The following is a 63110-nucleotide window of genomic DNA, read 5'->3' as shown; positions in this document are numbered from 1 at the left end:
CATGGCAACACTTGCCAGGCTGTGCGTGGCAGCGCCCGTCCACTTCTGCAGCTCCAACTTGCCCTTCTCCCTGCCATGCCTGCCACATACCTGCCCCTGCACGGCCCCTCCACTCCCCACAGCCAGGCCTCTTTCCCTGGCTTCCTCCTCCTTCAAGCCCAGCTTGAGGGTCATGCCTCCTCCTCCAGGCAGGCTTCCTTGGGCTGCCAGAGAGAGCTGACCGCTGCTCCATGGGTTAGCTCACACCTGGAGCTGACCCACAGTAGCTCGGGTCTCCGTGTGTGTGGTGACCTGGTTCTCAGCCCATGTCCCCTCCAACCACAGAGCAATGCCAGGGAGGGGTCCCTGTGCCTCTGCACTATGGCCTCAGAGCTTGAGCAGGGCCTGGAGCCTGAATTCTTCCCTGCCTGGACTGCCCAGGCCTTTGCAGAGATGTCTTGAGAGGGCCCAGACCTTGGGCTGTTCTGTCCTGGACTTCGTTGAGGCCCCAGATGGAGAGGGACATGGCAGGGTGGTCAGGGCCAGGCAGGCAGGAGGACAGAGGTACGGCCTAGAGTGGGTGGCCCAGTGACAGCTGCGTGGCAGAGCCAGACAAGACTAGGGTGATGCGGAGGGAGGGAGGGAGGGAGGGAGGGCCTGGGTCTCTTGCTGAGCACACCCCACGTGAACCTCCTCCCCCATCACTAAGTCCCTTCTCCTCTGTCTGACCCCCTCCCCCTCCCTGTCCCCCTCCCCCCGTCCCCCTCCCTCTTATTAAGTCCTATCCTAACTACACCCTCTCCCCCCCGTCCCCCTCCCTCTTATTAAGTCCTATCCTAACTGCACCCTCTCCCCCCCCCGTCCCCCTCCTTCTTATTAAGTCCTATCCTAACTGCACCCTCTCCCCCCCCGTCCCCCTCCTTCTTATTAAGTCCTATCCTAACTGCACCCTCTCCCCCCCGTCCCCCTCCCTCTTATTAAGTCCTATCCTAACTGCACCCTCTCCCCCCCCGTCCCCCTCCTTCTTATTAAGTCCTATCCTAACTGCACCCTCTCCCCCCATTTCCCCCCCTCCCCCCACGCTGGGGCTGGCTTTGCCAGGCATGTTCAGTGGAGCCCCAAGCTGCCGGGCAGCAAGCAGCCGGGCTGCTCTAGGTCCTGGTGCTGTGGCCTCTTCCCAGGATCTGGCCTGGAGCTAGGCGCTTTCTGGGGAGACCTCCGGCTGCCTCCCCCTCCATGGCATGCGGGGAATGCAGCCCCTGCCCATGCCGGCCCCCGCCGCTGCTGGAGAGGAGCTCAGTCCGGTGGACTTTTAAGGACTAAACAGGGAGCGAGCTCTGTCCCTGGCCTGGCTGAGCTGTCCTCGGATCTGATCCCATCTTGGAGGGGCTTGGCCGGGTGCCCCGGTGGGGAGAGGTCTCAGCGCTTGGATCAGGAATGGACCAGGGCTGGAATCATGCCGGCTCTAGCTGGGCCTCTGTCCCTTCTTTGTCCCCACTCGGGTGGTGCTGAGGGCTGAGGACCCCTGCTCCTGTCTAGCAGGGGCTCCGGGCCTGGAACTTATGGCCTCTGGTTTGGACCGCCCACCCTGAGCTGGGGCCTCTGGGTTCTTCTCAGAGGGGCCTGGAAATGATGAATGTTACAGTGCCGGGGACCACAGCTACCATTTCCCAGTGCCGGGTGCTTTCCTGACTCAGCGAATGGCCCTTAGTTTTATCATCACTCCCATTTTATAGATGAGAAAACTGAGGCTCAGACACATTATCTTGTCCAATGCGTTACGGCTGGTCTATGGCACAGTCAGGATTTAGACCCAGTCCTTTGTCTCCCAGTCTCGGGGGACAGAAGATGAGGCAGAGCAAGAGTAACACCTCCCTTTCTGTGTCCCCTGTGATCTTTCCTTTTTCACTGCAGTTTTGGGTAATTCCAGCCACCCTCCGATTGTCAGGTAACTCCTTGCCCATCTGTGCACACGACTCCTGAGCCCCATGCTGTGTCCCCTAGGCCCAGAGGCTCTGGCCAACATGATATGCTACTCGGGGCCTTGCACCCAAACTTTGGGTCTCCCATCCCCGACAGGCCCAGGCTCTTCCCAGAGGCTGGGAATGGCCTGCCCTGCCCTCATCCGTCCTGGGCTGGTATTGGGTCCCTCGTTCCCAGGCGTGACTTTCAGACACTCCACTGCCCAGTTCTGCCCCGCTGCACTGTGGGCTTTGACTTCTCCTTGGGTCCCAGGGCTCCAGGAGGGACGACCATGTCTGGGTCAACGCTGGCGTTGCCCTGTGTAGGGAGGCCTTGACCAGGCGTTTGGCCAGAGTCTGGGGAGAGAACGGACTCATGAGAAAGCCCCGAGGTGCCAGGGATTCCAATTCCTGCTGGAGGGGGCCCGTCCTCTCCCTCGGCCACCGAGGCCGTCCCTCCCAAGGCCAGCCAGCTCTCTCCCCGCCCCGCCACTCTGCTTTGTCTCAGCCACTTCCTGGAGAACCTGCAGCTGGACATGGGATGAGGCACAGGCCGGACTCGCATCCATCGTTTGCTGTGTCTTGGCCCCATTGTCACTTGGAGTTACCTGTGGCCAACCGAGGGAAAAACCACGGTGGATTCCGGGCCAGCTGTGTGTTTGCCAGGAGTTTCACAAATGTTGCCTGCTGACCTCAAGGACCCCCAGGGTACGGGTTACTCTCTCTGTTTTCCAGATGAGCGAAGCTGGCCTCAGAAAGGTCGAATCGTGAAAGGGTGGGTCCAGGAGTTAGATTCAGGTGGGTCTGACCCAAAGCTTGAGCCCTCTCCTCTGCCCCCAGGGCGTCTCAGAGCCCCAGGTCAGGGATGAAGACTGCTCGGGACAGCCCCGCTGAGCCCTGGAGAAGGAGGAGGAGGCGTTTTCACCCCAGCCTGCAAGGGAGGGGGCTTCCCCTCATCAGATGTAAAACAGCTGCCAGCTGCCCCCGCTCAGCCTTCCCTGCCCACAGACCCTTCTCCGGAGTCACCTCCCCAGGACGCCTCCCCTCCCTAACCGGTCCAGCCCAGGCCTCCTGCCCCAAGTCGGGAACTATTTATACCTGTCCTTGGCACAGAGATTCCTCAGGGGACCAGGTGAGCCCGAGGGTGTTCGGGGACCTAGCAACCTCCTTCACCTCTCTTCTCTGGGCAGCCCGTGGTCCCCGATCCCACCCTCTACTGTCACCACTGAGGGAGGGATGAGACTTGGGGATTCTGATCTGATGGGGGAGCTACAACCCTGGTCTGGGATGATGGTCTGATGGGGGCAAGGCCCTGTCCTAGGACACTGTCTCAACGTGTGTGTGTGTGTGTGTGTGTGTGTGTGTGTGTACATAGCCCTGACTCGGGAGGCTTACTTTTAGGGAGACATAGTCTTGTTCTGTAATGATAGTCTGAGGATGGAGGCACGGTCCTAGAAGGAGGCAGTGGGGAGGGAGACCTGAAGTTGATGCGAGGAGAGAGACGGGAGGCAGCTGAGTGTCAGCTCCTTGACCATCCAGGAGCAAGCTTCGGGTTCTTAGCCAAGCGTGGGGTCCGGGCAGCAGGGTGGGGTGGACCAGGCCGCTGCAGGGCAGGCCGTTTCTGGGGGTTGGAAGGGGCTCATGGACGGATACAGGGGCTGGGGGTGGGGGTGAGCAGCCTTGCCTGCCCCCGACTCCTGGCCCTTCTTCATTCCCTGGACACGGAGCAGGTGGCAGGCAGCCTTCCTTGAATGTCCCCACCCCAGCCCTGCCGTCTGGGTCCCAGACGTGGCCTCGGTTGACGGGGCCATGTTCCCTCCCTGGCCAGCTTGGCGGCCACTTCAGACACGCTTGTGCCTTGATGCCCCCCTACCCCGCCTCGCCGAGGACAGAGAACACAGTCTGCCTCCCCAGGCTGCGCCCGCCCTGCTAATCCCGAGCAAACAGCGGGGCCAAGAATGTCTTGCATACTCTGGCGGGCGGGCTAGCCACGAAGCCTGCTGGAGGGGCATGAATCACGGCCCCCGCCTGCCAAGTGCTCGCTTGGGACGTGTTGGAGGCTGGCCGTGCCCAGAGTTCATGGGGAAAAGGGAGGGAAGGAGAGCTGGCAGCTGGGATGGGCAGACAGAGCAATTTTGAGGGGAGAGATGTCTGCTGGACCCATCCCTGGTGGCAACACAGAAATTATGTTATAGAATTTTAGAAGCCTGGAATTATGCAGTATTGACTTCTTGGAATTCCACAGGTCTGAAATGCGAGATTCAAGGAATGTCACACTGCACTCCTCCGACAGCATGTTGATGCCAAGGCCCCATTCTGCAGGTGGGGAAGCGGAGGCTCCAAGGGGGCAGAGGGCTCTGCTCCAGGTCACGTGTGGAGTCAGAGCTGGGCTGGGCTGAACCCTGGCCCCCTGCCTTCGGTCTGAGCCCCTTCCAGTCCCACGCGGCAACGGCAGGCAGTGTCGGTTCCAGCCCCCCTCCCAACATGTCTGTGTGCTCCCGGCCAATGGAGAGCGGGGAGCGGAGCATTGGGGGCACGGGTGCTGGAGGACCTCCTTCTCCTCCTGCCCTGGCCTTACTCCAAGCACAGAAGCCACCGCATGGAGACTCCTGCTTCCCTGTCTGCAAAATCCCCCTGCCCAGCCTTCCCTTCCCTTCTGTTCCCAACACGAAGGGAGCCTGCCTGATGCCCAAGCCTGCTCCTGCCATCTGTACCTGCTCACGCACTTGTCCAAAAACTGCCCACTGAGTGCTGGGTGTCCGCTGGCCACAGAGCCCTCCTGACCTCAGAAATCTCCCTGCGCTCCCGTGTCTGCAAATGCTTCCTAGCCCTACACATCACCCCTCTCAGTTCTCCCTCATCTTCAAATGAAAAAAGTCCCTCTGGGTACCACCCTCCCTCACCTTCGCCCCCGAACTTTCTCCATCAATCCATCCACAGTCAAGTTTCTTCAAAGGGTTGTCTACACTTCCCATTCCCCACTTCCTCACTGTCCTCCCTCTCCAGAACCCTCTCCAGTCTGGTCTCTGTCCCCAGTCCTCCACGGATGGAAGGATGGATGCTGGAGCTCTTGTGGTTAAGTGCCACTGCTCCCCAACCCCGCTGCACCCCAGCCCCACCTGTCATAAACCCCTGCCAACCCTGGTCTCTTCCTGCCTCCCCAGACCCTCCCTCTGAGCTCCTCCTGTGCTGGTGGTCAGAGCAGACCCCCTTCTCGTCTCACCGTCCTCTTCCCTGGGTCCAGCAGCCTGATTATCAAAGAGTGGGGCTGATGACCGGATCGGATGGCCAGCTCAGCTCTCCCCAGGGCTCCAGGGCAGGACGTCCAGAACCAAGCTGATGCACCCACCAGGGTGACCCACAGGCCCTCGCACTCAGCTGTCTGGGCTCCCCCAGCCCTGCTGCTCCCCAAGGCTCCCCCTTTCAGTGAAGCCACCCCTACCACCACCTCCCTGATTCTCAGGCAGAGATGCGGGCATCACCCGAGACGCCTCCCTCTCCCTCACCCCCACCCGTGTTCCCATTTATCGACCAAGGCCAATCCATGCAACCCCATGACTTTGTTCTCCCCCCTCTGCCATCGCCTTCATTCTGAGCTCATCTTATCTGGCCCGGACTATTGCAACACCTGCATCACTGGTCTCTGCCCCTCCAGCTGGCCCTCCACGGGGAGACAGAGGGAGCTTCTGCACAAGCAAGCTTGACCCTGCCACTCCCCAGTGCAACGCCCTTCACTGGCTTCCCACTGCCCACAGGCCCCGTGGGACCCTCTGTGGCCAGGTCCTTGACCATCCCTCCAGCCTGACCCAACACCCCTGCTTTGTATTCCATCCACCTCCAAGCGCCCATCACCCCCAACCAGGCCCTACTGATTCTTGCTTCTAATCTTTTACCTCCCATTCCTTCCCTTTCTTGACAGACTCTCTGTCCAAGTTGAAAGTCCCCTCCTGGTGGTTTCCGTGCTCCTGCAGCACCTGCACTTACCACACTGTATGCCATCACTGCCTGCCTGTGTTCCCCGCTCAAGTGTGAACTCTGAGAGCAGGGCTCTACCCCACCCTTCTGGTCTCTCCACGGCCTGGAACCGAGGGTGTGCTCACCACGAACTTACTGAACAAATGAATGAATGAGCCCAGGAGGGCATTCTCCTTGGGGACCCTGCTGAGATGTTGCAATCTGAGGCCCCAGCAGCATTTGCGGCTCTGGGCCCTGGTAGGTCTGAGTTCTGAGCATTTTTGCCATGGGCTGATGGCTGGTGTGTGGAAACTTATTCTCCTCTGGGATTTCTAACCCCATGGGAGAGGGGCAGAGCGGGGTGAGTGCCTGGGAACCAGGAGGGCTGGCAGCGGTGGAAGGCAGGAGTAGGTGGTCAGGGGATCACGGGCTCATGCCTGGGCTGGCACTTGGCTCTGACTCTGGAGGACCAGGGTCTTTGAGGATTTGGCTGGGGAGGGGGCATGAGACCCGTCCCCCACCCTGTTCCAGGCCTGCCCTGGAAACCCAGGCTGAAGGACCAGGGGGTGGAGGAGCCGGTGGAGAAATGGAGTTTGTGCAACAGCATTCAATATGTTTGCAACAATGGGGAAATGGAAAAAAATGTTAATTTAATTTTGACAGTGCCCTGGGGACAACATTCATGGCTCAGAGCTCTCCGACTGCCACACTGTCCAGCCTTGCTCCGGAGACTCCAGGGAGGGGATGTGAGGGGTGAAGGGTGAGGTAGTCGGGACTCCCTGTCCCAGGATGTCCCCCTGCTCCCGGTCACTCCCCGCTCCATGGAGCAGCCTGCTTAGGGCTTTGAGAGCTGTGTGCCTTCAAGCCGAATGAAGGCGGCTCACCAGGGAAGGGGAGACCATCTGCTCACTGCATGTGCCTCCCAGAGGAGGGCCTGGGGCTCTGAAAGAGACCCCCAGCTGGGAAGTGCCAGCCTCTTCTGCCTTGAGCCTGCATCACCCAAACTATGATCCCCGTGTCTGCCCCAGAGCCCCGGGGGTGGCGTTGGGGTACAGTGAGGGCCAGGGTCTCAGGAGACCTGGCTTTGGGAGCCAGCTCAGCTCTTCAGCAGCTGTGTGGCCTTCTCAGAATCACCTCCCCTCTCTGAGCCTCTGGGTCCTCATTAGGAATGTGCAGGTTCCCCTCGAGGGGGATGCTCACCCCTGAGCCGCTGGGTTGCAGAGCCGGTGCCTAAGTGTCCAGCTAGAGGCAGCGCAGGGGACCTTTGGGTGGGACTCGGGTGAAGGGACTACCAGGGGCTCCGACCCCCACTGCCACCACTTAGAGCACAAGGGGCTGGGATGCTCACCCCCAGATCTCAGGGCTATTGATCTCCCTGCACGTTGGTTTCTGTGTGTCCCTCCACGTGTCACCTTCGGAGACATGGGGGTGGGGGAAGGACAGAGGTTAGGAACAGGGTCCCTCAGATCCTTCTAGGGCTCTCAGGTGGTGGCGGCTGAGTCACCCTCACTGCCCTCATACCGATGTCACAGGTGCATTGATGTAGGTTCTCCAGAAAGCGGACCTTGAGACAATGTGTTGGGTGCAGGTCTTTTATTTGGGAGAAGCTTCCAGGAAGCACAGGTAAGGTTGCAGGAGGGGAGACAGGGAAGAGAGAAAAGCCAACACGAGCAGGCAGCTGGGGCTCCATCCCCCTGCGGACCCTCTGAGACACTGTTGCCCAATAGAACGTTCCGTCATGTTGGGGATAGTCTAAGTCTACTCTGAGCAATATGATAGCCAGTGGCCGCATGCAGGCTACTGGGTACTAGAAATGTGGCTAGTGCGACTGAAGAAATGTATTTCTACTTTTATTTACTTTTAATTAACTGTAGAGCACTTCTAGGGAGGCTGGGGCACTTATCTGCTCTCTGGGGGCATCAAGCCCCCTGCATTTCTGGGTGGCACCCAGCAAGTTTTCTGGTGTCAGAGAGCCAGCAGGCAGAGAAGAAGAAAGAGGCAAGAGCTTGAAGACATCCTCAGGCCAGGAGCTCGCCAGCAGCAGACGAACTCAGGTGGGCAGAGGGGTCTAGGTAGGGCGTCCATGGACACGTCTCATTGGCTGATTGCTGACAACCCAGGTTGCGAGGGCAATCGTTGCAGCCTCTGACCTGCCCGCTTCCTCTCAGGCTGGGTAGTCTGTTGGGCAGGGGGAGCGGGTAGTTCCTTTTCCTCTGGGACCTGCTCCATCTGAGGGGCCCTCAGCAGGGCTGCCAGGGCCCAAGGCTGTGGCTGAGTCTAGTAAGGCGGCTTTTTGCTCCTGCCATGGCTGTATTCTCCCCAGGATGACCCAGGAGCCATGTGTCCTGCGAGCCAATTCCTTAAAATCGATCTCTCTCTGTTTCTGCCTCTCTCTGTCTCTCTCTGGTTTTGTTCCTCCGGAGAAATCTGACTGATACATTGCCTAAAAGTTCATTTATTTTTTTTTTAATTTTTTTATTTTTTAATAAAGCTGTTATAAAGCAGAAGCTAACACACTATTGTAAGGCAATTATACTTCAATAAAGATGTTTAAAAGTTCATTTATTAAGCAAGGCATCTTTGTATTCCTAACCATTTATCAAGCACCTGCTCTGGGCCAGAACCAGTGATGGGCCCTGCAGAACCAGCAGTGGGGAGGCCCCCTGCTGGCACTTCTCCTCTGTGGGCTTTGGTGTAAATTGTCACCTCTTCAGAGGAGCCCTTGGACCTTCTGAAAACCAATTGTCCCACCCCTTTTTTACAGTATTCTGTTTCAACACCTTCAAATCACATTTTAAAATTATTTTATGAATATCCTTTTTCAGGAAGAAGGATCTGTTTCTGTTTACTGAATAGAGAACCTAAGTGCCAGGAGGGACTTAGCACCCAGTAGACAACAAATGTGTGTTGAACGAACACATGAATGAATGTACGGGAAATGTCACTTTTTACTGCCAAGGCCCTCACACCCAGTGGGCATTTGGAGGTGGGAGATGGGGTCCAGGGTCCCAGGCATCTGTAGGAGCCTTAGAGGAGGATCTGAGGAGATGTGTGTCAGGAAAGTCTTCACATGTGGCCCAAACTCCACATGTGGATTTCACTCATGGACTTCACATGTGGCCTGGACGCCAACCTGTACTCCAGCCCGTCAGCCAACTTTCTCTCTGTCTCTCTTTTTAAACTAATTTATTAAAATTTTTTAATTTAAAAGAACCCCTCACCTTTACTCAGGTTTAATTGACACACAATAAACTGCCTCCATTTCAAGTTGCATAAGTTTCGACAAGTTGTATAGACTCACATGACCACCACTACAATCAAGATTGTAGAGCATTTCTACCACCCTAGAAAGTTCCCTCCTGCCCCTTTATGATCTGACCCCAGACAAACACTGACCTGCTTTTTGTCACTATTGGCCACTTTTGCCTTTGTAAGAGTTTTATATATAGCACGTACTCCTTTCTCTATGGCTTTCTTCACTCAGCATGCTTTGAGATTCATCCATGTTGCCGAGTATATCAGTAACTAATTCCTTTTCCTTGCCGACTAGTATTCCATTGGAGACACCATTTGTTTATCCACTCACTTGTTGATGGACATTAGGGAAAGTCCCAGTTTTTGACTGTTCTGAATAAAGCTGTCATGAACATAGGTATAAAATCCTTTGTGTGGGGCTTCCCTGGTGGCGCAGTGGTTGAGAGTCTGCCTGCCAGTGCAGGGGACACAGGTTCGAGCCCTGGTCTGGGAAGATCCCACATGCCGCAGAGCGGCTGGGCCCGTGAGCCGCAATTACTGAGCCTGCGCGTCTGGAGCATGTGCTCCGCGACAGGAGGGGCCGCAGCAGTGAGAGGCCAGCGCACCGTGATGAAGAGTGGCCCCTGCTTGCCACAACTGGAGAGAGCCCTCATGCAGAAACGAAGACCCAACACAGCCATTAAAAAAAAAAAAAAAAAAAAATCCTTTGTGTGGACATATGTTTCCATTTCTCTTGGAAATCTACTTAGAAGTGGGATCACTGGGTCATATGGTAAGGGTATGTTCAACTTTATAAGAATGTGCCAAATTGTTTTCCAAAGCAACTGCACCATTTTACATGCTCATCTGCAATGTATGAAAGCTCCAAATACTCACTGACACTTGGTATTGGCAAGTCTTTTAAAAAATTTATTTTCATTGTGGTATAATTTACCTACAGTGACATGATCCAATCCTAAGTATATCATTCTTTTTTTTTTTTGGATTATTGTAGCTTTGTAATATGTTTTGTAATTGAAATTGGGAAGTGTGTGGCCTCCAACCTTGTTTTCCTTTTTCAAGATTGTTTTGGCTATTTGTGGTCCCTTGAAATTCCATATGAGTTTTAGGATGCATTTTTCCATTTCTGCAAACCACGTAATTGGGCCTTTGATAGAGATTGCATTGATTCTGTTTTGGGTAGTATTGTCATCTTAATAATATCAAGTCTTCCAGTTCATGAACATGGAATATCTTTCCACTTATTTTGGTCTTTTAAGATTTCTTTCATCAATGTTTTGTAGTTTTTTGTGTATAGGAATTGCACTTCCTTGACTAAATTTATCCCTAAGAGGTCTTTGGGGTTTTTTTGATGTTACTGTAAATGGAATTGTTCTTTAAATGTCTTTTTGCATTGTTCATTGTTAGTGTATAGAAAGACAACTGATTTTCGTGAGTTGATTTTATATCCTGCAACTTTGCCAAATTTATTAGCTTTTATAGTTGTGTGTGTGCATGTGTGTATGAATTCTTTAGGATTTTTAACATATAAGACCATATCATCTGTGACTAGAGATAGTTTTTCCCCTTCCTTCCCAGTTTGAATGCCTGTTATTTCATTTTCCTGCCTAATTGTTCTGGCTTGAACTTCTAGTACTATGCTATGAAGTGGCAAAAGTGGGCATCCTTGTCTTGTTCCCAATCTTAGGGAAAAACTTTCAGCCTTTCAGCCTTGAGCTCTGAGTTACATACATGGCCTTTATCTTGTTAAGGAAGTTCACTTCTATTTCTGGTTTATTGAGTGTTTTTTTTTTTAATCATAAAAGGGTGTTGGATTTTGTCAAATGCTCTTTCTGCATCAGTTGAAATAATCATGTTTTAGAAATTCATTCTATTAATGTGGTATTTTACTTGGCTTGATTATCATATGTTGAACCACTCTTGCATTCTAGGGAGAAATCACATTTGGTCATGATGTATAATTTTTTAATATGCTGCTGAATTCAGTTTGCTAGTATTTTATTGAGTTTTTTTGCATCTAAATCCATAAGGGATATTAGTCTGTAGTTTTCTTCTAGTGTCTATGGCTTCTAGAACGCAGGCTCAGTAGTTGTGGTGCACGAGCTTAGTTGCTCCGTGGCATGTGGGATCTTCCTGGACCAGGGCTCGAACCCGTGTCCCCTGCATTGGCAGGTGGATTCCTAACCACTGCCACCAGAGAAGCCCCCTACTTTTTCTTAGTCAAGCTAGCTAAAGATTTGTTAATTTCATTGTTGTTTTCAAAGAACCAACTTTTGGGTTTGTTGATTCTATTATTTTTCTATATTTCATTTATCTCTAATTCCTATATTTCCTTCTTTCTGCTAGTTTTGGGTTTAGTTATCTCTTCTTTTTCTAGTTCCTTAAGGAACTAGATTATCCTTCAGATTTTTCTTCTTTTTTAATATAGGCATTTACTGCTATAAATTTCCCTCTGAGCCCTGCTTTTGCTATGTCCCATATGTTTCGGTATGCTATGTTCTCATTTTGTTTGTCTCTATTTTCCTTCTTTCTTTCTTTTTCTTTTTGTTTTTTTGTCGGGGGGTGGGTTCTGCCCACACGCTGCGGCAGTCACCATGGTGGCTACTGGGCGCTTTGCGGGGTGGTAGCACCGAGAGGTGCTCCCAGAGCCGCCGGTTCTCGCCCTGGCAAGGAGGGAGGGTCTGCGGTGTGGCAAAGCCTGTGCTGCCTTCAGGCTCTTCCCTTTGCCTCACGGGGGAGGGGTCTCATCTGAAAAGTGTGACTGCCCCCCTTCTCATCACCCAGACCACCACGATCACTCCCACGCCCACGTGCAACCTGGGCGAAGGGAGAACACAGGACCGTGTGAGGAGGCGGCACCTGGCCGCAATAAGGGAGACAGGAGTGTCTCCCTTACCGTCTCCACCCCGCAAGAGAGCTGCTCACAGGATGCACCACTGCAGTGGGGACGCCAGGGGCTCGCTGGGAAAGGGAAACGACGCCAACTCTCCGCCGCTGGCACTACGACCTGGACCGCTCCAGGGGCACCACGGAGGCCCAGGCGGGACACGCGCACGTGCTGACGGGAGCCGCAGCGCTGCGGCTGGGCGTGTCCTCAGCCTCCGCAGGGAGCGCCTCTCGCCAGACACTCGCTGAGAAAGCTAAGCGAGAGTGCCTGAGGCGTCAGAGGACTGGCCCGCCGAAGCCGTGCGGCAGGGGCTGAGCTTGGAGCGGGGTGCCGCTCCCCTGCCCTCCACACACCACCAACGGGCGGGGAGGAGAGGCGAGGGCCCGCGGGCAGAACGAGCGAGAAGAGCGGCCCCGTTCGCCAGTGGCCTAGGCCCGGCCCGGGAGAGCGGGCCATCACCACATGGATTGTAAGTATTTTCTAATTTGCCTTTTGATTTCTTCTTTGACCTAATGGTTATTTAAGATTGTGTTAATTTCCGCATATTTGAATTTTTCAGTTTTCCTTCTGTTGTTGATTTCTAGCTTCATTCTATGGTGGTGAGAGAAGATAGGATTTCAGTCTTTTAAAATTTACTGAAACTCATTTTGTGGCCCAACATATGGTCTATCTTGGAGAATGTTCCCTGTGCCCTAGAGAAGAATGTGTATTCTGCTGTTGTTTACTGGGGTGTTCTATGTAGGTCTGTTAGGCCCGATTGTGTTATAATGTTCATGTCTTCTTTTTCCTTATTGATCCTCTGTCTAGATCCATTATTGAAAGTGGCATATTGAAGTCTCCGACTTTATTGTAGAATTGTCTATTTTTCCCTTCAATTCTATCAGTATTTGATTTATATATTTTGAGACTCTTCTGTTTTGTGAATAAATGTTTATAATAGTTATATCCTCTTGATGAATTGACCCTTTCATTAATATATAATGTCCTTATTTGTCTGTTGTAACAGTTTTTGACTTAAAATTTGTTTTATTTCATATTAGTATAACCATCCCTGGTCTTTTAAAGTTTGCCTGGAAAATCTTTTTCATTTCTTTCCTTCCTTTTCCTTGTGTCCTTGAGTCTAAAAATATTGAATTATAAATGTATTGACTTTTATAATTACCCACGTAGTTACCTTTACTGGAGTTTTTTATTTCTTCATATGGCCACAAATTACTGTCTCATGTCCTTTCGTTTCAACCAGAAGGACTCCCTTTAACATTTCTCATAGAGCAGGGCTGCTAGCAATGAACTTCTTCAGGTTTTATCTGGGAATGTCTTAATTTTACCTTAATTTTTAAAAAAATAAATTTATTTATTTGTTTATTTATTTTTGGCTGTGTTGGGTCTTCATTGCTGTGCACGGGCTTTCTCTAGTTGCAGCGAGTGGTGGCTACTCTTCATTGCGGTGCGCGGGCTACTCATTGCGGTGGCTTCTCTTGTTGCAGAGCACGGGCTCTAGGCATGCAGCCTTCAGTAGTTGTGGCACGTGGGCTTCAGTAGTTGTGGCTCGTGAACTCTAGAGCACAGGCTCAGTAGTTGTGGCACACGGGCTTATTTGCTCCGCGGCATGTGGAATCTTCCTGGACCAGGGCTCGAACCCGTGCCCCCTGCATTGGCAGGTGTATTCTTAACCACTGTGCCACTGGGGAAGCCCTACCTTAATTTTTGAAGGATAGTTTTGCTGGGTATAAAATTCTTGGTTGGCAGTTTTTTTCTTTCAGCACTTCAAATATATGTATATCATACATGTCAGCTCTAGAATTCCTATTTCGTTCCTTTTTAAAAGTAATTTCTATCTCTTTGTTATGTTCTTATCTTGTTAATCTATTGTTTTCCCAATATCTTCAGTTATTTGTTTATAGTTTCCCTTAGCTCTTTTTTTTTTTTAAATTATTTATTTATTTATTTTTGGCTGCGTTGGGTCTTTGTTGCTATGCGCGGACTTTCTCTAGTTGCGGTGAGCAGGGGTTACTCTTCATTGCGGTGGCTTCTCTTGTTGCGGAGCATGGGCTCTAGGCGTGCGGGCTTCAGTAGTTGTGGCACGTGGGCTCAGTAGTTGTGGCACACGGGCTTAGTTGCTCCATGGCATGTGGGATCTTCCTGGACCAGGGCTCGAACCTGTGTCCCCTGCATTGGCAGGTGGATCCCTAACCACTGTGCCACCAGGGAAGTCCCTCCCTTAGCTCTTTGAGTATATTTAAAGTCTTTATCTAGTAGTCTAATGACTGGACTTCCTCAGGTATGGTTTCTGTTGATTAATATTTTTTCCTATGAATGAGCTATACTTTCCTGATTCTTTGTATACCTAATAATTTTTGTCGAAAATTGGGCATTTTGAATATTATAATGTAGTAACTCTGCAAATCAGATTTTCTCTCTTCCCCAGGGTTTGCTTTGGTTGGTTTTGATGCCCATTTGTTTAGTGACTTAAACTATTTTTGCAAATATTGTATTCCTTGCTGTGTGTGGTCTCTAAAATCTCTATTTTACTGTCTCAGTGGTCAGCAGGTGACCTGCCTGAGATTTCCTTAAATGCCTGGGCCAAAAAGAAAAAACAATAGTATTCTCTTGGTCTTTGTAGCTTGGCTCTGAGCTGGGGCATTCTTTCAGTACTAAGCCATGCTGCCTACAACTCTACCTTAGACTTCACCTTCTGCTGGTGCAGAGCCCACAGAGTCATCAGAAGTGGAACCTAGGACATCTCAGGTCTTTTCTGAGTATTCATTACATCCTGGGCATGCACGTTGCGCTCTGTTTTCCCAGTATGTGCAGTGGCCCTTCTGAGCTCTTATTCCCCCAATAACCATCCTTCTCTCTCTTCTCCTTCCTGGGCTTTTTGGGTTCTGTCAGCCACTTGTCCCATCTGCCATTCTTTGCCCCAGGAGGGCATGAAGTATATATGACTTTAAATCCTTCCACAGATGCTGCTGCTGCCTGGAAAGTCACTCCAGGTGTGTATGTGTGTGTGTGTTTGTGTTGAGGAGGGAGCGCATAAAAAGAGTCAGCTTCTGAGCCATTCCTCAGGGATCCACCAGTCAGGTCAAAACACACAATTACAGTTTTTAAGAACAAGGTCTGTATTAGCCCCTTTTCATCAGCAAGTTACACCAGGAATGCAGGCTGTCATCCCCATAGCTGCTACCATGCTGGAGAATGAGAAACGAGGGTCAGGTGGGTGAAAATGTCTCAGTGTTCTCTTGCTGAAATTGTTTTCCTTTCTCTTCATTAAGCATCTTCCTGGTAGCTGATTAGATTCCAGAGTCCCAAAAAAGCTGATTAAGTCAATCTTTGCCAACTTATGGTTGTTTCAGTGGAAGGACTGATTCTTTAACTGTCCCATTCCATCATTTTCTATGATTTCACATGGTCTCTGCTTTTTCTTAACTTTACATTTTTATTCGGACAAAATTTACAAACAGCTGTATACAGCTTGATGAATTTTGCATATGTATACACTCATGCAGCTGCCACTCAGATGAAGACCTAAAATATTTTCAGTTCCGTAGGGGGTCCTTTCATATTCCTTCCAGGAGAGTTACCCATTCTCTCAGTTATTATGACCTTTATCACTGTAAGTTAGTTTTGCCTGTTGTAGAACTTCTTATTAATATAAATGGAGTCAAACGGTGGGTATTCCTCTGAGTCTGGCTACTTTTGTTCAGTCTAATGTTTTTGGGACTCATCCATGTTATTGCATGTAGCTGAAGTTCATTCCTTTCTTATTACTGAAACAATTCCACTGTATGCCTATATCATGATTTGTTTATCCATTCATCAATTGAAGGGCATTTGGGTTGTTTCCAGCTTGGAGCTGTTATGAATAGAGCTGCTATGAACATTCTTGTACGCATGTTTTGGTTGATATGATGCATGGACTTTTTTCTCTTTGGCATATGCTTGGGAGAAGATTCTCTAGGTCACTTGACTCTTGGGTGGGTGCCCTGCTCTCTATACCCAGTGGCCTTTTCTCTGTGTGCATCCGGCCTGAACTCTGGTTTGGCCTTCTGCTTCTTGAACTACACAACTCCCAAGAATTCTGTGAGTTTTCTCTGCTGGCTTCTCTCCACCCCACTTAACTTTCATTTGTTTGTCCTTTAACTCTTCTTAATCACCAGCTGGAGCCCTCTCCTTCCAAGACCCTTCTGGACCCCTTCTCCACTGGATTTAGCTGTTCACCTTGGCCATCTCATTCCCTTCCAAAGCCTTGACTCACAACCCAGTGAATATGGAATCCAAGGCTTGACCTTCAGCCCTGCCTTCCCTTCTAAAAGTGGGCCAGTGGGCAACTGCTTGTTGGACATCTCTGCTTGGGTGGCCCCAGACCCCTCACAATCCACACTTTCCCAGTTGCCCTTTCCATTGTCCCTCAGCTCACTCTCTCCCCTCTGCAGTGCCCACCTCAAGAACTGCTCCACTTTTCCTCCAGCCACACAAGTCTGGGTCCCCACTTCCTTCCCTCTGTCCATTTCCTTTCCCCCAGCAACCAATCCGGAGAACCCAAGCACTGTCCACAGCACCTTTCCAATGTCTTGGGGGGTGGGGGCCTCCACTCCTCTCTAGCCCAATGGGCCTGAACCTGAGCATCTCCTTTCAGTATCATTGCTGGGCTTCCATCCCCCAGCCTTGCCTTTGCTAATCAGTCTGGCCTGCGGCTCCATCCGTAGTCCCCATAGACGGCTCTGGCTGTGTCTCCCTCAGCTCCGGGCCCTGCTTTGGGGCCTGGGCTACAGCCGAGCCAGCTTCGGGCGCCATTCCTTAGCACTGATCGTGCGTGGCGGACACGCTCCGTGGTCGGGGCTCACAGACAGGTTTTTCGAGTTAGGGATTTGGAAGGGACCCCAGCACTGGTCACAGTTCAGAGCCCGTGAGGCGCTGGGTAGACCCTGCCGTGAGCTTATCTTTCCTGGGGCGGCCGGACTCAGGGCTAAGCCGGCTGAGGCAGCGGTTTGGAAAATTTCACACTCAGACTTGCCACTTGGCCGGCCTCTGGGTGACTTGTGGTGAGGCCTCAGTCAACGCTTTCATCCAACAAGTACTGCAGGGGCTGGGTCCACCTATAGATGGGTCACAAAAGGGTGCAGGGGAGGTACCCTGAGAGGCAGATCCTACTAGGAGGGGCTTGTGCCCTTGTTGGGGAAAGGAGATTCATAAGGAAACAATGAGAGAACAAGATTGGCGGGACTTTTTTTTTGTGGGGGGGAGATGGTGTCGATCATTTAAGATTGGAAAGCTAATTTATTTGTGCTGCAGTGTAATGTGTCCACAACGCTCTGGAAGAGATGCAGTGATACATCTCAGAGAGAGAGTTAAGAGCAGGTCTCTGGAGCCAAACTACCTGAGGCCAACATCTAGCTCCACGACTTGCTAGCTGTGTGACCTTAGGCAAGTTACTTAACTTCTCTGTTCTTGTATCTCCTCTTCTATAACATGACGGTAATAATAATTAGCACCCATCTACCTACTTTATCTGATATTCATAATCTGCATTATGAAACTGCATTAATACAAGTGAAGCATTTAGGACAATACCTGACACCTAGTAGATACTCAACAAATATTCACATTGTTATTACTATACTTATTCCAGCCTACCTCTCCACACCCTCCCTCCATGCTTTTGCTACTCCAGCCCCTCAGTGGTACTTTTGGTCCTCTCTGTCTATGCTGAGGAACTCTTACTCCTTCAGACCCAGCTCAAAAATCACCTCTTCTGGGAAACCTCCCCCAACCCTCAGATCCTTTTCTCTGTTGCATCAACACTTGCCCATTTTAATTTTAAACATCTCTTTACCTGTCTGACTTTCTCATCAGCTGGTGAGCAACTTGAGGGCAAGCCTGTGTCTAAACCGTTTCCTTGTTCCTAACACCCCCATCCCCCCAGGGCTAGCCCCAAATAACCATCTGATGACTGTGTATGGGATAAGTAATTGAAAGAATTAATGACACATGATAAGAAAACATAATGGAAGACAGATATAAAATCCTACAATGTGTCAGGTACAGTGTAGTGTCTGACCAGGCATAAATGGCAATGATGCTTCCTGGAGCCAAGGCTGGTGGGCTGCCATGTTGTGAGATCCTGTGGGTGGCAGCAGTCAGGGCGGGCTTCCTGGATGGAGGAGGAGGGGCAAAAGTGACAAGCCCAAGCTGGCTCCAACTGGCTCCAAAAATGTCAAGCACTGCGGGATTGGCAGCTGGTGCCCCCATGGTCTGTCCTCGGCCATTCTGCTGCCACTTTGGGGCTGGGGGAGCTTGGCAGAGTGAAGGTCCCCACTCTGGTCCAGGGAAAAGGCCTGAATGTGAGATGGTTGTGCTGAGGACCAGCCCCCATCCGGTGACACACGGAACTTCTCAGAGTGGATTTTACGCCCGCTGCCCTAATGCAGACCGTCTCCACTGCGCTTCGGAAAAACAGAGGTCTCGCTCCAGCTTTCTGAAACCAACCTTCCCTCCCTGCCCCTCCCGCAACATTTTTGGAGACCAAAAAAAAGCAGAACAAGGCTGAATGAAGCAGAACAGAATGGCCGAGGGGCTCCGGACACCGCTCTCTGCACTGAGCAGAGCAGCCACTTCCTCTTGGACGGGTGGGAGCCAGCTCAGACTATCTCTCCAAAGCTGCACTCCCCATCCATCTGTCCACCCTGCCTGCTCGCCAGGAAGGCTACAGACAGGGCCTGGCAAAGCCGATGCTGGAATTGCGCCAAAGCCACACGCCCACTCGGCAGCGCTGACACCTGCCCGCTGCCCCTCATCTGTAAGGTTTGTGCTCTGCAGACTTCCGCCCTGGCCCTGGTCCACACTGCTCCTTCTTGTGCCCTGTCCTCTCCCTAGTGGTCTGATTGTCACCCAGGACAGGCTGAGAGGGCCCAGCTTCCCCCGACTCACTGGATTCATGCCCTGGCTCCTCCCCTCCACTGCCTGGGTGACCTTACCCAAGTCCTTGCATCTCTGGGCCTCGGTTTCCCGGTGGGTAAAATGGAGAGAGTGAGAGTGACTGCCTGTGTGAGGGGGAGGGAAGGCACATATGTGAGTTACTGCCGTCACGCTTGCCTGTCTCCAGGCCTGAGCCTCACCTCTGCTCCTCCAGTTCCTTGCAATTTGTGGTCCAACTCTGGGCCACCCCCTAGGAAACCTCCCTGGACCACTGTAACCCCCCGCGGATGCCATGTCGGTATTACGCTCTGCATAATTTGACACTTTACTGTGCACACCTGCTTATGCTTATATATCTGTTTATTCATAAAAAAGCACAGCATTGGAGGCCAAAGATCTGGTTTGGAGTTCCTGCTCTACCACCGCTGTCTGGCTGAGATAGGGAGGCAGCCTGCCTCCTCTTTCCAAGTCCCCAAGTTCCTCATTTCTGAGTGGAGATGGTTATAATCATGCCCACCTCCCAGACTTCTTATGGGGCACGATCGGATGCATGCATACGAAAGCACTTTGTAAACTATAAAAAGCACTTGGTCCTGTTGCTTCTTTTTGTTTCCAGTTTGATGTAGGTTTCCTATGAGAAAGACTTGAGCCAAGGTGGTGGAGCCAGGAGGGCGTGGTACCAGGCAGGTGCCCAGGGAGTGGTCCTGCTGGAGCCCGCATGTGGAGGCCCATGTGTCTGGGTGGCGTCAGGCCAGGAACGCTGGCCTGCCGTGACTCAGATGGTCCATAAGAGTGCTGGCTGGGGGAGGTGGCAGCCCTGTGGAGTGATTTCCTGCCCTGGTCCCCGTCTAAAGACATCCAGATGGTTGCTTGATGATGTTACCCAGGAAGCTGGTTGCCAGACATGGGGGCTCTGAGAAGAGGTCCAAGGAGACACAACCAGAGGACACAAGAGGACACATCTGATCATTGAAATGTTGGATTGCCCAAAGCCCAGCTAGAAACCGTCAAAATACAAACACCCGGTGGTAAACAGAGCCACAGCAATCAGATTGTGAAATGGAGTGCCAGAAAATTCTGAATAATTGAATTATGAAAATTCTTTTTTGTACATGAAGGAGAGAGGCTGCCTGGTGTGGTGGGGAGGGGGAGAGAGAGGGCTGGGCCGGGGGAGGATGTCTTCCTGAGGGCCACAGCCGGGCTGGATTTGGCCGTGTCCCCTCTGTGTTCCCTGTGCCCAGCCAGAAGGGGGGTCCAGAGCAGGCATCAGCGAGAGCCTGGAGGATCTCAAACATGCAGCCAGGAAGCTGTTATCTTTAAGACGATGGGGAGCCATGGAGGGTGGTTACAAATATCAAGTCCAGATATTTGGACTTGGGCCATGGTGAAGAAGATTGGGTGGGATAGTCCTTAAAGGAAGTGAAGTAGGTAAGGAAAGAGAAAACCATGAGATAATAAAGAGACAGAATCTAGGGGAACTGGCTGGATATTGTAGATGGAGGGTGGTGATGATGCTTGAGGATGACCCTCTCACTTTGGGACTGGGAGACAGAGTGGGCAGGGAACAGGAAGAGTAGGCTTGGGATAGAAAAGGATGATCTCAGTGTTGGGCTTATGGAGTTTGGAGGGCTGGCCAGCTGGACATGTCCAGAGGAGTTTGGTTAAGCAGGTTGGGGTTTGTGATAAAAACCTAGACTTGGGAGTTGTCTGAGGTTGGGTTTCTTAGAAGCAGACCCTGAGATGCAAAGTTTTGTGTGAATGATTTATTAAGGAAGTGCTCCCAGGGGAGCCTGGGAAGGGATGGTGGGGGGCATAGGGCAGCACAGGGAAGGAAGTCAAGCAAAAAAGTGTGATCTCAGGCACAAGCCCCAGCAGCCTGACCCTGTGGGGACTCTGGACTGTACTTATGCTTCCTGGCCTGAGGCAGGGGGGTTGCAGTTTCCTGAGAGTGATTGTTTCTGCCAGTGTCAGCCAGTGGTTGGGGATTGTGGCAGCAAGGGGTGGGAAAATTCCTGGCATCTAATTCCCTGCAAGTGCAGGGAAGCCTCCAGCAGCCCAAGGGCAGTCCTCCAAAAAGGGGCATGAGCCAGTTGTTGGACAGGAGAGCCTACCAAGGCCTGGGACACAGGGTGGTCACCGGGTTCTTCAGTGGAGAGGATGTATCACATTGTCTGCTCCCCAAGGCCACAGCACGTTGACAGTCATCAAAGCTGGTGTGGCTGGGTTGGCCCTGGAAAGGGCAGAGCCAGAAGAGAGCACTGAGGGTGGGCCCTGGGCAACACTGACAGTCCAAGCTCCTGGCTGGAAGGGGCCTTAAAGTCCACCTAACCCAACTTCCCACGGATGCCACCAAGCGTTGGTGACGAGCGACTGCAACTCTACTCAAATGACTTAAGCAGAAAAAGAAGTTATTGACCTGGGTAGCTGGGAAGTTCAAGGGTGTGGCCAGGTGCTGGAGTGGAAATTACATGACCGGGTTTCTCTCTCTCCTGCTTTCGACTGTGCCTTGCCATGTGTGCTGGTGTCCCTCTCAGACAAGCTGTCTCCATGAGCTGGGAAGGCTGGTGTCTGGCAGCTCCGAGCACCATCATTAAAATTTTCAGTCCAAAAGGAAGAAAGACAGTCTTCCTTTCGGCTGCCAAACATCAAATCTCAGAGAAGACTAATTGTCCTGCTGCACCAATCACTCTGGGGCATCCTGTCCTGAAAGCACCCACTGTCGACACCATTATCCAGCCCAGCGTCATCCACTTCCCAGGTCTCTCTCTCTCTTTCCCTTTCTCTTTGTATTTCACTCAGGCTTGAGTCACAAGACTACCTCTCGGAAGGGGGAAAGGGAAGGATCAGCCCCTCCAAACCAGATGAAATGGCTTTTGCATGGGAAAAAGTGTTAGCTACTGAAAGAAAGGGAGGGCTGACGACCATGGACATCCTTTCCACCTGCTGGGTGGCCACCTGGCCTCCCCTTGTGTTTCTGAGATGGGGATGCCCCCGCCAAAGGCCTCTAGGAAGGTCAGTGTGGATCCTAGGAAGGGGGAATGGGGAAAATGGAGGGCCTACCCTAGAGAGACGGAGAGATGAGGAACAGGCTTTGGCTAGCTGGCTGGAGTGTGTCTGGGATCTGGCCCTGGGACAGGGGAAGGGGCAGAAGCAGGCCCTAAATTGAAGCCCCAGGGGTCTAGCCTTGGGGTTTGGAGATGCTGCTCCTAAGACACTGGCTTATGGGGCAGGTGGGACAGACACTCCCCATGTCCAGCTGAAGAGGAGGGGCTGGGCAGAGCTGTCAGGAGGAGCTGCCAGCTGCAGGGGCTGTCCCAGGAGTCAGGCAGGGGGACCTAGCTGGCATCCAAGGGCAGGGCAGGCTCAGTGGTGGCCCTGGAGCTCTAACCCTGCTGGTCGATGTAATAGACTTGGTCAGCCCCCGGGACACTGGGGTGGAAGTCAGCCCCCGGGGCACTGGGGTGGGAGTCAGCCCCCGGGGCACTGGGGTGGGAGTCAGCCCCCAGATGCGGGGAGGCAAAGAGCATGCCCTTCCTGCAGGGACAGAAAGTTGATTAGTGGTTGCTTGGGGCTGGTGGGGGGCTGGGAGGGAGGCAGGGGGTGAGAGCTAAAGGATACGGGGTTTCTGTTAGAGGTGACGAAAGTGTTCTAAAATGCACTACGCTGATGGTTAGTTACACATATCTGTCAGTATACTACAAACCACTGAATGGGTGAGTCGTCTGGTGTGTGAATTATATCTTAATAGAGCCATTTTGTTGTTGTTTTTAAAAGAGTGATATTTGGGACAGGTCACAAACAGGAGTGCCTGGCAGGGAGACTGAGGCATAAGGCTCTCCTGTGGGCTGGCTGGGTCCCCATAGAGGGGTAGAGGCAGCTATGGCTCAGATGGCCCCTGGCGTGTCCCCAGGCGGGTGGGAGCCTGGTGGAACCAACTTCAGATGCCACCTTCTGTTGGGACTATGGGGAGGACTCAGCTGTCTGAGCCCCCAGTTCCATCACCTACTTGTCTGTAATAGCTCCTAAGTGGGGAGCCCACTCTCCTCTGTACCCCCTCCACTCTGTAGTCAGGGCATCTTTGCAAATGCAAACGTACTCGTGTCATCCCATGAGTGACAAGCATATCTGACCTTCCTGCACATCTGGCCCCTGCTAACCAGTAACACGGACCTCTTTCCAACCTTTGAACGCAACATGGCCTCAGGGCCTTTGCATTTCCTGTTCTTAGGGACCAAAACTCCCTTCTCTTTTGGCCTAGGAAACACGAGTAGCTCCTACTTCCTCTCCTATGGACCACCTCTCCCTGGGAGCAAGTATACATTCCTGTCCGTTTGTAATGTAAGCTCTCTGGGTCTGTGTGTGCTCACCCTACCCAGAACACCCAATAAAAATGTGTTCAGTGAACGAAAGAATGTTCTCTCTGGCCTGGGAAGGCTGGAGCCTGCGGAGGGAATCTCCAGGACTCCCGGGTAGACAGCTGGGTGTGAGCAGATGGGGCCAGCAGGTGAATCCCGATCTGCGGAGTCGTAGCCCAGTGAGTTCTGGGCCCTGAGGTCACGCGTCTCTCTGTGGCCAGCACCCTGCAGGTCAGAACGTCCGGCTGCTGCACATTTGCAGACTTGGGGCAGGGCAGTCCCGAGACGGCGGCGGGGATGAGTTGGAGCTGGAGGCTCTGAGGGTAAGGAGATGCTTTGGCCTGGAAAATCACATCACGAGCTCGAGGCTGGCCTCAGGACAAGGCAGGGAAATTGCTAAGGGGCTGGCGTTCCAAGAGGCGGCCTGTGCAAGAGGAGAGATTGATTCTTGGAAAGTGGAAACCCCCATGGGGGCTACAGCGGGTCTTTGAGCTGCTGGCGAGCACCATTCTGGCTTCAGGACCAACCAGAGTGGTGAAAACAGGGTGGCTGGAGATTCTAGCCACTTCACAGTGTGGACAGAACGGTGAGATCCAGAGGACCGGGGCCATCCTCTGAGGCTGGGGCAAGCTGGAGCGTGGGCCCAGGTACCCTGGCTCTTGGCCTGGCCTCTTTTCTTTCTGTCAGGCCGCCGCTGCCACTGCCTCTTCCAAATGGGAAAATCCACGTGGCATTTCTCCTTGATTCTGGAAGGGATATTGTAGTGAACGTGTGGACGCTCACAGACCTTCTCGTGTAAGGTAGACTTCCCTCCCTAAGCATCCTTGGGTGGGGTGGTTCTCAAAAGCATCTCCACTCTCTGCGTCCCTGTAGGCTACCTTTGCCCATTCACTTTATTGGTTTTTGAGACTTTTTATTTAGAAATAATTTATAACTTACAGAAAAGCTGAGAGAATATTACAAGGAACTCCCTTGCAATTGTTTTATCCTGGAGTCATCGCTTGTTTACATTTTGCCCCATTTGCTTTATCATTTAATCTCCGTCCACACAGACATACACACACAGAGACAGGTACACAAACACAGACACATAGACACACACATTAAAAGCTGTTAGTTTGGGAATTCCCTGGCAGTCCAGTGGTTAGGGCTCCCAGCACTGCATGGGGCACGGGTTTGATCCCTGGTCAGGGAACTAAGATCCCGCATGCTGAGAGGCAAGGCCCAAAACCTCCCAAAACTGTGAGTTCATACTGATATACCCCATTCCTATCCAACAACCTAGGATACTTCTAGACTTCTCCTTTTCATGTATGTGTGCTTCCCTCCAACAATGAGAAAAGTAGCTCCCACTTTGTATTTATTTGCTCAAGGCTAGAATACAAGAAAATTGTTTCAGAGTTGGTAACCCATACCACCATAACAGGAAAACCTATTAACTGGTGTTCAATATTTCCTTTTTTTTTTAATAAACTTATTTATTTTTATTTATTTACTTTTGGCTGTGTTGGGTCTTCGTTGCTGTGCACAGGCTTTCTCTAGTTGCGGCGAGCGGGGGCTACTCTTCGTTGCGGTGCACGGGCTTCTCTTGTTGCGGAGTATGGGCTCTAGGCGTGCAGACTTCAGTAGTTGTTGCACGTGGGCTTCAGTAGTTGTGGTGCGCGGGCTCCGTAGTTGTGGCACGCAGGCTCTAGAGCACAGGCTCAGTAGTTGTGGCGCACAGGCTTAGTTGCTCCGCAGCATGTGGGATCTTCCTGGACCAGGGCTCGAACCCGTGTCCCCTGCATTGGCAGGCGGATTCTTTTTTTTTGCAGTTTTCTCTTTTATGATAATAACCAGATCAAAATTTTTCTTAAAGATTATAGGAATCTTCAGCATGTCTGAAGCTGTGTAAATAGTAAATGCTTTGTGGGGATTGGTTAAGTTATAATTAGTGCGGGGAAGAGACCGACTGAGGGACGTGATTGAAGGCTTGAGTGGGTGGAGGGGTCACTGCCCACCCAGGTCTCCTGGGATCAGGTGGCAGGCGGATTCTTAACCACTGCACCACCAGGGAAGTCCCTGGTGTTCAATATTTCTTTACATTTCCTTAAGATAAAATTTAATATAGAAAATTCACAAATCTTAAGTGTGTGATTTGATGAGTTTTAACAAATACATACATTTATATTACCCACAGCCCAATTGTCTTGGTAAGCCATACCATAGCCTGGGTGGCTTAAACATTAGACATTTATTTCTCATGGTCTGGAGGCTAGAAGTCCAAGATGAGGGTGCCAGTGGCTTCAGTTCTTGAGGAGGGCTATTTTCCTGGTATGCAGATGGCCATCTTCTAGCTGTGCCCTCATGAGGCAGACAGAGAGGGAGAGCTCTGGCCTTGTTCTTCTTCTAAGGTTGCTAATCCCATTATGGGGGCCCCACCATCATGACCTCATCTAAACCTAATTACGTCCCCAAAGCCCCATCTCTAAATGCCATCGCCTTGGGGGTTAGGGCTTCAACATAGGAACTTCGGAGGGACACAAACATTCAGTACATAACATCAGTCAAGGTACAGAACATTTCCATCGTTTCAGAACGTCCTCTAGGATAACTAGGAGCAGAATGGCTGGGTGATGAGGAAAGTGTATGTTTAATCAAACAAGAAATGGTCAAAACTTTCCTCACAGTGTTCATATTTTTTACCTTCTCCCTGACAATAAAGGAGAATGGTACTGTCAATCTTTTTAAATTTCATCCTTTAGAGTGGAAACATACATTATACATATACTTTTTCAGTCTGGCCATTCTAATAGATATGTAGTGTATCTCATTGTGATTTTAACTTGCATTTTCCTGCAGACAATTATGTTGAACTTGTTATCATTTATAAAACTTCATTTGAGAAGTGTCTAATGTTTAGGTGTTTTGCCTGTTTCTTAAATTGGGTTTTAATTTTTTTATTATTGATTTGTAGGAGTTATGTATATATTCTGATACAAGTCGTTTGTCAGATATATGTCTTACAAATTTTTTTTTCAAGTTTGTGGCTTATCTATTTCTTTTCTTATTGGTAACATTTTATTGTGATAAAATACACAGAGCATACAATCTACCACTGGTCGGGGAACTAAGATCCCGCAAGCTGTGTGGCACAAAATGAAAAAAAAAAAAAAAAGAAAAGAAAAAGAAATATCAGGACTTCCCTGGTGGTGCAGTGGTTAAGAATCCACCTGCCAACGCAGGGAACACGGGTTCAAGCCCTGGTCCAGGAAGATCCCACATGCTGTGGAGCAACTAAGCCCATGCACCACAACTACTGAGCCCGCGAGCCACAACTACTAAAGCCCACATGCCTAGAGCCTGTGCTCCACAACCACAACAGGAGAAGCCACCACGATGATAAGCCCGTGCACCGCAATGAAGAGTAGCCCCCGCTCACGGCAGCTAGAGAAAGCCCGCGCACAGCAGCGAAGACGCAACACAGCCAAAAATAAATAAATTTAAAAAAAAAAAAGGTTACATACTATAGGATTTCAAAAAAAAAAAATCTAAATATTATAGTTGGATTGCTTATTTTTCCCTTCAATTCTTTCAGTTTTTGCTTTGCATTCCGTGGGGCTCTGTTTTCAGGTCATATATGCTTACAATTGTTATATCTTCCTGATGGATTGACCCTTTTATCACTTTGTAATGTCCTTCTTTGTCTTTAGCAACATTTTTTTTTTTCTTAAAGTCTGTTTTGTCTGAAATTAGTGCATAGACTCCATCTCTCTTTTGGTTACTGTTTACATGGAATATCTTTATTTATTTTTAAATCCATTCTGCCAATCTTATGTCTCTTAATAGGAGAGTTTAATCCATTTAGTTTAATGTATATACTGATAAGGAAGGACTTGCTTCTGCCATTTTGCTATTTGTTAGATCATGATCATATGATTTTAGTTCTGAGTAATTTGTAGATGCTCTTTATCAGGTTGAGGAAGTTCCCTTCTATTCCTACTTTAATGAGAGTTTTTATCCAGGATGGATGCTGAATCTTGTCAAATACATACATTGATATGATCATATCATATGATACTACTGGGATTTTTACGGAGGCTTCAGTATGTAGGCATGATCAATTATTAACTCCATTTCTAGGCCCTCTCCCCTCTGGAGAATGTGAGGTGGGGGGAAGGTGGGGCTGAAAATTTCAAATTTCTAATTATGGCTTGATCTTTCTCATGATCAGGCCCCATCCAGAAGCCCAACAAGAGTTACCTCATTAGAACAAAAGACACTCAAATCTTTAACTGTGGTCATTTTTAAGTCTTTTGTCATTTACAGACAGTTCTGGGTGTACTCTGATGCTTTTGCAAATATGTTCCTATAAAAGGGTTTCATCTTCAAGAAATTCATGGAAAAGACTCTGACAAGTACAGGTTTCTGGTAACTGACTGTACTGCTGAACTGAATGAATAAGCATTTTCAGAACTCTAATGAAAAACTGATGAACTCATAAAAGTGCTAACAAAAGATCAAGATGAAAAAAAAAATTAATTACATGGGACTGAGTGAACTGATGAGGATGAGTATAATTTCTGTGACTTTCTGTCTGAATTAAAAAAAAAAAAAAAAAATCCCACAAGGACTCAGAGGCAAAGAATATACAAATCAATTTTCACTGCAAAGTAAAGGAGCTGTTACAGTGGAGGATTACTGGACTGAATGTCAATATTATGACATAGTATGAGTGTGTTTCATGTTTGGTAATTGCAATCATTGTTGCTTTTGTTGTGGTCATCCATGTACAATGCTTGGTGTCAGTCTATTTATCTCTTGTAAAATAAAATACAGTGTGTGTGTGTGGAAAAAAAAAAAAAAAGATGGCAAACTATTGCATATAACCTATGTACATCCTCCTGTATACTTTAAGTCATCTTTAGATTACTTATAATACCTAATATGATGTAAATGATATGTAAATAGTTGTAAATATAATGTAAATGATGTGTAAATAGTTGCCAGTGTGGCAAATTCAAGTTTAAAAAAAAAAAAAAAAAAAGAACAAAAGACACTGCTATCACCCAGGAAATCCCAAGGTTTTCAGGAGCCCTGTGTCAGGAACCAGGGCCAAAGACCAAATATTTTTTAAAAGATGCTTCTAGTGCTCTTATCACTTAAGAAATTACACGGGTTTTAGGAGCTCCATGCCAGGTACTGAAGGCAGAGACCAATATATATATATACATATTCCCCCATTATCTCATATATATATATATGTTTTCATTCTTTTACTATACTGGTTTATGTAGGCATCATAGTTAGGTCTTACTTTTTAATCCAATCTGACAGTCTCTGCCTTTTAACTTTTTAACTGGGGCATTTTGACCAGCAGTTGAAGAACATTTTCTGTAAAGGACAATTAATAAATAACTTAGGGTTTGTGGGCCACATATGGCCTTTGCTACATACTCCTTCGCTTCCTTTTTACCAATACTTTATAAACGGACAAACCATTCTTAGCTTGAGGCCCATGTAAGAACATGCTGCAGGCAGGGTTTGGCCTGCAAGCCATAGTTTGCCACCTGTCCTATAAACCATTTATATTTTGTATAATTATTGATATGGTGGGACTTAAATCTGCCATCCTGATATTTGTTTTCTATTTGACCCATCTTTTCTTTGTTCCCTGTTCCCTCTTTTTTGGGCTTCTTTTGAATTAATTGAATATTTTTTTTATGATTGCATTTGATTTTATTTGTTTATTAGGTATAAATCTTAGTTTCTTATTATTTAGTGATTGTTTTATGACATCGTGTACATCTTTAACTTATTAGTCTACCGTCAAGTAACATTATACACTTAAAATATAGTATAAAAACGTTACAACATTGTACTTCCATTTTTCCCCTTTCCCTTGTGCTTTTTTTTTTAAAATTTATTTATTTTATTTATTTATTTTTGGCTGCATTGGGTCTTCATTGCTGCGCGTGGGCTTTCTCTAGTTGACCCGAGCGGGGGCTACTCTTCCTTGCAGTGCATGGGCTTCTCATTGTCATGGCTTCTCTTGTTGCGGAGCATGGGCTGTAGGCACGCGGGCTTCAGTAGTTGTGGCTCATGGGCTCAGTAGTTGTGGCTCGCAGGCTCTAGAGCACAGGCTCAGTAGTTGTGGTGCACTGGCTTAGCTGCTCCGTGGCATGTGGGATCTTCCCGGACCAGGGCTTGAACCCGTGTCCCCTGCGTTGGCAGGTGGATTCTTAACCACTACACCACCAGGGAAGCCCCTCCCTTGTGCTTTTGTTGTCATATATTTTGCTTCTACATGTTATGACGCTACAATACACTGTTATTTTTGCTTTAAGTAGTCAATTCCCTTTTGAAAATATTTAAAAAATAAGAAAAAGACATTTTTATGTTTATCCAAACACCATTTCTGATGCTCTCAGTTCCTTTGTGTCCATCCATATTTTCATCTGGTATCATTTTTCTCCTGTCTGAAAGACTTCCTTTAACATTTTTTTGAAGTGAAGATCTGATGATAATTAATTCTTTCAGTTTTGTATGTCTGAAGAAATCTTTAGGCTCTGGTTCTGGGTAAAATGGAGTAAGTGCACTCCACCCTGTGTCTCCTACTGAATACAGCTGTAAAATCTGGACAGAATACATGGAACAGCTATCTGAGGACTCTGAAAAGTCCATATTAGTAGGAACATTGGAAAAAAAGGCAAGTTGGAGCACCACTGAATCAGTGGTGAGTCTACCCATTTTTTTCCTATAGTATCCTCCAGCCTGAGCACAATATAGCCTGAAACCAAGAACTGGTGTTGGCATGAACAGTGAGAAGTCCAGGAGAAACCTTCTAGTTCCCGCTGGAGGAGCAGGAAAGAGACCTCCTAATGCTCAGAGAGAGGAGAGAATTTTTCTTTTTTTCCTCCAGTCTCTCATGCCACTGCCCCAAGCAACTCTATGGTAGTGATGTGAGACATCCCAATGGAGCCCACAGGTTCAATTCCTCAATAACAACAAACTTCTGAAATGATTAAATAGTTAACCCAAATAGTTCCATGTTTATTGAAGAAACAGAATTCATAGCTAGAATTGACCAGTGAACCCATCTGGGTGGGTCTGGTGCTGTCTATTTTGGAAGGTTATTAATTATTGACTCAATTTCTTTAATAGATATAGGCCTATTCAAATTGTCTATTTCTTCTTGTGTGAGTTTTGCAGATTGTGTCTTTCAAGGAATTGATCCATTTCATCTAGGTTATCAAATTTGTGGGCATAGAGTTGTTCATCATATTTCTCTGTTATCCTTTTAATGTCCAGGTGAGCTTTAGGGCTGCCTCCTATTTAATTTCTGATATTAGTAATCTGAGTTCTCTTTCTCTTCTTTTCTGAGCCTAGTTAGAAGCTTATGAATTTTATTGATCTTTTCAAAGAACCAGTTTTTGGTTTCATTGATTTTCTGTTTTCAATTCCATTGATTTCTACTCTTATTTTTATTATATCTTTTCTTCTGCTTACTTTGGGTTTAAATTGCTCTTCTTTTCCTAGTTTCCTAAGGTGGAAGCTTAGTTGATTGATTTTTGATCTTTTTTTTTTTAAGTTGTGTTTTAATTTTCATTTCATTCAAAGTATTTAAAAATTTCTCTTGATATTTCTTCTTTGATCTATGTGTTATTTAGAAGTGTAAAGTGTATTGTTTAATCTCCAAGTATTTCAGGATTTTCCAGCTATCTTTCTAATATTGATTTCCAGTTTAATTCCATTGTGGCTTGATAGCAGACATTGTACACTCTCTATTAAGTTCATTAAGGTGTGTTTTATGCCCCCAAATGTAGCCTATCTTGGTCAATGTTCCATGTGAACTTGAGAAGAATGTGTATTCTGCCATTGTTGGGTGAGGTAGTCTATAGATGTTGCTTATATCCAGTTGATTGATGATGTTGTTGAGTTCAACTATGTCCTTACTGATTTTCTGCCTTCTGAATCTGTCCATTTCTGATAGAGGGGTATTGAAATCTCCAAATCTGATAGTAGATTCATCTATTTCTCCTCGCAGTTCTGTCAGTTTTTGCCTCACATATATTTTTTTTAATTATTAGCACCTTCAATTATTATTTATTTATTTATTTATTTATTTATTTATTTATTTTTTTGGCTGTGTTGGGTCTTCGTTTCTGTGTGAGGGCTTCCTCTAGTTGCGGCAAGCAGGGGCCACTCTTCATCGCGGTGCGCTGGCCTCTCACTATCGTGGCCTCTCTTGTTGCAGAGCACAGGCTCCAGATGCACAGGCTCAGTAGTTGTGGCTCACAGGCCTAGTTGCTCCGCGGCATGTGGGATCTTCCCAGACCAGGGCTCAAACCCGTGTCCCCTGCATTAGCAGGCGGATTCTCAACCACTGTGCCACCAGGGAAGCCCTGCCTCACATATTTCGATGCTCTGTTGTTAGCCATGTACACATTAAGGATTGTTATGTCTTCTTGGAGGATTTACCCTTTCATCATTTCTGCCTTTTGTGGCTTTAATTGAGCCTTTTTATTATTCCATATTCTCTCCTTTCTTAGCATATCAGTTAATACTTCTTTTTTTAGTGGTTGCCCTAGAATTTGCAATATATATTTACAACCAATTCAAGTTCACTTTCAAATAAGACTATACCACTTCACAGGTAGTGCAAGTACCTCAACAAAATAATCCTAATTCCTCCCTCCTGTCCCTTGTATTGTTGTCATCCTTCATTTCACTTAAACATAAGTGTACACATATATGTGTATATATATACATAATTGAATACATTGTTGGTGTTATTAGTTTAAACAAGCTATTATCTTAGATCAATTAAGAATAAGAAAAATAAGTTTTTATATAACCTTCACTTACTCTTTCTCCAATGCACTTCTTTTCTTTATGTAGAAGTGCGTTTCTGATCTTTATCATTTTCCTTCTCTCTAAGCAATTTTTAAAAACATTTTTTGCAAGGCAGGTCTACTGGAAACAAATTCTCTCAATTTTTGTTTGAGAAAGGCTTTATTTCTCATTCACTTTTGAAGGATAATTTCCACCTAGAATCCTAGATTGGTGGGGGTTTTTTCTCTTAATACTTTTAAGTATTTCACTCCACTCTCTTCCTTTTTGCATAGTTTCTGAGAAGTTGGATGTAATTTTCATCTTTTTTCTTCTGTAGGTAAGGTGTCTTTTTCCCCTGGCTTCTTTCAGGAATTTTTCTTTATCTTTGACTTTCTGTAGTTTGAATATAATATGCCTGGGTGTAGTTTTCAGCGTTCATCCTGATTGATGTTCTCTAAGCTTCCTGGATCTGTGTTTGGTGTCTGACATTAACTGGGGAAATTATCAGTCATTATTGTTTCAGAAATTCTCTCTGTTCCTGTCTCTCTTTCTTCTCCTTCTGGTATTCCCGTTATGCATATGTTAACACCTTTTATAGCTGTCTCACAGTTCTGTTCTACTCTGGGTTTTTTTTTCCAGTCTTTTTTCTCTTCGCTTTTCAGTTTTGGAGATTTCTACTGAGACATCCTCAAGCTCAAAGATTCTTTCCTCAGCTGTGTCCAGTCTACTAATAACCCTATCAAAGGCATTCTTCATTTCTGTTTCAGTGCTTTTGATGTCTAGCATTTCTCTTTGGTTCTTTCTTAGAATTTCCATCTCTGCTTACATTGCCCATCTGTTCTGGCATGCTGTCTACTTTATCCATTAGAGCCCTCAGCGTAGTGATCATAGTTGCTTTAAATTCCTGTTTTGATAATTCCAGCATCCCTGTCATATCTGAGTCTGGTTCTGATGCTTGCTCTGTCTCTTCAGACTATTTTTTTTGCCTTTCAGTATGCCTTGTACTTTTTTTTTGATAGCTGGACATGATGTACTGGGTGAAAGGAATGACTGTAAATAGCCCTTTAGGGATGTAGTGGGAAGGGGGGGCGGTGGAGGAGCATTCCATAGTCCTATGATTAGATCTCAGTCTTTTAGTGAACCTATGCTTCTGGACTGTGAACTTCACAAGTGCTTATCAGTTGTTTTCCCCCACTTGGGTGGCACAGGATGGCTAGAGTGGGCTGGAGTTGGGTATTTCCCCTTCCCCAAGACAGGCTCTGATAAAACCTCCGCAAGTAAGGCTCTGGTTAGGTAATTTCTCCTGAGTGCAGGCTTTGTTAAGAAGAACAGAATGCTCTGGCATATTTCATAATGGTTTGTTTCCTTCTCCCCCTGCCAGAAGCACTAGGGGGGTTTTCTCAGATATTCATTATGAGAACTTGGTAGAGCTTCAGGAGGTAAAACACACAAGTGTGGGGAGTCACCCTATGACTGAATCCCTCTGGAGTTTTTATCAATCAGACTTGTCCACACTGAGCCTCCAACAATTTGTCATTGTAGTTGATGTTTCCCCACCCCAGTATTGGTTTCTGCTCTGGTAAGTTGTGATTCTCTGCATTCATCTGCTAGTCTCTGCAATTTGGGGAGTGGGGGTGGGCAGCAACTTTCCCTGTGACCTCACTTCTCTGATGGATCTGAAGTTCTGGATACTTAGTTCCTTCGGTCTTTTACTTACTGTTAGGACAGAGCGATGGCTTCCAAACTTCTTACATGCTGGATGGGAAACTTTCCCTTCTATTTTTAGTTTGCTGAAAAGTGTTTTTATCATGAATGGATGTTGAATTTTATCAAATGCTTTTTTTCTGCCACTATTGAGAAGACTATGTCGTTTTTAACCTTTATTCATTAATATGTTGTATTGAATTGATTTTTTTCTTTTCTTTTTTGTAAACATTGCATTTCTGGGATAAATTCAAGGTGGCTTGATGTTTTATCTGTTTTGTATGTTTCTTGGTTGATTTACTAATCTTCCTAATGGATTTTTGCATCTTTATTCATGAGAGCTATTTGTCCACAGCAGGGAATCACTAAACTTTTTCTGTGAAGAGTCAGGTAGTAAATATTTGCGGCTTTGCAGACCGTGTGATCTGCGTCACAACTCCTCAGCTCTGCCACTGTAGCATGAAAGCAGCAATAGACAATACACAAATGAATGGCCATGGCTGTGTTTTCATAAAACATTATTTACGTAAACAGATTGCAGGCTGGTTTTGGCCTCTAGGCCATGGTTTGCTGATCCCTCGTCTACATTTGTTAGGGTTTTTTTTTCCTTGTAATGTTTTTGTCTGGTTTTGGTATCAGAGTAACATTGCCTCATAAAATTAGTTGGGAAGTATTTTCTCTCTGTTCTGTAAAAGTTTTTTTGAGATTGGTATTACCTCATTCTTAATTGCTTGCTAGAATTTACTAGTGAAGCCATCTGGGCCTGGAATTTTTCCTTGTTGGAAAGTTTTAACTATAAAACATAAATTTTAGTAGATATAGACTCATTCAGATTTTTCTATTTTTTCTTTTTTACATCACATACCATAAAATTCACTTTTTTTTTAAAGGAAACAATTCAGTTGTTTTTAGTATATTCACCAAGTTGTGCAATCATCTTCTAATCTCATAAACATTTTCATCTCCCCCCAAAAACTCCATATCCGTTAGCAGGCACTTATTCTCCCTTCCTCCCAGCCCCCGGCAACCACTTTCTGTCTCTATGGATTTGCTTATTTACAAATTAACATTTGCTTATTTACAAATTACGTTTCATATAAATGAAATCATATAACATGTGACCTTTTGTGACTAGCTTCTTTCACTTAGCAAAATGTTTTCAAAGTTCATCTATGTTGTAGCATTTATAAGTCTTCGTTCATTTTTATAGTTGAATATTATTCCATTGTATGGGTATACCACGTTATATTTATCCATTCATCAGTGATGGGTATGACGGTTGATTCGACTTTGGGGCTACTATGGATAATGTTGCTATAAACATTTATGTACATGTTTTTATGTGAACATATATTTTCAATTCTCTTGGGTATATACATAAGAGTAGAATATCTCCTTTGGCAACTTCTTTGTTTAACTTTTTGAGATACTGCCAAACTGTTTTCCAAAGTGGCTGCACCATTTTATTTTTCTGCCAGCGATTTATGAAGGTTCTAATTTCTCCACATTTTTGTCAATACTTTTTATTGTCTTTCTTTTTATTATAGCCATATGGTGGTTTTAATGCATCATAGTGGGGTTTTGATTTTCATTTTCTTAGTGACTAATGATGTTGAACTTTTTTCTCATGTGCTTATTGGCCATTTGCATGTATATCTTCTCTTGAGAAATGTTTATTAAAATCCTTTTCACATTTAAAGAATGAGTTACTTAATCTTTTTATTGTTATAAGAGTTCTTTATATATTCTGGAAACTAGTCCCTTATCAGATAAATGATTTGCAAATATTTTCCTCCATTCTGTGGGTTGTTTTTTCACTTTCTTGATGGTGCTTTGAAATATAAATGCTTGCTCTATTTACAATAGCCAGCATGCAAGCAACCTAAGTGTCCATCGACAGATGAATGGATAAAGAAGATGTGGCACATATATACAGTGGAATATTACTCAGCCATAAAAAGAAATGAAATTGAGTTATTTGTAGGGAGGTGGATGGACCTAGAGTCTGTCATACAGAGTGAAGTAAGTCAGAGAGAGAAAAACAAATACCGTATGCTAACACATATGTATCGAATCTAAAAAAAAAAAGGTTCTGAAGAACCTAGGAGCAGGACAGGAATAAAGACGCAGACGTAGAGAATGGACTTGAAGACATGGGGAGAGGGAAGGGTAAGCTGAGACCAAGTGAGAGAGTGGCATGGACTTATATATACTACCAAATGTAAAATAGATAGCTAGTGGGAAGCAGCCATATAGCACAGGGAGATCAGCTCGGTGCTTTGTGACCACCTAGCAGGGGGGATAGGGAGGGTGGGAGGGAGACGCAAAAGGGAGGAGATATGGGGATATATGTATATGTATAGCTGATTCACTTTGTTATAAAGCAGAACCTAACACACCATTGTAAAGCAATTATACTCCAATAAAGATGTTAAAAATATATATATGACCAGTTTTGATAATTAATTATTAAAAAAAAAGAAAAAAGAAATATAAATGCTTAAAATTTTGATGAAATCCAGTTTACTTATTTTTTTCTCTTGTTGCTTGTGCTTTTCACATATTATCTAAGAAACCATTGCTTTGTCCAAGGTCACAAAGATTTACTATATTTTCTTCTAAGAGTTTTATAGCTTTAGCTCTTACATTTAGGTCTTTGATCCTTTGAGTTAATTTTTGTATATGGTGAGAGGAATTGTTTTATTACTTTCACTTTAGAATTGTTCATTTCTAATGTATGTAAATTCAATTGATTTTTGTATATTTCTCTTGTACTCTGCAACCTTACTGAATTTGTTTATTAGTTCTAATAGGTGTGTGTGTGTGTGCGTGTGCATGTGTGTGTGTGTATGTATTCCTTAGGATTTTCTGTGAACAAGATCCTGTCATCTACATATAGAGATAGTTATACATCATCCTTTCCAACCTGGGTGCTTTTATTTCTCTTTCTTGCCTAAATGCCCTGATATCTTTGTCTTATTCCTGGTCTTAGCAGGAAGGCTTTCAGTTTTCACCATTACGTATGACGTTAGCAGTGGGCTTTTCATAAATGCCTCATATCACATTGAGAAAGCCGTGTTCTCTTGTAGCTCACCGAGCGTCCTTAAAATGATGATTTTGAATTATTTGTCAGGCAATTTGTAAATCTTCCTATTTGAGGGGGTCAGTTGCTGAAAAAGTACTGTGTTCTTTTGGTGGTGTCATGTTTCCTTGATTTTTTGTGTTCCTTGAAGTCTTGCATTGTTGTCTTCACATTTTAAAAAGCAGTCATTTTCTCCAGTCTTTACTGACTGGCTTTGGGAGAGAAATACTGTCACCAGTCAGCCCAGCTAGGAATTCTGAGGCTCAGACCTTTCCTATGGATGTGCCCACTCCACACCTCTTGTTCCGTCTTGGAGGGAAATTCTTAAGATTATATGCCTTCTATGGAGTCTATAAAGCCAGGCTGGAAGCTGAGAACCTCCTGTTTGTTTTTCCTAGGGTCGTGCCCTGAAAGTGCTCATGTTTGGGTGCCTTCTCTCAGTCCCAGAGTCAGGCCAGCTTTCTGCATGTGCTTGTAAGTGGTCTGCAACGATTCATACTCACTGCCCATGGGGGCGTGTGCAGGGAGCTGGCCACAGGAGGTGGGTGAGGTGTGCAGAGCATTGGGGGTACGCTTGGACTAGTTGGGGGTTCTGCAGGTGAGGCATCCCAAGGGGCTTGTGGGTGGGCTTCCTGATGGAGTCCACGAAGTGGTTTGTAGGATCTGCAGCCCTTTAATGAGTTTTGAGCCCTGGTTTTTGTGCTCCTAGCCTCTCTCAACCCCTCAGCTGTGCTGATCACCCCAGAATTCTGGGTGGGTGAGAAAGAAGTGGGCCTCTTGGGCACCATCTGCCCTGGCTGGGTAGCCAGGTGCTGATTCACTACACTCTCACTTTTCCCTGTGGGAGAAATTGCAGGCCAAGGGAGTCTTTCTTGGCATTGAGCTATCCCACCTTGACAGAGAGGTGACATAGGTAAAGTGAAACTGTTCATTACCATCTTCAATGTGCATTACCATCTTCAATGCGTCTGTTTTCTTGTTTTTTGGGTTTTTTTTTTTTTTGCTCCAACAGTGGTGGAACTTCTCTGCTGGGCTCCTGGACTCCCATGAAGGTATTGTCATCCATCAGTGGTTGTCAGAATTGATGTTCTGTGGGGGGATGATGATAGAAAACTCCTATTCTGCTGTCTTGCTGATGTCAGTCCTCCAGTATCAATTCTTCTTTAAACGTTTAGCAAAATTCACCAGTAAAGCCATCTGGTCTCGGGCTTTCCTTTGTGAGAAGTTGATGATGATGATGATGATGAATTCAAACTGAGGCTCTCAGCCCAGCATCCTGTAAGGAACTGAATTCTATCAATAACCACATAAGTTGGAAGCAGTCTCTTCACCAGCTGAGCCTCAGATGAGACACCTTAATTACACCTTTGTAAGATTCTAAAGCAGAGGACCCAGTTAATCTGTGCCTGGACTCCTGACCCACAAAAGCCATGAGAAAATTAATGTATGCTGTTTAAAGCCACTATGTTTGTGGTAATATTGTTATACAGCAATAGATTACAAATACTTTAATGATTTGGACTTTTCAAATAAACTGCTTTTGGTATCAGCAATTTTCTTTATTGTTTTGTTCACTTTCTATTTCATTGATTTATGCTCTTATCTTTATTATTCACATTTTTCTATCTCAGGTTTAATTTGCTGTTTCATTTCCTAGCTTTTTAAGGTAGACCCTTTACTCATTGATTATCGACTTTTCATCTTGTGTATACTCATTAAAGCTATGAATTTCCCTCTAAGCACTGCTTTTAGAGCTGCAGCCCACACATGTTGATATATTGTGTTTGCATTTCCATTTAGTACAAAATAATTTCTAATTTCCCATGTGGTTTTTTTCTTTGACCTATGGGTTATTTAGAAGTATGTTAATTTCCTAATATCTAAGAAAATTTCTAGATTTTAGAATGCACCTTATTTCCCTTCTCTTAGGGATCACATTTCAGTACTGCCTCTTGTCCGTGTGAGACAACTGCTGTGTCGTATCTTTTATTAGGTTTTCTACTTGTTAAGGTGGGAGGGCAAATCCAGTCCCTCTTACTCCATGTGACTAGATGCAGGGTGATATGTTTGGGTTTAACTCTACCATCTTGCTATTTGTTTTCTTTCTTTTTTTCTTTTTTAATATATTAAAAAAAAATTTTTTTTTGGCTGCATTGGGTCTTCGTTGCTGCACACAGGCTTTCTCTAGTTGCAGCGAGTGGGGGCTACTCTTCGTTGAGGTGCGCGGGCTTCTCACTGCGGTGGCTTCTCTTGTTGTGGAGCGTGGGCTCTAGGCGCGCGGGATTCAGTAGTTGTGGCATGCAGGCTCAGTAGTTGTGGCTCACAGGCTCTAGAGCATGGGTTCAGTAGTTGTGGTGCACGGCCTTAGTTGCTCCACGGCATGTGGGATCTTCCCGGACCAGGGCTCGAACCCGTGTCCTCTGCATTGGCAGGCGGATTCTTAACCACTGCGCCACCAGGGAAGTCCCGCTATTTGTTTTCTATCTGTTCCCACAGCTCTGTTCATTTTTGCCTCTTCCTCTTCCTTCCTTTGGACTGAGGTTTTTTCTTTTGGTTTTTGCCTTCCATTTTGATCACTTTTGCCTATTAGCCAGTTCTCTCTCTCTCTCTCCCCCTCTGTGTGTGTGTGTGTGTGTGTGTGTAATTGCTCTAGAGTTTATACTTCGTATTTTTAATTTATCACAATCTACCTTTAAAGTATATTTAACACTTCATGAGTAATATTAAGACCCTGCAGCACTGTACTTCCACTTCCATCCTTTGTGCCATTATAGTCCTTTATTTTACTTCTATGTAGGTTATAGACCCCACAGTACAGTGTTATTTTTTCTTTAAAAGTCAGTTATCTTTAAAAAATTTTTTAAATTTCTTTTCAAAACAAACAACTTTTTCCTGAAATATAGTTGATTTACAATGTTGTATTAGTTTCAGGTATACAGAAAAGTCAATTATCTTTTAAGGAAATGAAAACGAGAGAAAATATATTTCATATTAGTCCACATATTTGCCACTTCTGATGCTCTTCATTGTCTTGTAGATCATATTTACACATAGTATCTTTTTCCTTCAGCCTGAAACACTCTTTAAAAAATTTTTTCAGGGGCTTCCCTGGTGGCGCAGTGGTTGAGAATCTGCCTGCCAATGCAGGGGACACGGGTTCGAGCCCTGGTCTGGGAGGATCCCACATGCAGCAGAGCAACTGGCCCCGTGAGCCACAATTACTGAGCCTGCGCTCCGCGACAAGAGAGGCCACGATAATGAGAGGCCCGCGCATCGCAATGAAGAGTGGCCCCCACTTGCCACAACTAGAGAAAGCCCTCGCACAGAAACAAAGACCCAACACAGCCATAAATAAATAGATAAACAAATAAATTAATTAAAAAAAATTTTTTTTTCACAGTGCAAAGTACACTGGCAATGAATTTTCTCACCTTTTGTTTGTCAGAAAATACCTTCATTTTTCTTTCTTTATTTTTTTAAAAAACTTTACTGCTGAAAAATGCTAACCATAAGTGGACAACACAGGGTTGCCATAAATCTTCAATTTGAAAAAAGTGCAGTATCTGCAAAGCACAGTAAAGCAAGGTATGCCTGTACATGTGTGTGTACTGATGTACATGTATAATTAATATGCATAAAATATGTATATATAATTTAAGTATTAAAAATATATGTGTTGGGCTTCCCTGGTGGTGCAGCAGTTCAGAATCCGCCTGCCAATGCAGGGGACACGGGTTCGAGCCCTGGTTTGGGAAGATCCCACATGCTGTGGAGCAACTAAGCCCGTGAGCCACAACTACTGAGCCTGCGCGTCTGGAGCCTGTGCTCCGCAACAGGAGAGGCCGCGATAGTGAGAGGCCCGCGCACTGCGATGAAGAGTGGCCCCCGCTCTCCGCAACTAGAGGAAGCCCTTGCACAGAAACGAAGACCCAACACAGCCAAAAATAATAAATAAATTAATTTAAAAAAATATATATGTGTTAATGTTCATTGTTTGTCTGAAATTCACTATATCCAGGTGTCTTGTATTTTTATTTGATAAATCTCTCACCCCTTGGTCTCTGTGTATGCTCTCTGCATTCTAATCTCTTCTTTTTAAAAAAATCATTAAAAAAAATTGAAGTATAGTTAATTTACAATGTGTTAGTTTCAGGTGCATAGCAAAGTGATTCAGTTATATATATATATGTGTGTGTATATATATATATATATTCTTTTTTAGATTCTTTGCCATTATAGGTTATTACAAGATATTGAATATAGTTCCCTGTGCTATACAGTAGGTCCTTGTTATTTATCTATTCTATATATAGTAGTGTGTATTTGTTAATCCCAGACTCCTAATTTATCTCCCTACCTCACCCTGCTCTCCCCTTTGGTAACCATAAGTTTGTTTTCTATGTCTGCGAGTCTATTTCTGTTTTGTAAATAAGTTCATTTATATCATTTAGAAAATATCTTTTTCTTTCTCCTTTGTTTCTTTCTTTCTTTGTTTCTTTCTTTCTTCTTTCTGTCTCTCTCTTTCTTTCTCTCTCTCTCGGAGCCTTAACCACTGGACCACCAGGGAAGTCCCAATACCTTTACTTTTCACCTTCATTTTTGGAAGGCTATTTTCATGAAATAAAGGATTCTAGGTTGAGTCTTTTGGCACTCTAAAGATGTCATTTCATTGTCCTCTAGCTCTCATTGCTTCTGACCAGAAGTCAGCAGTTACTCTTATCTTTATTTCCTCTACATAATGTGTCATTTTCCCCTCTGGCTGCTTTTAAGATTTTCTCTTTATCATTGGTTTTCAGCAAAATGATTATGATGTGCTTTGGTGTGGCTTTCTTTGTAGTTATTCTTCTTGGGATTCTTTGAGCTTTTTGGATATTTGGGTGTATGGTTTTCACCAAATTTGAAATTTGTAAAAATTTCAGCCCTTATTTCTTCACCCTCTGGTACTCCAATTATATATGTGATAGATGAATTAATGTTGTTCTATAGGTCTCCAAGTCTCTGTTAAATTTTTTTTAAATCTTTTTTCCCCCTCCAATCTGCAGTTAAACTCACCCAATGAAATTTTCATTTCGGACATTATATTTTCAGCTCTAGAAGTTACATTGGTTCTCTTTTATATCTTCTGTTTCTCTCCTCATTACATTTATTTTTCCTTTAAAATCTTGAACACATTTATGATAGCTATTTTAAAGTCTTGTCAGCTAATTTGATTATCTTTGTCATTATCTATTTCATTGATTTTTTTTTTTCTTGGTTATGGGCCACATTTTCCTTCTGGGTTCCCCAGAAACAGAGCCTGAGTCTGTTATTAGAATTAGGTGCCATGATTTCCTGAGGTAGGGAAGCAGGATGTGGCCTCAGGGGAAGTGTGTTCTTGGCCTGATCCACAGGGAAGGCTCTGGAGCATAAGCTGCACCACTGTGTTAACTTTCCTGGAGGCCCCCATTTCAGCTGGCCATTGACTGTAGGCTGCCCAACATCCAGGCTAATAGCTCCCAACAGCTGAGGGCTGTTCTCTGGAGAAGGGGCAGCTGTAAGCCATGAGCAGCCCATGTTCACAGCTCACAATTGTGTGGGTGCACAGCTGGCAAAGGGCATCTGGGTGGAGTCCTGCAACGGCCTTGACCACAGCATCTTTCTCTGTCTCAGAGTCTTCCAAGTGGGTCCCCTCTCTGCCTGACAGCAAATGCAGTCCGGGATGTGGGAATGGAGGTTAAGTCTCCTGGCAGCAACCCTCCACCAAGGAGAAAATGCCCATCTCCTGCCACTCGGACAGACCAATCTGGGTGACATTCTGTATAATCCTGGAGGTTCTGGTGGAATTGAGCCCCTGCTGCCTATGGCAGAGAATACCCTTAGGTGGGCTTCATGCTTTCCCTGCTCCTCCCTCCTGTCTCTTGGAATCTTCTCCCAAATGCACACTCTTGCTCAGGCACTGCATTCACGGGAATCCAGACTAAAACGCCTGAGGCAGAAGTTCTGGACTGAACCCTGAGGGTAACGGAGACCTGTAGGAAGGTGTTATGTTTTCAGGGTGACTTAATTGGATTTTCACTTTAGAACAGTCCCAAGGGGTGGTGAGGAGTGGACGATGTCACAGTGGACCGTGGGAGAGGGAGTGGGTGTCGGGGGAGGAAAAGGACAGGAGTCACTGAGAGGGAGAGAGACAGGACTTGTGGCTGGTTGGAGATGGCAGGGAGAGTCTGTAGCCCAAAGCCCTGGCAACCTGGAGCCCGGGGCCTGGGGCAGGATGGGGCCATAGGGAGGGGCTGGTTTGGGGGAAGCAGGCAGATCCGGTTTGCCCAGTGCCTCTCTAAAGAAGCAGTGATTACTTGAAATGTCCAGAATAGGCAAGTCTATTGAGACAGAAAGTAGATGAGTAGCTGCGTAGGGCTGGTGCGGATAGAGGTAGGGCCCAGAAGGATTGGGAGTTGGGGGGTGATAGCTGAACGGTTTCTTTTTGGGGTGATGAAATGTTCTAAAATTGACCGTGGAGATGAGTGTACAACTTTGTGAATATACTAAAAACCATTGAGTTGTACACTTTAAATGGGTAGATTGTATGGTATGTGAATTATATTGCAATCAAGCTGTTTTTTTTTTTTTTTTTTAAAAACTGAGTGCAAAGTTGTGCAAGGGATATGGGGTTGGCTGAGGGAGGGAACTTTGCTGACTCATGGAAGGTGGGATGGACCTCAAAGGTTATTTTATTCACCCACCTTGTTTACCAGTGGGGTGCAGGGAAGGAGTGAGTCAAGGGCTTACACCCAGGTCTCCAGACTTCCTGGTGTAGCTCTCTCCCCGCTGTCTCCAGCCACTTTGCCTACAGCTGCCCCTCCCCGGCCACTCTATCCGCCACAGCGTTGCCTTCCCTTCCCTTTGGCCAGTGACCTGGCTGAGAGGTAGGCAACAAATTGGATGAATGACCTTTCCACCTGCCCCCTCCCTGCCCTTCCTGGTGAGTCTAACTGCAGCCCCAGGGGTCTTCTTGCTGCCAAGGACGCGGCCTGGGAGGACCCAGCTTGGGTGGAGGGACGAGATGTTTGGTTCTCTGAGCAAGAAGGATCGGGAAATTGAGGCCGACACCTGGCAAGGCCCACTGGCCGGGCAGCACACAGGGGAGGCTGGCCGGCACCCCAGCCAGGCTCTTCCAGGCCAGCACCTCGCCAGCGTCCTGACAGAGGCCAGAAGTGGGCACGCCGGGGGACGGGGGGTGGGTGTGTGGGAGCAGACAGCCTGTGGGTAATGGAAAAAGCTAGAACATTGGTCATGGCGGGCCTGCAGTATTCGTGTGTTGCTGTCAACAGAAGGGGAGGAATTTGTGACCTTTTGCCAAAGATGCTGGTATTCCCAGTGGCCGCCTCAGAGCGCATGCTTGGACCACTCCTGGAATCTTCTTGCCATCATTGCTCCACCCTTGCTGCCAGCAAGACCCCCAAACCCCCCTGCCTCAGATACCTCCATCAACCTCGTCATCCCGCTCCTGGCAGCTCCCTCCAGGACAGAAGCCTACGTAGCACTGGTACCCAATGTTCCCCTTTTCTACCTGTCCAGTGTCATTCTCAGCAGAGCCTCTGCTGGGCCCTGTCTCCCCACCTTTACGGCCCCAGGGGCTCAGGGATGCTCTGCATCCACCCAGGGGAACCTTTGCTCTCCTGCTTGACTATGGCCAGGGCCCTGCTTCCTTCCTAGAACAGGAGGGCCTATCCCCAGGCGACCTCCTGACTATCTGGCACCCCAGGCACCAGCCTCTCACTGAGTTGGAAACCCCTACCCTGTCAGCTGCTGGGTCATGCCTGATGCTTCATTCACATTAGCTAATGCTTGGGAGGCAACTGGGTCCCCTTCCTTCCCATTATCTCATCTGGAGACAAATGATCATCGGTGACACTGGTCAGAGGGGCTTCTCAGACTGAAATAAAGTCGTGGCTGGAGGAACTTCTATGTTTGGTGGAGGGTTCTGGGTCAAGAGCTACTTGCAGCAGTTCCCTGGCTGTTAGCCTCAGCGTTACTGTTGCGTCTAGATTCACTAGCCACAGTGGCATCCCCATCACCACCACCATCGCTGCCACCAATATCTCCATGGTTTCCATCATTTCCTCCATCGTCATCTCCATCCTATCCACCACTTCTACCGTCATCACCACTCCAAACCCATCGCCACCAGCTTCAGCAGCTCTACCATCATCACCACCATGGTCATTGCCCGTGTCTCCATCATCTCTACAATTTCCTCCATCCTCACTGCCATCTTCGCCTCCATCCTCACTGCCATCTTCACCTCCATCCTCACCTCCATCCTTACTTCCGTCTTTACCTCCATCTTCATCTCCATCCTCATCTTTATCCTAACCTCCATCTTTGCCTCCATCCTCACCTCCATCAACCTTACCACTTGTACCATCACCACCACTGCCCCGCCCCCAGCTCCCAGGTTGGGCCCCTAATGTCACTAGACATTTCTTAACAACCAGGCCTGTGTCTGGTTGGAGAGGTGACCTGGATGTGGGGTGTGGCCAGAATTGCAGGTCCCAGCTGCCTCATGGCTCACGTACACCCGTGAGCTGGGACTCTTGCCTTGCACGGTGATGGTGGCCCCGTGGTGGGGTGACTGGCTTAGAGTTCACGCAGACAGTGTTTGAGAATCCGGGGGCAGCTCATGGTCAGGGTTCATGTGCTCTGGGGCCAAGGGGCTTGTCCTCACGTGTGACCTCAAAGAAGACTGGAGATAGGGTAGGGGAAGAGCCTGAAGTGGGAGTCAGCACTCTGGCTGTGCCATGGACACAGCGTGGCCTCCAGAAGTCACCACTTCTTTCTGGGTGCCCCGTCTTCCGAGAGCAACCCTCCCTTTCTCCATGGAGAGCTCTTGACAGGTGCAAAGTGTGTCTGGAGCCTCCACTCCCCTGAGGGTGTGCTGCCCAGCGGGGCCCCCTGTCAGCCCACCCGGGTGCATTTCTGGCTTTTACCTCTTACGAGCTCTGAGATCTTGAGGAAGTCACTCATTCTTTCTGCAAATTTTCTGTCTCCTCATCTATGAGCAGGGGGTAAACACTAGACTCTACCTCTTAAGACTGCTATGAGGATTAACTGAGATCATCCACGGACAGCACTTAGCTCAGATTCTCACCAGTGCTCCAGCCTGCGCTTTGCAGAGGGGGATGCAGAGCTGGCTGGTTGCGGGGAGCGGGGGGGGGGGACGGCGGGGAGAATTGCTGAGGTCATCTGCTCAGAAGTGACAGAGCAGGTGTTGGGAGCCAGGCCGCAAGGCTTCTCGTTTCTTTTCTGAGTTCCCGTTGACTTGGGAGTTGCGAGGGGCGCACAGGGACGCTGAGGCCTGGCTCCTGCCCTGGAGCCCGTGGCCTGGGCCAGGGAGGGGAGAGGGCTGGGCCCCTGGCAGCAGAGCTGGGCTGAGAGGGAGCGTGCTATTCCAGGCCTGCCTGCAGGGGCTCAGCAGGACGTTCTTGGGGAACTCAGGGCAAGGGCCCCAGAAAGGCTGGGCTGGGTGGGTGTTAGGGAGCCACGGGGGCTTGGGCCACCAGAGAGGAGAAAGATGGCATCCCAGTTAAGGGAAACTGAGCAAGTACAGTGGGTACAAAGGATCCTGGGTCCTGAAAGCTGAGTGCTGAAAGGGTCCTTGGAGGCCATCAGTGTATCCACCTGGCTCAAAGGAGAAACAAAGCCAGAGAAGGGCCAGGCAAGAGCAGAACCAGGGCTGTCACCGGCCTCCCTCCTTCCTGCCCCCCCGGGCTGGAGGGGTCATTCTGACCATCAGCACAACTGTCCAGCGTCATGAAGTCTGGTGGTCAAGTGCTGGCTGAAGTCCTGGACTTCTGTCCTGTGCTCCTTGTTCTGGTACCATGGTCCTGGGGCTTTTCTCCAGAGGAGGACTTCAAGAGAACAATCAAGAGAGTGACCCAACAGTGTTAGAATTTCTCGCCACCAATCTGTCAGGAGACTCTCCCTCCTGTGCCACAATCATGCTGGAGGGTCACTGCCTGCCCCACCGTCATCTAGACAGGTGCAAAGTGTCATCGAGACAGGTGCAAAGTGTCATCTAGACGACAAGCCCTTCAGTGAGTCCAACTAGAGACCGGGCATCGTGTCAAGTTAGGATCCTCCTTTCGTCGTGGAGAAACTGAGGCTCAAAGAAGTTAAGTCATCTGCCCGAGGTGCTTTGCTGGAGCAGGGCTGGGTCTGGACGCAAGGGCTGTCCGATGCCCCCTCGTGAGACTCATGCTAAAGCCCCCCGACTCCATGTACTTGACCAGAGCCTGTGGGTGAAAGGGATGAGCTGGATGGTGATTCGGGGAGGAGTGGAAAACAAGATGAGCAGCTGTGGCCACAGCCAGCTGCCCGAGGGCCAGGGCTCCCTGCCACCCACGGTCCAGCCTGCTCCCTGCCAGGGCCTGTTGCCTGCTGCACTGCAGGCGGCCAGAATGCCCAAGCTCCTGGGGCTACCACCCTCTCTCCTCATGGCCCTGGCACAGCGTCCCACGCCAGTGGGTCTGCATGCCCAGAACGCCATCCACAAGTGAGCTCCAGTTCTACAGCCCAGCGTGGCCAGCCACAGGGTCTGCCCGTGGACACAGAGCCCCCGGAGCAGGAGGCGCAGGGCTTCTGGGCCTGCCTCTGGCCGTGGTCGGGCTCCAGGCCACCCAGGCAAAGGAGTGCCCTGCCGCCCACCACCCACCTAGAGAAAGCTATCTGAGGTGGGATGGGGAGCTGGGGCCCAGGCAGTGACTGGGCATTTCAGGAGGGAATTTCCAGGTAAGAGGACCAATTTGAGGCCCACGGACCCAACCATCTCCCCCTGGATGGCCCCGGTCGCTGCCCATCAGCCAGCTCTCCCTGCGTCTCCTCTGTAGGTCCTGTCTCAGTGGGTGAACCTGCCAGCCCCTCACTTCCCACCAGAGTCCTGGCAGCTCTCTAATGACAGCCACATGATTGTTGCTCCAGAACAGACCTCTCCATCCCTTACACAATCATTCACCAGCCTCTGCCAGAGACCTCCCGCCTCCCACTCCCCTCCCCCTCCCCCTCCCCCTTCCCCCTCCCCCCAGCCTGTCTGCCTGCCTGTCCAACCCCATCAACAGTCAGGGTGGGCTTGTAAAAGTGGCACGTGGGGCCATGTCACCCTGAGCCTTATGTCTTCCCTGACTCCCTGTTGACTGCAGAGAAAGTTCCAGGTCCTTAGCTAGTTGTCAAGGCCCCTGGTATCCCAAGGCATTCTTGCTCTCCAGGCCCCAGTCTCCCTTCCAGGTAAAATATCTCTGGCCCCTGGAAGGTCTGGGCTGTTCGACAGCACCTCCTCAGTCCTAGGCCTAGATTTGGCTAAAACATGCCCGCTTCGTGAAGCGTTCCTGCTGATTCCTTTGGCCTGGGGGACTTGCTGTGGTGCACCCACATGCGCTGTTACGCTCAGGGGCACTGACTGGGGTCTTAGCCTTCCTTCCCCATTACGGTGAAAGCTCCTAGAGGCAGCAGTCAATCCTGTTTCCTAGTCTTTGCGGCCCCAGTGCCCAGCACGGGGTCTGCCCCAGAGAGAGGCTATGCAGGAAGTGCGTTCGTTCATTCATCCATCCATTCCCTACTACTGAGGTGTTCTTGGAAGACTGGACAACATTCTCAAGCAGGACAGCCGTGGGCAGCCGTGCTCAAAATCACAGGGTTTGGGGACAGCTGACAGGACCTGAGAAGCAAGGGGAGGTACAGATGATTGGTGTCTGCGGGGGAGACCTGGCCCCTGCCCCAGGGAGACCTGTTTTGCAGTAGCCTGGTGCATGGGACAGCTTGGGTTTAATTTTAAGCTCTCCTACTTCCTAGCTGTGTATCCTGGGTAAGCTGATTACCTGCTCTGAGCCTACAAGGACATTTTCCCTTAGAGTTTCATGAGCAGTGAGGTAAAGCACATAGTGGGTACTTGATAGATGGCTACTTTCCACCCCTTCCTTCTCTGGGGAGCTTCTTGTTCAATGTGGGACACTTGGAGCCTATTCTCAAAGAATCAGGACATTGGGACTCCTCAGCCTGTAGAAGCCATCCTGAGGTGGCCCTGGGGGAGCGGGAGCACGGCAGAGTGGGCCTGGAGTTCTCTGCCTTGGGAGAAGGGGCTGCCTGAGTCAGGGGCACAAAGGTGCCTGCCTGCCCTTCTTGCCCACAAGCTGCCACGGCCCCTGTCCTCTGCGCTCCCCGGCAGCCCAGCAGGGCCAGTACTGGGTGCGCCCAGCATTGGCCCTACAGCCGCGGGCAGGGCCAAGCCTGCAATCAGGCATTGCCAATTGCCAATCCCTCTGGCATTGCCCGGGCACTGGCTTCCTGCAGACGGATGCAGGCTTGTGCCCTGGGCTGGCAGGCCCTCCCAGAGCTGAAGGGGCCTGGGGCCAGGCCCCCACCCACTGACCCTCCCAGGGAAGGCCTGATGAATGGAGGCTTGTCAGAGAAGGGCCACATCCCCGCACAGGTCACAGCAACCAGGGCAGGGGGACACCTCCCTCCTCTGACTGGGGCTTTTCAGAGCAGGGCCTTGCCCACCACCCTCCTCAGACTAGACTTTCTGAGCCAGGGCTGTGTCTCCCCGCTCAGATTAACTTACTTTTTAGGGTGGGTCCATGCCTCCTCCCTCATAACCAGCTTTGTGGGACAGAGCCATGACTCTTGCTCAGACTAAGAGAGAGGATGGGTTGCAAGAGCATCCTAGAAGCACGTGGTGGTGAGGGAAGCATGGGGAATTCAAGGCCCTACAAATGGTCCCATGGGTGATGGGTGTTAAGTGGTAGAGGAGGGAAAATAATGGATGAAGTGCGCTGGGCCCTACGGCACCTTCAGGCTGGGCTTTTGTCTTGAAGATTATGGGGAGCCGGAGAGGGAAGCAAGAGGGTCAGATGGGCGAGTCCCACAGATCCTTCTGGCTGCTGTGTGGACCACGGGAGACAGAGGCCTGGGCTGCCGAGCGATGGAGGGGGCCTGGGGGCGCACAGGGGGCCGTTTGGGAAGGAGGGATTGACGGCGCTGGTGGAGGGGGGAGGATGGCGGAGTCAGGCCCAGACCCCTGAGTTCGGCTTGGGCAGTTGAGTCAGGGTCTCCAGCAGGGCAGCGATGAAGATGGTCATTTGGGGCCTGCACCTGAGAGGTGCCCCGGCGCTGTGCAGGTGGCGGTGTCCAGAACGCAGCCCTGGGAGGGGTTTGAGTCTGAGGAGTCCGGGGAGGCGGGCAGCAGGTGGGGTCGCCCCGCGCATGAGAAGGCCGGGGAGAGGAAGAGATTTCGCGGCTGGGCTGGGGGACGCAGGGAGGAGAAGGGGAAGAGAAATCCCCCACTGCAACGCCTGCGTCCTCTTCCGGAGGAGGGGAGGACTCGCCCTGCCTGGCTGGGGTGAGGGCCCAAGGCAGCCGATGCTGGGACGGCTCTGTGGGCTCCCTAAGGGCCCACCTTCCTGGTGTGAGGCCGCCTGCCCTCACCTCCACTTCCACTCAACACCGAGCCCTCGCACTCCCTTGGAGTTTTCCAGGTGGAAATTCACCTCAGAGGCCCTCTGGCCCCGCATACTCAATACATCTTGTCTCTGGCCCCACCCACCCCTGAGCCCCAGCAGTCCTATGGGCTCCAGGACCGAGGCTCCCCTGGAACACTGGGCCCTCCTCCTAGGCGAGCAGCGGCCAGGGAAGGAGACAGGCCCCCCGGTGACCCCCACGTACTTCTCCCCACTCCCCACCAGCTCCAGACACATTTGCGATTTATCTCTCTCTGTTGTTTATTATGTGGAGTCCAGGCCTCCCAGCCAACTTGGAGCTGGACCGGCTAGCCATGGCCCGAGACGGCCGTCCCAGCCAAGCCCTGAGCGGCCCCCCGCCTGCCGTCCTCTCCGCCGCCCCTGAGCCAAGCAGGCCCTGAGCTCTGGCCGGGCCAGACGCTCTTTATGGAACCCCAGGGCCCGTCTCCCCTATTGTCTGTCCATGTTTACAGCCTTGCTGTGTTGGCCTCGTGATTTTATTGCAGGTGACGCCCCAGTCTGGACAGGGCCTGCATGCCATCCTGCTGAGGCTTCTGTCATCGCCGGGCCCTGGGCCCCTGGACCCCTCATCCCTCATTCCATTGAACCTCACCCGCCTGCAACAGCAGCACTGGGAGGGCTTATCACCCACAGGAGAGCGAGTGAGAGCTCGGTGGGTGAGCAGGGCAGGAGGTGTGCCTGCGTGTGTGTGCTCGTGTGTGTGCCTGTATATGTGCGTGTGCGTGTGTTTGGGGCTGGGGAAGGCACGTGCGCGCGCATGCACACACGTGCACTCTTACCCCCTGAGCCTGTCAACTGTTGCCCCATCTCTGCTGTTGCAACACAGCCTGGAGAGCTAAGGATGTGGATGCTCGCAGACCTCCAGGCTGGCTCTCTGCTTCACAGGCTAAGTCACTCACCTGTCTGGGTCTCAGTTTCCTTTTGGGTAAAAAGGAGGCTGTGTTAATACCGGCCTCACAGCGTGCCTTTGGGCAACCAGAAGGGCTGTGCTGGCCCCTGGCTGTAGCCCTAAGGCCTGTCTGTCCCTCTGTCCCTTGCTCCCTCAGCTGCAGTTGTTAATGTTTGAGGCTCTTCCCAGAAAAACACAAATGTGCACATACAGGTAAAATTTGGTAAGTCCCCTGAAGCACCTCCATCAATCTTCTGGTGAAAAACCTCTATGAGGCTGGACAGAAAACTCCCCAGGAGGCCTAGAGTCTTCCATCGCAAATGCAATAAGAGTGGTAATCACCGTGATGTCCCAAGAGGTCAACAAGGGACCCAGGCAGCCGCCCAGGCCCGTCTCCTCTGTCCACCAAGAAACAAAATAAGGGGGCAGGTCTCAGACACCCTGAGGCCAGGTATGGCAGATAACCTGAGGTCATACCTTGACACTGGATTGTTTGATGACAAAGGTTGGTGCCCCCATCTCTAGAAGTTGGGGGTGCTGGAGTGCTCACTTAGCTGTGTGATCCTGGGCTTAGGTCCCCTGCCAGCCCCCTGGCTGGAGTGACCAGGGCAGACCATGGCTGAGGGCCTGTAGCTCTCCGGGCCAGGGAGCGGACGTGAGGGGAGGATGGGGCCGGGTGGTGTGCAAGATGGCAGAGCTTTGTGGATCTTGCTGGTTCTTTATGGGGTGCTGACAGCCGGGCAGCGCTGCATAACACTTCTCAAGCACACTCCTGTCCCTTGGGGCTGGAGCTCTAGAGGCCAACGGTGGCAGTCAGATGACCACCACCTGGGGCTCCCAGGGGCAGGCCCGGGAGGTTTGTAAACTCCTTGGAGACATCAATGCCCAAGGCCACCTGCCTGGGATGCCTACCCCCCGATAGGGCTGGATTCCCAGGGTCTCCCTTCCTGGGAGCCACAGCTATATTTCTGTGGCCCCTGGTGCTCCCTCTGGCACCAGACTGGAGACTGGGGACCAGCCCAAGCCCTCTGGGGCTGAATGAGGAACTGACAGCTGGGCTGGTTGTGGCTGAGGCAGGGGCGGCTCAGGGGTGCCCTCGGTAGGGAGAGGGGTCACCCCAAGGATGTGGAGCCCCCAAAGGGGCAGGGGTCTCCTGGGCCTCCTGACCCTGGCTGACCCCTGTGCACTAACCTGGGTGGGCAGGGGGCTCCCCCAAGCACCCTCAGAGGCTGAGGTGTCCAGGCCTGGATAATCTCTTCTCCCCTCACCCACCCCAAGCTGCCTCAGACCCTAAGAAGCTTCCACTTGTTCCACACCAGCCGGGGGTGCCCAAGGAATTGACACAGCATCTTCCTGGATGGTACCGGAAGGTACAGGGAGGATGGGAGGCTCCCCAGTGGGTCCCCTGTCCCCACCAATGGGCCAGTTCCCCAAGAGCCAGGCTGGAGGAAGGGACGGTTCTGGAGAGCCAAGCTCCTCGTCCCTCTCTGCGGCCAAACCTGGCGCTCAGGAAAGGCTGCGCTGTGCACATGTGTGAATCCATGTACACTCGAAGCCTCGGGGGTCTGTCCAGAGTCTACAGAGACGACTAGACACGGCCCGTGACTCCGCGGCAGCCCGTGTGGCTCCATCTGGGAGCCCGCGGTCCTAGCCAAGCACGGGCTCGTGGCCCACCCGCCGCATACACACGCGGAGGCCAACAGCCCTCTGATCGCCCGCCTTTCGGAGAACAGAGCATTGCGGGTGGAAGGTCTTGGGAGAGCCCATAAAAGCGCCAATAAGTGCACTTATGTTCCTCCAAATGACACAGTAACAAAGCACACAAAAGAGGCAACGTTTCACTTGCCTTAAATCACGGCCATGAGGACCGTGCGATTAATTTCCATTTATCAGCTTCCCTGTGCACTTGAAACGTCCACATCTCAGACTAGCCCCCTCCCCCACAAGTCGGTTTCAACCAGACGCTCATAAATCTGTTTTGCTGGTTCCACACGAACTGCCTGGGAAAAGGCCCCATGTGCCGCGTCTGCTCCTCTGTCCAAGAGCTCAACGCCTTCGAGATTTTATGGTTTCAAGTTATTGACTTGGCTTCCCGGGTCTCCTGCAGCAGGCGGCTGTTTGAGAGCACGGCAAGAGACTTGGGGTGACCTCAGGTTCACCCCCTCGCCTGGCCGGAGCAGGAAGGACCGTGCAAAAGGCATGTAGCTGCTCAGGGGCCCTGCGGCCTCACCTGGGAACTCCTGGCAAACCCTGACAGGGCTGCCCCTCTGTGCCCTGACTCAGGCCCCACACCACACCCCATCCTGAGGCCCGTTTGTCCTCAAGTTCCCCAACCTGCATTGCCAAACCCTCAGCTTCTGCTTCCCTCTCCTCCCTCCCTCCCCAGCCCAGCTCCTCCTTTCCCCAAGAATGCCCCCAAGGGAACAGACCTGAGGTCAGAGTGTCCTGAAAGCAAAATGTCCAGGTGCAGGGAAAGGTGTGCAGGGGTAATGCCTAGGGTCATTCACTCCATAGCCACGCCAGGCCTTCTCTGCGCCACACATAAAGGCCGGGCTGATTTTCAGCCGGTATGTCCTGGAGAAGTGGCACAGGTTAAGTACTTTGACTCAGGCCCAGAATAAGGGGCACGTGCCCTTGCCTGGAGGGAGCTCGTTCTTGAGGGGGAAACAGGCAAGTAACTAAATAATGATGATTCCAGTGCTCAGCATGACGTGGGCATTCAGAGGCACCATCTGCCCCTGATCAAGGCTCCTAGGGGAGGGGCAACCTCCAAGTTAATCCCTGAAGGACCCACAGAAAAACTAGAAGTTTATGGTGACAGAAGGGATTGGGCGGAGGGGTGGGAGGTAGGAACTTCCAGGCAGAAGGAGAAGCATGTCCAAAACCCAGAAGCAAGAGAGACACATTTGATGTGTTTGAGAAACAGCTTGTGGTATTGATGAAACAGGGAGATGAGGGCTGGATAGGTTGCCTAGGGCCAGGTGTGAGCTAAGGCATCTACACAGCTGGGCTTGGGAGGCTGAGGTTTGCCTGTGGGAGACAGTTTAAGCAGGGGAGTGGTATGGTGAAGTTTGAATTTTGCCAAAACCATCTTTCAATGAGGGGAGTTGATTGGAAGAAAGAGTCAGACTGATAGAGGTCACACCATATGCAAAGGTTAATTCAAAGTGGATCACAGACCTACCTGTAAGAGCTAAAACTATGAAACTTCTAGAAAAAAACATAGGGAAAAAATCTTAATTACCTTGGGCTTGGAAAACATTTATGAAATGCAATACAAAAAGCACAAACAATAAAAGAAAAAAATCAATAAATTGGACCTCATTAAAATGCAAAAGTTTAGTTAGCCCTTCTGAGACACTATTAAGAAAATGATAAAGGCAAGGCACAGACTGGAAATTTTGTAAAATATATATCCAACAAAGAATATATGGAGAAATTTTACAACTAAGTTGTAAGATAAACACCCAATTTAAAAATGGGCCAAAACCGGAACTCTTATTCATGGCTGGTGGGATTGTAAAATGGAACAACCACTCTGGAAAACAAAGTGGCAGTTCCTTAAAATGCTAAACATACATATACCTCATGACCCAGCTATTCCACTCATAGGTATTTCCCGAGAGAAGTGAAAGCCTCTATCCACACAAAAAATTATACATGAGGATCCATAGCAGCTTTATTTGTAAGAGCCCCAAACTGAAAACAACCCAAATGTCCATTAATGAGTAAATGAATGAATAAACAAATTGAATTGTAATTATACAGCAGAATAAGACTCAGCAATAAAAAAAGAATAAGCTATTGATACACGCTGCAACATGGATGCGTCTCAAAATAATCATTCTGAGTGAAAGAAGCCAGACCAAAAAAGAGTACATAAAATCCTAGAAAATGAAAACAAATCTATAGTGAGTTGTTGGAGGACGTGGTGAGAGGCTGGAGGGAGGGATTGTGAAGGGGCAGGAGGAAACTTTGGGGGGTGATGGATGTGTATGTTCATTATCTTAAATGTGATGATAATTCCATGGGTGTATACATGTGTCAAAACATATTGAAATTAAACATTTCAGATTATCGATGTCAATATATGTCAATCGAACCTCAATAAAGCTTTAAAAAGCAAACAAACATGCAAATTACAGTGGGCGACCAGAGAGGTGTGGGGTGATGTCAGGACTGCGGGTGGAGTATTAAATGCATGATCATTCATTCACTCATTCACTCATCTTTTGCTAAATTTTAAGTCCCATAAAGGGATAAATGAAGTCCCCCATGCCCAGGTTATAGGAGGCACTGGGGCAGAGAAAAGTGGATCATCTCAAGAGGCATTTAGAAGGTACTTGGCCAGACCTGAGGATGTCTAAGGTGAGAGAAGTTGAGGAACCAAAAATAACCCACCATGTTTCCAGCTCAAGTAAATGCTGCTGGGATACAGATCTGAAGGGGAGAGGAAGGTGCATTCAGACTTGGGGATGCTGAGTTTTTGGTGCTGGGGACCATGAAGTGGAGACAGACAGGATTTGGGAGTCACCAGTGTCTCTCCCAGTGGTTCTGAACATTGGCTTCATACTAGAATGAAAACTGGAAAGTTTTTTAAAAAATATTGATGCCTGGTCCCCACCCCTAGACCAATAGCATCTCTGAGGAAGGATTCTGCTTGGCACTGGAATTTTCCTAAAGCTCCTAGGGGATTCTAAAGTGCAGCCAGGGTTGATACCCATCACTGGGGACGGTAATTGAAGTCTTCAGAGAAGATGAGCTCCCCAGAGGAAGGTGTGGGTAGTGAGAGAGAAGAGGATCGGGGACCGAACCTTCAGGAGACTACAAATTAAAACCATGACAAGATGTTCCCACACGTCTCCCAGAATGGCCAAAATGAAAAAGACTGACAATTCCAAGTGTTGACAGGATGTAGGGCATTTTATACTTACATGATGCTGGAGGAAGCATAAAATGGTCGACCACTTTGGAAAATTATGTTGTAATTTCTAATCAGGTTAAACACACATCAACTCTCTGACCCAACAATTTCACTTCTAGGTGTATAGCCAAGAGAAGTGAGTTCACAGGTCCACCAGAAGACTTGCATAACAATGTTCAAGGCAGTTTAATTCATAATGCCCCAAACTAGAAACAACTCACATATCCATCAGCAGAGAATAGATAAATGAATTGTGGTATATCCCATACAATGGAATCTACACAGCTGTAAAAGAAAGAACTAACTACTGATTCACACAAAACATGGATGAATCTCAGAAACATGTTACTGAGAAAAATAAACTGGGCACAAAGGAATGTATACTGTATGACTCCACTTTTGTGAAGTTCAAGAAGAGACGAAAGCAGAAGTGGTGATAGAAATGGAAGGGGATGTGCTTCCTTCTTCCCCTCCTCCTTCTTGATGACTGGAACGAGGATATGATGGCTGGAGCTTGAACAACCATTTGGGGCCATGAGATGGATGCTCTGTGTTGATGCTAAAGATAGCAGGAAGGCAAGAAGGAAAGATCCTGGGATCTTGATGATTCTTGAAGCTTGACCCTTGACTGCCTTTCTCTAAACTCTTTTTAGAGAGCTATAAATCTCATACTTGTTTAATATACTTTTTTTTTTTTTTTTTGGCTGCGTTGGGTGTTTGTTGCTGTGCACAGGCCTTCTCTAGTTGCGGCGAGTGGGGGCCACTCTTTGCTGCGGTGCACGGGCCTCTCATTGCAGTGACTTCTTTTGTTGCGGAGCACAGGCTCTAGACGCACAGGCTTCAGCAGTTGTGGCACGCGGGCTCAGTAGTTGTGGCTCGTGGGCTCCAGAGCACAGGCTCAGTAGCTGTGGCTCATGGGCCCAGTTGCTCCACAGCATGTGGAATCTTCCCGGACCAGGGATCGAACCTGTGTCCTCTGCACTGGCAGGCGGACTCTTAACCACTGTGCCACCAGGGAAGTCCCTAATATACTTTTATTTTGGATTTTCTATCACTTATGCTCCAACCTTTTCCTAACTGATACAGCAAGAGAGAGGTGGAATCTGGCCTGGAGAGGGAGGGTCGTGAGGACCAAAGGTGATGGAAAATAGAAGGACCTACAGACTGGAGGTCCTGATGCAGTGGGGGCACAGTGGGAGTGGGAGCCAGGAGGCTCAGGATGTCACAGAGTGGTAGTTACAGAAGGGGAACAGCGTAGGTGATGACACTCTTCAGAGTGGATGGGGTTGGGGGGCAGAAATAGCTTAGAGGTGAAGGTGGCCAAGAAGCATGCAGGCTGTCTGTGCTGCCCCTGGACAGCAGGAGGCACTGGGGCTGGGCAGAGATGAAGCATGCAAACTAGAAGCCGTCCCCTCCTGTGAAGGACAGGGGTGACCAGGCGGTCAGCAGATGAGACAGGGGAGAGAGTGGCTTACCCAGAGGGCCTGAGCCTTGGGCTCGGTTGGAGGAACGGCTTGGAAGAGGCGTTAGGAAGCAACAAGATTGGCAGGCAGCAAGGAGTTGAGATCTGAGCTGGCCAGATTCTGCGCTCGCGGCCAGGTAAGCCTGCCCTAGCTGCCAGCTGGTGCTAGAGACAGCAGTGGGGCAGCGGGGTCGCTCCGGGCTTCCAGGAAGGTATGGGTGTGGCCTGCTTTCCCATAGGCAGGGGGCAGGGACTCAAGCTCGGCAAGGAGTCACTGTGCTATGTCACGCCGCTCTCCTAGGCCTGGGTGCCCTCCCTTTCCCACAGGGCACAGCTGGGGAACAGCTGCCTGAAGCCACACAGCCCCCATTTCTCTCACATCTCTCCTGCCCCCGACCTTTCTCTCCATCCCCACCCCGCCGGCCCCGGGCACCCCGAGATTACAAAGCACTGCCCTGGGCCCTCCTAAACAAGCCTTGAGGCCAGCAGTGCAGCCAGCATGAGTCCCAGCTCACAGGGTGGGCGGCAGAGGCTCAGCCCCCCTCTGATGGCAGGGGTCCCTCTCTACCAGCCCGTCTCCTCTCTGCTGGCCGGTTCCGGCATCCTCCTCACTGCTCGCGCAGCCTCCTGTCTCACCTCTCCCCCTTCGTGATCCATGTGCTACCTTACCAGCTGCTGCTGGAGCCCCTCAGTGGAGCCACTGCCTTCAGGCTAAAACTCGAGCCCCTTGGCGTGGCATTCAAGGCCTCTGTGGCCCACCCCATTTGCCTCTCCAGCCCGTGAGACCAGATGGGGGATATGGGACCTGTGCGGGGTATGGAGGGGTGTGGGGCTGAGCACACACTCACCAGGCAGGCTTTGGGGCATGCTGGGGGAAGGCTCCAGAAGGCCCACGGCACTGTCCGGGGGTGAGACAGACCAGACAAGGCTTGCATGCAGTAAGGAGTGGAGGTGGGTTGCTGCCAGGGGTGGTCCCTCTGCCCCACCTAGTGATGCACATGGCCAGGGCACAGGGGAGCAGGCCAGGCCAGTCACTGGTGACACATCTGACTTCCCCGGGGAGGAGGTGTCAGCATGAGTGGGTCTGGCCCAAGGAAGTGGGAGTTCGACATGGACTCTTGTCCCAGTGGGGAAACTGAGGCAGAAGCCTGGACCTGTGGACCAGGCTGTGCAGCAGGTGAAGAGAAAGGGCAAAGCCCAGGCCACTAGGAGAATTCAGCCGATTGGTGGTGGGGTCTCAGGGCGGAAGGACCCAGGTCCCAGCTTTGTTGAGGCGAGGAAGGCTCTGGGGGCACCAGATCCTGTGTTGGGTGCTGTATCAAGAGGGTCTCGGCAGGGGGTCGGTGATACACCCAGAGGGATTAACAGAAGCAACTTTAAGGAAGGGAGTGTGTGAGGAAAGAGATGGGGGTGGGACGCATAAACAGAGAAGGGTTGCAGAGGCCCAACGTGGCAGATGTGGGCTGCCGTCATCTGCCCGCCTCCAGGCCTGGAGCGGCACATGAGCTGGGACCACGCCAGAGGGGCTGAGACCCTGGCAAAGCCAGGACCAGTCATGAAGCTGGCTGGGGATAAACGCCCCAACTTCTCCTGCCTTCCTCCCAAGGGCACCTCAGATGCACTGCTCTGTTATCGTCCCTCAAAGTGACGATTTTTAGTCCATTTTATGGGAAAGGAACATAAAGGTCAGTAGTGAGGGGGCCTGCCCGCAGCCACTGCACAGTTGGTAAGTGGCTGAGACCCAGGCCCGGGGCCTTGACCTTGGTGCTCCGGTCAAGCCTCCCCAGGTGCTCTTCGGGTGGAAGATGGAGAAGGCAGCCTGGGGTGGCAGGTGGACCGTGGTTAAAGCTGACTTTGAGGACCCTGAGCTTGTCACCAAGCAACGGACTCCCTCAGGATGGCAACCTCAGCCCCCTCCTGGCTCTGAGGCAGGGCCCTGAGCCGAGTCTGGGCCCCCTCTGATGGCTCCCCTCACAGCCATGTCTGGATGCTGGCCCATCACGTGGCCGGTGCTGGTAGATCGGGAATCTCCGGTGTGCCGGTGACTGCCGCTAAGTGGCTTGCTGGCTGGGAGTCAGAGGTCACCGCATCGCTGCTCTGCTCAAAGAGTGTTGGCCTCCTCGGGGCGCCTCCCATGTCTGTCTGCCAGGATCAGGTGTGTTTAGCATCACCTCTGAGATGTAGCCCTTGCCTGGTGACTCTCTGGGAAGAGCAGCTTTGGGAACCAGCAGCCTCATGGGGCAGATGAACTGCTGGCCAGAGGGGCCCTGGGCCCTGGGTTCAAGCGAGAGCTGGCAAGTCGCACCACCTGTGTACACGGTGTGCCACATGTGCAGGGCTGGTTGTGTCCAAGGAGCTTATATTCCATCCCCTTGTTCTGGCAGGTGGTGTCCAGGCCCCTGGCTCTGGGCAAGCCTTTGATGTCAGAAGTTTTGTTTTTCTTCTTGTAGTGTATTTTCCCCTCGAGGCCTGTCTGGGGCTTGGGAACTGGGTGAACCTGCCTCCAAGCCACCAACCAAGACTATGGTCCTGGTCAATGTGGCCACTCACCAGTGCAGGGAATGATCACAGTGGTCAGACCAGCATGATTCCAGGACCAGTGCCATCACCTAAGCTGAGTGACCCTGGGCAAGTCACTTCCCCTGCTTGGGGCTCAGTGTTCTTTGAAAAACAGTGAGAAGAGAGCCATGTACATAATAGGGCTTGAGCAACCCAGAGACATGATCTGGGCTTGTGCGTCACTGCAAGGCTGGTCTGCCCTGCTCTCCCAGCAGTCCTGGGCCAGCCCTGTGCTGGGGGTTTAGACACGGCCCCAGCCAGGAGGGGAAGCAAGTTTAGTACAGGGTGACAAGTGCCACTAGAAGATATGTCAGAAAGAAGGGGAAGCATGGACAAGGTGGAGATCAGGAAAGCCTTCTCGTAGTGGCGTTGGAGCTGGTCCATGAGGCCAAATAGGGGTATTCTGGGTAGAAAGGAGGCAGAGGAACAAGGCTTCCAGATGGAGGCACCAGCACGTGGAAGAGGGAAGGTGATTGTGTTGGGGAAGCAGATGTGGTTCTCGATGGTCGGAGCAGAGGGTGCATGGGGTGGGGTGGCAGGAAGTCAGCTGGAAAAGTGGGGTCCAGGGGACAGAGGCCGGGTGAAGGCGCAGGCTTTCTCCAGGTGTGACCAGGGCCCCCTGCCTCCGATCACTTGAGGAACTGTTAAAATGCAGATTCCAGGCCTATAGCTCCACAGCTCCAGCTGAGTGGCAGAGAAATCTCAGGAACAGGGAGACAGCCCCATCTCAGCCCAGTCTAGGCCTGGGGCAGTTTGGGGACCATTCGCAGAGGGTGGCTGAGGCCCAGGGTGAGCCAGGCGACAGGCCCTGGGGGGTCCCACCCGTGCCCCATCTGTGCCAGGCTCCTGGCGCTGGGGACAGGTGGGCCTCCGTGTGTTTCCCAGCAGGGAGAGGGCCCATTTACCTCCACCTTTCCCTTCTGAGGCAAGGAGGGGCAGGGGCTGAGCCTCTGGGGTCCCTGGCCGGGGCTGTAGGCCTGGATCCCTGCAGCAGAAAGCCTGGCCCCATACCCAGCAGGCGGAGCCCCGTCTGGCTGACACTCACGCTTTGTCTGCATCCCAGCAGGGGAAGGTGCCTGGGTTGGTGTCCAGGCCAGGTCAGCAGCGCCAGCCCCCCATCTGGCCCCGGAGACACCCCCAGAGCTCCAGGGCTCTACTGAGAGAGGTCAGGATGCTGGCATCAGGGTTGGGGAAGCCTTGGGCTTTTCTACCAGCACAGGCTGAGGCTCAGCGGGTGCCCAGAGACCTGGCTGGGCCATTCTGGGCCGAACCCCCAACCCAGCTGGACCAGGGTGGCAGACCGCATGCTGCCCAGACAGCTGGGGGGCTCTGTGAGTTTGCACATGGAAGTGAGGCGTTCCCCAGATCACCAAGGATCCAGACTTGAAATAATCCCTGCTCAGTGAGGGCTGGGGGCTGAGGAGGCCAGGGAGGAGGGTGGGGCTCAGGGACAGAGCCCAGGGAGGGTCCGGGGGCTCTGAGAGGGGCTTGTGTCCTGAGCCCAGGGATCAGCTGAGGCTGGGGTGGGGGTGGGCTGGCCTCTTCCAAAGCCCTCCTTGCTGGGCAGCGGGCGGGGTGGGCCGGGGGCTGGGCGCGGCAGCTCATATCTAACCCGTTACTTCATTCATTTCGCTCCCACTGATCCCTTGTTTATCTCACTGGGAGTGCAGCCGTGGTGGAAGCTGGGGCCAAGGGAAAAGCCAGAGCCTGGGCCACCTCCAGGAGGGCCCCAGCCCCGGTAGCCTGCCTCCTTCACCTGGGTTCCTGGGCTGGGGACAGCCATCTTGGCACCGCCAACCTCTAGCACGGAGCCCAGAGGCGGGGTTCTGGGCTGGGCCCTGCCATGGATGGGCTGTGTGACCAGGCCAAGAACGGACTGTCTCTGGGCCTTGCTTTCTCCGTCTGTGAGTTGGAAGTTGTCCTAAGTGACCTTTGGGAATGCCTGTGGCCGTGAACAATAAGCCTACTATTTCATAAGTGCCGACCCCGTGCCCACCCTGTGCTGGCTCTGGGGCTCCCTGCTCTCACCCGATCCTCGCACATCTCCGTGGATTACCGTGATCCCACTTTTAGAGAGGGGCGGGGGTACCTGGGGCATCCCCAGGGGAGGCGCGGGTGGAGGCCAGACTGGGGAAGACCCTCTGGGCGGGGTGAGGGGAAGCAGCATAGGAGGTCAGAGCTGCAGTGGGCAGGGGTGTGAGGGCCCAGCAGGGCCGGTGCCTGAAAATGTCCTTTAGAAACTGATCAGAGGGATATGCCAGGTCTCCACCACACCTCCATCCATCTACAGCCTGTCTGACCCAGAAGCTTACCCACCACTGATCCGGGCCTTGACCCCTCTCCTGAGCTGGGCGACCCAGGAGGGCGTGAATTCAGGCCGTGAGAGCCAGGAGAGCCAGAGCGTCAGTGCCCTCTTGTCTTCTTTCCCCCTGTGACTTGGTTTTCCAGTCTGTGAATTGGGGTGGGTGGGCCTAACTCCAGGCCTGTTTCTGCCCTTCGTCCTGAAGGCTTGGGGAGGAATGAGGTCATATTTGTCTAGGGGTTGAAGTGTCTTGGAAGGAGAAAGCTCGGCAAAGACAAGGGCCCATTGTCCCCTCTTCCCACCCCTGCCAGATCCCGCCCCAGTCACCAGACAAGGCCAGCCCTGCCTGTAGGCCCCAGAGGCCACCGCGTGCCAATAGGAGGTGACTCAGTGCCCCCTCCCTTCCCATTGGTTGCCACTGCCTGGAATCCCACCCTCCAAGCTTTGTCGGGGTGTGCAGAGGGGCAGGCAGGAAAAGAAGGGAAGGGTTTGGGAGTCCCGGCTTGGGGATCCCACATTCAGGGCGTTACAGTAGGCTTGAGAGAGGGGTCAAGGATGGT

The 63110-nt window shown here is 49.7% G+C and overlaps 1 long non-coding RNA gene across 1 annotated transcript; it reads left to right on the top strand.

The window, feature by feature from the left end:
- Positions 1-22527: 22527 nt before the first annotated feature.
- LOC309612687 lies at positions 22528-43522 on the top strand. The gene is made up of 2 exons (XR_014235341.1): positions 22528-33699; positions 40007-43522. It is a non-coding gene; the product is annotated as an uncharacterized lncRNA (long non-coding RNA).
- The last annotated feature ends 19588 nt before the right edge of the window (positions 43523-63110 follow it).

Source organism: Balaenoptera borealis, assembly GCF_965194805.1.
Source record: "Balaenoptera borealis genome assembly, chromosome: 16".
NCBI classification, from domain to species: domain Eukaryota; kingdom Metazoa; phylum Chordata; class Mammalia; order Artiodactyla; family Balaenopteridae; genus Balaenoptera; species Balaenoptera borealis.
The sequence above is the reverse complement of the archived record's forward strand: the minus strand, read 5'-3'. Positions and strand labels throughout refer to the sequence as shown.